At 49.4% G+C, this 60,948-nt stretch overlaps 3 protein-coding genes and 1 pseudogene across 4 annotated transcripts; all 4 read right to left on the bottom strand.

Moving 5' to 3' along the window:
• Positions 1-346: 346 nt before the first annotated feature.
• On the bottom strand, positions 347-5,397 carry LOC120685748 (chromophore lyase CRL, chloroplastic-like). 2 transcript variants are annotated; one of them, XM_039967831.1, is made up of 9 exons: positions 5,081-5,397; positions 4,825-4,874; positions 3,747-3,807; positions 3,632-3,667; positions 3,002-3,052; positions 2,197-2,289; positions 1,217-1,321; positions 978-1,073; positions 347-878 (listed from the first exon to the last, which is right to left on the bottom strand). In XM_039967831.1, the coding sequence occupies exons 1-9, from the start codon at positions 5,249-5,251 to the stop codon at positions 735-737; spliced, it is 807 nt and encodes a 268-aa protein (XP_039823765.1). In that variant the 5' UTR covers positions 5,252-5,397; the 3' UTR covers positions 347-734. The 2 variants fall into 2 exon arrangements, with proteins under 2 accessions (XP_039823765.1, XP_039823766.1); XM_039967832.1 differs by having other exon boundaries at positions 978-1,070; positions 5,081-5,391.
• Positions 5,398-7,562: 2,165 nt separating this feature from the next.
• On the bottom strand, positions 7,563-7,994 carry LOC120685000 (putative anthocyanidin reductase). Its single transcript, XM_039966852.1, has 2 exons — positions 7,973-7,994; positions 7,563-7,874 (listed from the first exon to the last, which is right to left on the bottom strand). Exon 2 carries the CDS (start codon positions 7,848-7,850, stop codon positions 7,563-7,565), a length of 288 nt encoding a protein of 95 aa, XP_039822786.1. The 5' UTR covers positions 7,851-7,874; positions 7,973-7,994.
• A 14,786-nt stretch (positions 7,995-22,780) lies between these two features.
• On the bottom strand, positions 22,781-24,175 carry LOC120686054 (zinc finger MYM-type protein 1-like). Its single transcript, XM_039968214.1, has one exon. The coding sequence runs from the start codon at positions 24,140-24,142 to the stop codon at positions 23,171-23,173; it is 972 nt and encodes a 323-aa protein (XP_039824148.1). The 5' UTR covers positions 24,143-24,175; the 3' UTR covers positions 22,781-23,170.
• A 1,066-nt stretch (positions 24,176-25,241) lies between these two features.
• On the bottom strand, positions 25,242-29,302 carry LOC120684999 (annotated as a pseudogene).
• Positions 29,303-60,948: the final 31,646 nt, after the last annotated feature.

Raw genomic sequence — 60,948 nt, 5'->3', positions numbered from 1 at the left:
CAAAGTGATCTAAAAATAATAATATTTATAATACCAATTAAGTATCATTAGATTCGTTGTTAGCTATATTTTCATAATATACCTATTTAATGTCATAAATTTTTGTGTTTCTCTCTATAATTTTGGTCAAACTTTGAGATAATTTGACTCCAAAATTTTTGGAATGACTTATAATTTGGAACAAAAGGAGTAGTAGGGATACGAACAGCTTTGGTGCCAAGCACATGTGACTGCAAGTCCCGCTGGATGTTAAATACAATGCTAAACTCCAGACAAGAATGCAGTATGACAACAAGACAGACTTCAAAGAACCAAATTGCATGGTCTCCAAGAAAGAATTAACCACTGATAAATTGCCATTGGCTTGTAATAGCTGAGTTACTGTCCATCAAACGCTTTCAAGGCGAGTTTTTGCCAACCACCATGCTAGGGTTCCAAAGAATTCCACCTACTACATCATAACTCATGATAATGCTAGTGTCAGAATAAACCATCTCAGCATCTGACGTAATGCGATTAGGATTAGAACATCCTTTTGGAGCGTTGCAAGATACGCCATCTGATAGAATGCCATTTGGTCATCTTGAACTATGACATCCCTCGCCATACTGACCATGGGCCAGCATACGCACAGGATGGTTGGTCAAAAAAGAATGCATTAGAACTCATTACAATATATACATACATGCTATTCACTTATTGCTTTCCTACAAAACAAATTTAGGGTTCAGGCTCTACTGGTCATCAATTACATATGCTTTATCCAGTTTCTTCTCAAGTGACAAAGGAGCGGAGAAATTTAATGGCGAGAACATGTCATCATATTTGGATTTGGGAGCGGGCTTGAACTCGTAAGGGCCAGCTTTGGTTCCCCAAACCTGAGAGTAAGTGAGTACATTGTGAGAAAAAAGATTCTTCTGCTCAAACTTGGCAAGCCAACTGGAACACTAGTGTGAAGCATATTAAAAAAAAATCACCTGGTTTCCTTCATCATTAAAACCTTTGTCCCAGATATGTACTTCACCATTCTTGTGGATGGACAAATCCGATGTACAATATGATGCACCACTCTGCTAAAATACCAGCGTTGAGATGGGAACAAGCGAAAAATTACAAAAAAGGATTACCAGTGGCAGGTTTTGATTTATTAAATTACAAATTATTCTGTCAGAAACAGAACTGAATATGCTGAGTGAGAGGAGAGCAAGTAGCTTACCCAATTGTTGGGAAAACCTTCAGGTGGGGTGGATCCTTCGTATAAGCAGCGTTTTCCACGTCCACATTGTGACAAGTGTATGGTGGTCAGACGCTCTGCGATATCCTGAATACCAGATGCAAACTTAAATGTTAGGCGGTATGTAAGCTTATATTTAGGCTTAATAGCATTAACAGCACTTTGTGCAAAGAAAGATCAGCATCACAAATTATATACAGTTTAAGATATGAATAAACTATGCGAAGCTATAATGATCCATTCATGATTCCATATGGAGTTACATAGTGGATGTGAGTACAGATATACATGCACAACCTACTATGTAATGGTTTACAGTTAAATACATAGCTTCAAAATATATAATACAATTAAGTGGTTATACCACATCATTTGAAGGGTGTCAATGCTTTTTCCGTGCGGTACTAGGTCCTGATCCTAGTGGTACACTTCCATATCCAAAATACCCAAGGCTGAGAATGAATTGTAAAAATAAGAAATTGTGAAATCCTGACTTGTAAATATCACTCATAGTGAAAACCCATTGAACTACCCTATATCATCTTTAGTCCGGTAACAGATGGGACCCCGAACCCCACCCCTTGATAATACAAGTGCTGAAGTGCATATCTATTTTCTGTGGGTTTATTTGTTCACTCATTGGCAGTTCCATCTGGTCCTTAACTCCCTGTACCCACATTAATATGCACAGGGGGACGGGCAAATATATTGGACTTGTCTAATTTTTTGTATAATATTTCCTTTCTTTCAATTGAAGCTGTCCATTAAAAGTTTCAAGACAACAACAGTCCATACATTCTGAAAACAAGATTGTGTTAGAATGATCAGTAAGTACATTGTACTTGTCTAATTGTTGTATAATATCTCCTTCCTTTAAATTGCAGCTGTTCATCAAGAGTTTAAGACAGCAGCAGTCCATACATTCTGAAAAGTAAGATTGTGTTCAGACAGACATGACTTACCGCAATTACTTCTTCTGGCTGTGGTCTCTGATCCTTTGGACGGTCACAGAAATTCTTGTATTCTTCAGCATCCCTAATTGCGTAGGAACTCAACTGTCCATTGAATACAATTTAAGATGTTATTTAGTCAGCTTTGCCTGCAGAATTGATTTAAACTATTATCCTTCAATCAGCATTTTTAGAAGCAGAGACATGTATGAATCAAAGTGGCATTGCTACAACCAAAATTTTAGATCCTTTGTTAACGCCATATAATAAAAGTAATGGTGCTATCCTCGCAAAAAAAAAATTAATGGTGCTATTCTCGCAAAAAAAAAAGTAATGGTGCTAAACATTATTAGATTCACTTAATCACTTAACGGTTATTAAACAACAACAAGAAAGAAATTTATTCTTAGATGAAAAAAACACTGTAGAAAATGTGTGACTTTAATTAGACCCTTTTATGCTTCCTGCTATGGGCAGGTTACATGAAAGTATGAAACCAAGCTTTTTGGGCTATCAAGTTTACCTTACCACTTGTGTTTTGAACGTGTAACTGTGGAAATGAACTCAAGTGACATCATGTGCGATGGCTCTCTTTGTAGCTGAATATAGGAGATCCCATTTACTCAGATTGTCTCATTTTTTACCAAGTCAAGGAAGAGGAGGGAAAACTGAATACTGCTAGTAAACTATGGGAATTATTATTATGGATGAATTGTTCAGTACATCAATTTCACGACATTGCAGGATCTCAGAGGAAGTATGTTATATATTCTATACACCCAATAATTTAAAACAGGTATGTCAATTCTGTGCTCACCTCAACATCACATTTCATCTCCTTTGGACAGGGCTTTACCATGTAGAATCTCTGGAGGGAGCAGCAATTATCATTATTTTGTACATATGGTAAGCACATAAGACATTGTAAATCTAGAAAGGACACAGAGTAGCACAGATTCAAATTTAATCTGAATACTATCCTATCTACAGGCATTTGAAGCACACCTTCTTGCAGAGTAGTGGAACCATATTCTCAATACTCCAAACTAATGGCATCATCAGATCATCCACAGTTACCAGACAAAAGCAATACATAATTGCAAGAATATAGCATGCAAAATGGCTAAGCAAGTTTAAATCTAGTTAGGTTTATCTGGAAGAAAGGATTTAAAAGAAACAATAAACAGTTATATAGGTGTACTGAATGTTCATCAAAATAGTGTATGGGTAAAACAAAACTCTTGATCAGGTGATCACATAATACTCTTATGCGTGTGCAATGTCAGATAATATAATATCATCTTGTTTAAACTATATTGGTTAGCATAAGATTATATAAGTTTGTGCAAGAACAATTAAGGAATTATAGAAAATAATACCTTACATATGAATTGGTAAGGGCAAGGAGAAATATATAAGCGATTAGTACAGTTTTGGAGTTACTTACTTGTCTAAAAGGCTTTTCTGGAGTTCTCCAAAATGCCTGGAAAGCAAAGCATGGAATTCAAATAACCTAAATGGGCACTGTAATGAGGAAGAATGTATAGAGATAAGGATCATACTTGCTCAAAATAAAGTACTCTAGAACCATCCACCATCTCAGTTGCAGGGCATGTGAGCATTCTGAAAATAAAAGAAGACTGATCGTTTACACAGGATGCTTAAAAACAAACTTATCCCATACCCGAAAAAGGAGAGTTGAAAGCATTTCAAACAACTGAAAATCCACATGATAATGCATGATAATGGTTGTGTAATAAAAAAATTGCATCATAAGTGCAGATAAACCACAGTTTTTCTGTGTCATAAGTGCAGAGTCACTTATACCATTTACTCACATCCAAGCAAAATATTCACTAATCCCATAATGATTATCAGTGATAATAAGCAACAACAGAAGATCAGGAAGAGCAAACATTTACAAGGATGAAGTTAGGAGAAAACAATAACAGGTTAGTGTAACCATTCAGTCACTAATCCATGAATTCAGACCAAAAAAAGTTTATCTTTCATTTCTCTCTTTTTAATAAATACGGATCATTTAAGAACATATAGTTTAATAAACAACTTGCTAAGGTGCTAGTACAAGAGGACATATCTTCACGTGTATATCCTAATAGCCATCCAACAAGAGTACAAAACAACAGGTCCATTAACCATCAAAGGTTCGTCGGGTCCATTACCCATCAATGATACATCACTAAACTGATACCACTAGATTAACAAAACAAATTTATGTACCCAACAAACTAAAAAGATCGAATCAAAACAGTTTGCAGTGTTCAGACCAACTGTGTTAACCAAGTATAGCATTTTCAAATCATCTTAGTGGTATCCAGCAACTTGTCAAAATCAGTCATCCATCATCACCAAAGCTAATATCACAAACCTCCAGAAATCCATGGCCAGCAACAATTAGGCTTATCAACAATGTGAATTACAATGACCAACACGGCCTTTACGTGGAAGAACCGGCCATTGTGCTTGTGCATATACCTCCCTCCCAGAACAAGGCTACGATTAGTTAAAATAGATACCACCATAGTACCAGAACCAAGACAAAAACCCCGATCAAATGGACAGTGGAAACACTAGTGTGCGAAGAAAGAATGCAGTGCCTGTGTAGCACACATGTCCGACCTCAAGTTGAAGTAGTTGTCAGGATCCTTCCTCGCCTGCTCCCTCGAGAACTGCACACCGAACCAACAGACACGCGAACCAGTCAAGTGCCAGCACGAACCAATAAACGCATCAGGACACAAACATTCCAATCTCCTCCATTCGAAATTGGGCGAAAAAAGGACGGAATTTTTTCCGAACGAATTCTCAGTTCGGCCGCATCGGAGTCCCCCGGGAACCGAACGATTCTCCATGGAGGGCCGCGCGGTGGGCTCACCTTCTCGCCGGAGAGCGCGTCGGCGACGGCGCGCGCGTGGTCCCACCTGGTGGTGGAGCGGCGCAGGCGGCGGAGCAGCAGGACGCCGCCGACGACCACGAGCGCCTTCAGCACCGCGCCCCGCACCGCACCGCCGCCGCCGCCGCCAGTGTCCTCCTCGCCGGAGCCCATCGCCGGGGGCCCTTCCACGGCGGACTCGCGAGGCCCAGCCGAGACGGGCGGGGTGGGTCTCCGGGTTTGGGGTGGGGGGCTAGGACCGGAGGAGGAAGAGGAGCCCGAAGTGGGAATTCACGGTTTTTGCAGGGGGTCAAGGGTGATTTGGGGAAATGGGGATGTTTTTTCTGTGGACTGTGGACGGCCTTGGTTCAGAAAAAGGCGGAGAAATTCTCAAATTCCTGTGTGTGCCCTTTTCAGCTTTGTTTCTTTGAGCATTGTCAGCTGCATCAGGGTTTTTCTAGGATGACACTTCGAGAGAGAAGTGGTAATTGGCAACATTGGCTCCTCTATTTTTTGCTAAGATATATTTATAAAAAACTTTCGAATTGGCGGATGAATAGACATTTGTATTTTTTTAACGAACCGCACAAGACAGTGCGAGTTTCTATTAATATAGCAGAAAAATACAAAACTACAGTCCTGGGAGACCATATGCAGAAAAAAAAGAAAAGAAACGAAAAAAGAAAAAACACCCGGTTGGATTGGGACATCAGCACGGGGAACTCCACAGCTCGATCTCCCGAGGAACACCACACCTCAACTCTCACCCGGTCGGATTGGGGCATCAACACGGGTGAACACTCAAAAGTGCAGAGCCACGGCGGCCGAGTAAGCCAAGTTGCCACGACAACCAACCTCCTCCTACCTAGGAAGTCGCCGTCGAAACACGATCCCGCGTCGATAAGAAGTCAAGAAAAACAAACCGCACCACGCCGAGAAGGCCACCGCTATGCAGGACCTGCCGCCGTAGTGCCGCTGCCCCAGCAAACACCATCTGAATCAGTGAAAACCATCGAATCCGGACCTCTCGCAGGCTGTCTCGCCTTCACCACCGCGAAGACACAACGCACGGGGGCCTCGCCACACCCGCCGCTAGACCTCCTCCTCGCTCTCGTCGCCATGCAGAAGACACCGCACGTGGGGGCCTCGCCACGTCCGCCACAGTACTCCATGTCGCGGATCCGTTCCTTAAGTCGCCATCAGGATGATGAATGGTGTTGCCCCGTGTTTCAAGATCCCCATCAAACAGCCAAACCGTGCCCGCCGAACGACCGCATCTCGTTGCGCCACCCACGCAACAGCCTCCGCCGCCATACTAGCAAGCCAAGTTGTCGCTTGCACCATCTTTCGACGATGTACCACACCGGAGTTGCCGAGCAAAGCTGAGCAGCCCGCCGCAGTCCGCTGCAAGCCAAGCTGTCCCACGATGATGGTGCCGCAAGCACCGCCTTCCGACGTCGTCCCACGCCGCACTGACAATTGCCAAGCAATGTCAACTGCCGCAGTCCGCTGCAAACAGCCAGATCCAACCAGTGTTTTCCTTACCGATCGGTAACCGCCGGTTACCGCCGATTTTTACCGATACCGCTACTAGGCGGCAACCCATACCGGCGGTAAATTTCGAAAAATTTCGCCCGAATTTAAAATTTTCAAAAATATTTGAAATAAAAAAAGAAAAAATATGGTAAGAAAGTAGAGATGACATACATCATTCTAATATAGAACATGTTCAAATATTTGACTGTTTGGGCACTCAAAAAAATAAAAAAAACTTTCGGACCAGTAATCCCGAGCGGTATCCTCTAATCCCGAGCGGTATTCGGCGTTTTCCGAGAGGAAATCGGCGCGTTTGGACCGGAAACCACTGCATTGTGAGTATTTCTTGATTTTACATTGATTTTTAGATGTTTGTTGTGTAGCTATATTCAAAAACATGTGTTCATATTAGCTATATGGATCCATTTGTTCATGGTAGTTGGATGTTAATTTGTTCATTTTAGCTATATGTATATATGTGTGTTCATATTTCAAATATGTACATATATTTTCATTTGTTCATTTGGACCGGAAACCACTACTATGTATTATATATATTGACGATGATGGTTTGTGAGGACTATAGTTGTGATGATTTGCATGGACTATTGTTGTGATGATCTATATGAACTATGGATGTGAATTTCTATTTTTATGGATATGAACTTCTATTCTATGTATGTGTAAATGTTATATAATTGTTTGATATATACCATCAGTAATGATATTTACAAAATTACGGTGAAATGCTGCCAAAATTTTTAATTTTCCAAAGTCATACGGTGTTTACCGGTTAAAAACGACGGTTACCGGTCGGTAAACATCGATTACCGGTCGGTAAACAACGGTTACCGGTTTTTTGAATTTGAATTGTCATTTCGAGCGGTTTCTAGCAGTTTTCGGCGATTTACCGCCGGTTTACCGATACCGCTAGTTGGCGAAAATCGCTTTACTGTCGGTAAGGTGAACCCTGCCTCCTGGCGACGGCCTCCGCCTCGGCGGCGAAGATCTCGGCGCGGCAGACGTCGCGCACGTGCACCAGCGGCACCGACCCGGAGGCCCTCTCGATGCCCTTGAGCACCTTGAGCTCCGCCTCATCGCCGGACAGCAGGGACAGGATGGCGGGGACGGTGGTGTACACCTGCCGGTCGGGCGCCTCGCCGACGGTGACGGACGGGCACAGGGTCACCAGGCTCATGCCGTGCTCCGCCGCGAACCTCGACGACGCCTTCTCCATGAGCACCTTGGACACCGGGTACGCCTGTTGTGTTATCACGAGCCATCATCATCAGCAAACTAAATGGATGGAACATTCAGGGCGCTTTTCAGATCGAACTGACGACGATGAACAATACGTACCCAGAGGCCAGTCCGTTTGGCCGAGAGGCAGTGGCGGAGCCAGGAATTTGCGGCTGGGTATGCCAAATTTCTGGCTCTGCCACTGGATGCTGCTGTGCTATAAAAGGGGCGCCGCCCGTCCTGTCGGCCGCTGCGGCGGCGCCGGCTGCACCTGGCTGCAGGCCGCCGGTGGCTGGCTCCTTCATGCTGGGAGCCGTAGGGGGCTGGTGGTCGGTCGGAGTTGGGCTTGGGCAGGTCGCCGCCTCGCCAGACGCCGAACGTCGGGCGGGGGCCGGGGAGGACGCGACGTGACTCGCAGTCGCAGGAGCAGGACGTGAGCCCGGCGGCGAGCCGCGAGCGTCGATTAACAGGGGCGGGCGGCGGGGGTTGAGGGGAAGCAACAGGCAGGCAGCAGCGACGGGATCAGACGGGACGGAGGAAATCTTGAATACTACACTGATAAGTGGATGGATGTGGATCTAGGGTGTTCCTCTTACCTTTACCTTGCTGAGTTGCTGGCTTGCTTGAATTGAAGGGCCGAGGGTGCAGGGAGGGTGGAGCACAGGAGCAGTACTCGTCGGCGCCGTTGGCCGCTGGCCCGCCGGCCGGCTGGTGCCCCCTCCTTCTCGCTGCTGCTGCCTGCTGGGGCGGCGTCGCGGCGAGGGGCCTGCCCGGCTGCCCCTGCCGCCGGACAGGCGGAGGCCGGATCGGTGTGTCGCATTCCGACCAAAACGAGTTATCCTTCACCTGACGGAAGATCGGGCACCCCCATTCATATCAAGTGGTAATCAGAGACTCAGGTATTACCGTCAGGCTTACCCTAGTATAGTTTGTTCCATCGTCCTATAACTCCAGAAAATTGCCATACAAAAAAAAAATTCCGCTGTCCTAGAACCCTTGTTTAGCCTTTGCAATTTCGTTTTCAGACTCGCTTTGTTCAGTTTGTGTCCGTGGTCAAGTCGTGTTGCTGGTTTAGGGTTTGTCTTCGTCGTAGTTCAACCGCACCGTCGCTGTGTTTTTGTTTCCGCCGCTATCCCATCCACCATTACCCAGATCCCAAGTCGATCCACCCCATTAATCGACTTGCCCTCGCTAGCCACCTTGTGTGAACTCTCGCCGCGCCAGCCCTAGATAGGTTGCGAGCCGCCTTGTGCCTTTCGCCTTGCACCGCAGCCCCCTTGGATTCATCTGGCGATTACCCATTGCGCATACCAGGGAGAATTTGTGCCCTAGCCGCTGCTGATCTATCTGCCGAGTTGTGCCTTCAAAAAAACATAACTTGAGATACCTTCCATAAAACAGGCATAACTTTTCGCTCGGTTCTCCGTTTTGGCTGAAATTTTTACAGGAGCTTGGCAATGAAAAGTTGCACATACGATTCACCCAACCCTTTCCTACGTGGGGGGCGGGGGGGGGGGCTTTCCCTTTTATAGTCCAAGGTGGGGCCCCCCATTTACATTTATCTAGCGCTGTGTCTTGGCACCATCGGGTTGCGATTCGTCCTTGTCAGTCGTCGGGGCCCACTCGGTCGGTTGGGAGTGGGCAGGCTTGATCCTAGAGATATTCTGGGCAAGGGATGATCCTGGCGATCGTCTTGGGCGATGTGTTCCCCCGGTGCTGTCCCATCTTAGCTCAGTCGGGACGGCGTGACCGCTTGGTGGGTCACTCGAGGGTCTCCTCCGGTCTTGTCCGCCGGAGCCTATGTTCCTTGTCTGCGGGGCTATCCCACGCCTCCCTTGCGTAGCTCTTGTCAGCCGGACGGCGCTCCTGGTGAGGGGTGTCTTACCGAGGTCTGGCCGGAGGCGTCCGGTCACACTTGCTGGCATAATGAGATGGCGCGCAGAGGCAACCATCATTACGGCGAGGGGAGGAAGCGTCTGTGGACACCCCCTCCCGTTGTGTCACGGGGCCCGTGTAAGTGGCGCTGTCCCCTTGTCAGGGGGTCCTGCTGGCTAACCTCTTGCCAGAAGATAAGGAGAGTCGGCATCCTGGGGCCTGCACGGGGCCTATCTTGGCTGGCACACCTGTCAGGAGGTGCGGCATTCTTGGAGCGCACGTCCTGGGTCATCGGCATGGCTCTGACCTGGGGCGTCAGGTTGGCAGGCTGCCACCGGGCTGCCACGTGTCCCGGGAGGCTGGGCTCCCGGACTCGTTGCCTTAGAAGCGAAGGCAGCTTCCCGCGCCAGTTGGTGGGCCGTCACGTTTCATGGCCCGGCGAGCCTGCTGGGCTCCCGATCGTACGAGTCTGGCCCGCTAGGGATCCCGGGTTTATACCCCCGTCAGAGGCCCCCGAGCGGCTCCGTGATTTTTTAATGATCGTGGAGCCACTAGACTTGGCTTTGATGACTCCTGACCGGGGCATCCCATCCAACTGCCCGCGCCCTCAGCTTTCGGCGTGCACCAGTGACAGCGTGACGGGGTCTGGGACGCTGGCGCTGTAGAATCTCGAGGCCGGTCGTCGCGTCTTATCGCTGTACTACGGACGCCTCATTTTCCCCCGTTCGGGGCTGCCTCCCATTGGCGGGTCGTGCGGCGATCGTGCCCAAGTGGCGTGGCGGTTGTCTAGCGTGCTGGCGCCGTCCCGTCGGTATTCAAGAGGGGGTTCGGTTATGTGAGGGCCCTTGGTGTTCCCTGTTTTGGCTGACCCGCTGAGCGCTGGGGCCGTTTGCGCGCCGCGTTTGCCTATAAATAGAGGTACTGTGGATACATGGTTCCACACAAGAAAGCGGATCATGGAAATCCCTTTAGTAGTTCTCTTCCTCATACCCCACACCCGTCCTCCAGATGTGAGTGGGCACGGCTTATTTCTCTGGTGCTAGAAGAATGCTTGCGAACGGCGGGGGATCCTCCTCGGACACGCACGTACTATTGCGCTCCTTCCGCGAGTCGCGTGCCGGCACTGAGGAACCGAGGTGCCATGGGGCAAGATTAGGCTAGCCCGACCACTAGTCCCCTTTCCTAGGGGCGTGGTAAGCGACCATATCTTCCTTGTGGCTCCCTTGGTATTCCTCGGCACTGGCGCGGCCGGGGGCATGGTGCTGCAAGCAGAAGGTAGCGCTCTCGCAGCGCCTTACCTTGCGTCCGCTTCGGAGTCTTCCACGCCGTGGCCTCTCATGCTCCCCACCGCTGTAGGTCTTCTGGTGGAACAGGCCCCGGGGGACAGAGGTGGCGAAAACTCCAAAGGATACCCCGCGGGCTCTCTTGAGCATGTCCTCTGCCCCTCGCCCGGGATGATCGTTGCTTTTGTCTTCTGCAGCTGAGGGGCGAGGCCATAGCTGGAGAAGGCGTTCTTGTGCCGCCTTTCCACCTTTTTTCTTTTGGTTTCCTGCCTGAGGGATGTAGTGGATTTGATCCATTGTACTTGCTATTTCCTTGAGTCGAGGACAGCTAGCCTTTGTTCGTTGTAATGGCCCTTGGCCGATTGTTTTGACAAAAATGTTTTCGAAGTAAATTTGCTCCGTGCGATCAGACTTGGCATTGTTGTCCCTATTTTAACAGTCAGCAAACACGCACCGCCTCGGTGGAGGGTTGTTCTTGCCATGGGTGACGGTGTCAAAGGGAATCGTTGCCCTTGCTGTCGTTCTGCTTACTGCCCTCGGGCTCTACCGACCCGGGGGGTCGGTCGGGAATTGTCGGGCTTTGACTGTGCGTAACGAGTGATTGGCTCACAGGGCCCGGCCCGCCCTCCGCCTGGCGGGGGCGTGTTCGATGTCGTGCCGCTCCGGACTCCTTGCTGGTGGGCGGGGCCCACTAGGCCGAACACTCTGGCCTTTTAATACGCGAAGAGGAGGGGTTTTATCTTCTTCCTTGCTTGGCCTCGCCCCCTTTCCTCTGCCGCCTTTAGCATTCACTCCCTTTTCCGATTTTGCTCGCTGTCGCCTTCGCCTCGGCCTCTCTTCCCGTAATTCCGTTGGAGTCCCGTTGCGGCGATGTCATTGTGGAGGCCGTCTTCCTTGACCGAGACCCAACTCGAGAGGTTGGCCGCGGAGGGGGCGATTCCCCCAAGGAATGTGGCTCACTAGAGGGCGTCGCCGCCTGGGGAGGTCAGTCCCCATCCACGCCCCGATGAGGTGGTCACCTTCCGCATCTTTTATGCACGAGTCTCGGTCACCCCGCCCACCCCTTCCTGCTGGGTTTGCTGGAGGAGTGGAGAATCGGGTTGCATCACCTCAACCTCACCGGGATGTTGCACATTATGGGCTTCGTGATGGTGTGCGAGGCGTTCCTCGGGATAGATCCACATGTGGATCTATTCTTGGAGATGTTCGTTGGTCGTCCAGTTACGCTTAGGCGTGATGCTGGGGCTTCGCGTTCGGAGGCGGTGATTGCGCCCGTGGGTGGCTTCGGCTTGCAACGGAAACCTGGGAAGGCCTCATATCCCCGGTACACCCCCGTGGACAACAACCGGGGGTGGCATGATGAGTGGTTCTACATCCGGAACCCCTCCAGCAGAGAGGAGACATTACCGGTGTTCACCAGGAATGCCCCGGAGAAGCGGGAGAGTTGGACTTGGGGGGCTTCCCGGAGGCAGAAGAATCATGTGGAGATGATCGAGGAGGTGCTGAAAGGTTTGGTGGCCCATGGTCTTGATGGCGCCCGCGTCTTTGCCACCATCTTCCTTCGCAAAGTGCGCATTCTTTTTGCGTTGCGAGGGAAGATGTGGGATTATGAGCATGATGAGCCACGAGAGGAGCTGCAGGATCCCGGCAGTTCTGGGCCGTGGAGGTGGCTTGGTGGTATGATCGCGGGGGAGGGCCGCCGACCCATTGGTGGTCCGTCCCCTTTCTGGTAGGGTCGCCCCCAACCTGGTAAGTATCTGTCTTGCCTTCTATTTCCTGTTCCCTCCCGCCGTATCTCTTTTCTTGCCTATTTCATCATAGTTCGTGACTACAAGGCCTTGGCAAGCCCAAGTCTCTTCCCCATCATGGCAAAGGGCCAGAAGGGGCCGCTCGCCAGGCCGAGCAGCAGAGGAGGGCTGCGGAGAGGAAGAGGAAGAGGGTGCTCCATGCCCGGGAGCACGAGAGTCGTGAAAAGGAGGTGGCCAAGCTTATCTGCGAGGGGATGGATGCCGCGGACGCTCAGGACTTGGTGGACGCCTGGCCTCTGAAATATCCGGAGTCCGGATCCGACGGGGAGGAGGAGGAAGAGGAGCTGGAGTCACTTGGGGGTGAGGATTCTGGTCCGGACACGTCCCTATGCGGGATGAGCAGACTAGGGGCCCCCAAGCGCGCCCGCGACGAGGCAGAGCCTGAGTCGGCGAAACGACTGAAGGGCAAGAGTTCGCACGCACCGTGGGCCGTTGGCGATGTCTCTCGGGATGACGACTGCGCCCTTTCTCCAGGTCGCGGAGGGGCTGACGGGCGGCCGCCACCTGTGGTAACGGCTGCCGCGGCAAGTTCGCCCCCTACACCACCGGCCAAGACCGTCCCTGCGAAGATTGCGGCAAAAACGTAAGTGCTGCTCTCGTTCTTGTGTTCCGGCGAGGCAGCCCTTTAGTGATGTGCTTTCTTGTTTGGGCGATGCAGGGTCCCGACCGGTTTCCAGTCGATGGCTGAGCCGGTGGAGTGGACTGAGCATCCTTCGCTGGCGACTCTACTCTCCAGGTGTCGGGGAGGGCGCGTGCCCTTGGGGACGTCTTCGTCGCATATGGTGACGGTAGCGATGCTAGATCCCATCCTTCCGCCGGTCGGCGTGGCGACGGCGTACGTGCCACATCCGGCGGGCGACGCGGGTGTTCCTGCCGAGAGCTCTCCCCTGTCGCCCGATGTGTTGGAGGGATCGACATCGGTGGAGGGCACGCTGGTTCCCTACCGCCTACCGGAAGGGCCACTGGAGTGGCCGTCTTGCGATGAGGGCGGCGACGCGCAGTTCATGCTGAACGACTCTCGGGAGGACAAGGTCTGGCGGCATGTGGGTCGGCAGGGTGTCGAGGCTCAGGAAGTGCATACTTCCGCTAAAAGCCGTATTGCCCTGGTGTTGAAGGAGGTAGAGCGAGCTGAAAAGCTTGTTACTTTTGGCCTACATCCTGCTGTTGGGGTAAGGTCTTTTCGTCGGGTCTATTCTTTTCTGCCCGTAAGTGTCTTCTTGTGACCCCCTTTCGTTTTCCAGGTGTTGGAGAATATCTCAAAGAGGAAGTCTTCTTTCTTGCGGGAGGTATATGGTTGCGAGATGGTAGGCAAGGCGGCGCGCCGGGACCTCGCGGAGCGGCTGCGCTCCGTGGAGGCCGCACATGCCTCGGATACTCAAGAGTATCGCCATAACCTCACGGCCGTGGAGGCTTGGTTGGAGGAGGAGCGGGCCCGTCGCGTCTGTGCAGAGGCCAACTTGGCGAAGCAGGAGACGGGTCATCAGGAGATGGAAAAGTTGCTGGATGGTGATTTCCCTCGTGCCCTTTTCTTCTGATTGTGTTTGTAGTATGGTCTCATGGTGTAGGGATGTTTTCTTTAAGAAATGACTACTCGGCACCAAGGCCTACGCCGTGAGTTCGACCGACTGCGATCGTCGGCCCAAGAGGTTTGCTCCTGCATCCATGGCTCCCCACCTTCGAGTCCTCTGCAAGATGAACTTCGGCGGGTTCCCAAGGAATTGGCTGCGTTGACGGCCATAGCGGCTTACCACGGGGCTTCGACCGTGTTGAGCACCGTGGTGCTGCGGCATCCGGAGTTAGATCTGGTGGGTCTTGAGGATGATCTCTCCGCTGGGAAGCCGTACAAAGACGTCCTTGTGGTGGCCAGGAGGCTGGAGCCCATCGCCGAAAAGGTGGCGCGGGGTCTGACCTTTGCAGCGGTGAGGAGAGTCCGGCATGCGGAGCGGGAACTGGATGTTAGCGGCGGGCGTGCTGGGGCCATGGCGGACGCATCATCGACCGGCGGGTCTGCCGTTCCTTCCTCGAGTGTGGATCCATTGTTGCAAAAATAAACGACGCATTAGTTTTCATCTTATGTAAGATTGCTGCTGAGGAAAAAACATACTGCGCTTTGTGGTTAAAGTATTCTTCTATATTTTTTCTAAAAAGGTTCTGCTGTTTGCTTTTCTGCTTGCTCGTGAACATTTTTGGTCCTCTGCATTCCTTTCATTTGGAACTGCGTGCTGATCGTGGGCTGCGATGTATAGCCGGGAGCTGGCCCCGAGGCAACATTCGTTGGTTGTCGTAGATCGTTACACAGATCCAATCGATTGGATAGTTCGGAAAAGACGTTTGAGTAGAATGAAAAGCACGGGAATCAGTAGGAGTTGTGTGTTGTTGTGATAGGATGAACCGGTGTGCGCGTGCTGCACAATCCATCCCAGTGAGGCCCCCGAGCGCTTTGGCCTGAGAGTGCTCAGGGCAAGGGGCTGTAGAGGAGGGAAACAACAGAAAGTAAGATGGTCGAAGACCATGGTCTGGCCCCCGAGCGCTCCGAGCCAGATTTGTATGGGTCGGGGTGCTAGAAACCAGATAGCTCGTGTGTGCTGTAAACATGTAAGGAATGCAGGTGTCCGGCCCCCGAGTGATTCCGGACCGGGAGTGGCCGGGTCGGGTCGCCGAGTGAGTGCACTGTGTTGTGCGGGGAGACAAAATCGACAAGTGTCGGCCCCCCGAGTTTTCCGAGCTGGAAGTGGCCGGGTCGGGGCACTTGGACTGAGCCACTTGTGCTTCTTATGGGAAGAAACGCCATAACTGTTCTATATTCCAAGAGTTGGTCCGAATGTTACCGTCGGAGTCTTTTACCTTGTAGGTGCCTAGTCGTATCACCTCTGCGATGTTGTAAGGTCATTTCCATGGCGGTGAGAGCTTGTGCATGTCCTTTGTGGTCATGACCCGTCACAGAACTAGATCTCCAACCTGTAGCGTCCTCTCCCGTATGCGCCTCTCGTGGTACCTGCATAATGTTTGCTAGTAGCGGGCCGATCGGTGTAGCGTAGCTAGCCTTCCTTCCTCCAAGACTTCCATGGCGTCTCTCTGGGCTTCCGCGGCCGTTGTCGGGTCGAAGGCTTTGACTCTTGGCGCACCGTAGTCCAGATCGGAAGGCAAGACAGCCTCGGAGCTGTATGTTAGGAAGAAGGGTGTTAGTCCTGTGGACCAGTTAGGTGTGGTTCGCAAGCTCCATAGCACTGCCGGCAGCTCTTCCACCCAACGACCCGCGAACTTTTTGAGCATGTCAAAAATACACGGTTTGAGCCCTTGGAGGATTAGGCCGTTAGCTCTTTCCACTTGCCCGTTTGTGCGCGGGTGTCCAACCGATGCCCAGTCAATCCGGATCCCGTATCCTTCCGCGAATTCTTGGAAGTAGTGACCTGTGAAGTTGGTCCCGTTGTCGGTGATGATGGAGTTGGGCACGCCGAATCTGTACACGATGTCTAGGAAGAACTTGACGGCTTCCTTGGAGTCGATCGTGGTTATCGGTTTTGCCTCTATCCATTTGGTGAACTTGTCAATTGCGACAAGTAGGTGGGTGAACCCTCCTGGTGCCTTCTTGAGTGGCCCGATAATGTCTAGACCTCATACGGCGAATGGCCATGTTATGGGAATGGTCTGAAGCGCTTGGGCCAGTAGGTGGGTTTGTTTGGCGAAGAACTGACAGCCTTTGCATGCACGGACGATGTCTTCCGCGTTGCGCAGGGCTGTTGGCTAGTAGAATCCTTGTCGGATGGCCTTTCCGACCAAGGAGCGTGGTGTCCGCAGATCCCGGCGTGTATCTCGAGAAGGAGCTCCTTGCCTTGGGCAATGGGGATGCATTTCATGAGAATGCCAGACTCTGAGGGGCTGTGTTTGTAGAGCTCGCTGTCGATTACTGCGAAGGTTTTGGCTCGTCGGGCTATCTGGCGGGCTGCGTTGCGGTCCTCAGGGAGGACTTCGTGGAGGAGGTAAGCCAATAGGTCAGCTCTCTAATCTGTGTTGTCTGCCTGGCTTGGGTCGGATTATTCTGTAGCGAGGCAGGTTGGGCCCCCGGGTACCTGGTCGGGAGCTGGGTCGGAGGGAGCGTGCTCTATTTTTTGCGCATGCTCTGCTTCCTCTATTTTTGCTCTGTCTGCGGCCGGCTGCTTCTCTCGCACCGACGACGCGTTCAGGTCGTTGACGAAAACACTGCTAGGCACCGGCTTGCGCTCGGCGGCCATTTTTGCGAGAGCATCCGCGTCAGGGTTTTGCTTTCGTGGAATGTGGTGGAGCTCCAGTCCCCGAAATCTGCCTTCTAGCTTGCGGACTTCTTGGCAGAATGCGTCCATGAGGGGGCCCTCGCAGTTGGAGTTCTTCATGACCTGGTCGACTACGAGCTTGGAGTCGCTGTAGACATACAGGCGGGTTGCTCCGATGTCGATGGCTATGCGGAGGCTGCTGATGAGTGCTTCATATCCTGCTACGTTGTTAGATGCATGAAAGTGGAGGGGAACTGCGTACTGGAACCTGCCTCCTTCTGGGGAGACCAGGACAACCCTGGCCCCCGCGCCGGGTCCCATGACCGACCCATCGAAGTAGAGGGTCCAGTACTCGTGAGAGATTTCTGGGGTCGGAGCTTGGACTTCCGTCCACTCGGCGATGAAATCGGCCAGGGCCTGGGACTTTATCGCCGTCCGTGGCACGAACTTGACGTCGTAGCCCATCAGCTCGACTGCCCATTTGGAAATCCATCCCATGGCGTCGCGGTTGCGAACAACTTCTCCGAGTGGGAACGAGGTGACGACCGACAACTCATGCTCGGTGAAGTAGTGTTGTAGCTTCTTGGCCGCCATGATGACGGCGTAGAGAAGTTTTTATGTCTGCGGGTACCGCGACTTGGTGTCGGTCAGCACTTCGCTGACGAAGTAAACAGGTCATTGGACCTTAAGGGCATGTCCCTGTTCTTCCCTCTCGACCACCAGGGCGGCGCTGACCACATGGTTAGTGGCTGCTAAGTAGAGCAAAAGGGGTTCGCAATGGTCTGGTGCGACAAGCACTGGCGGAGAGGATAGGAGGGTCTTGAGGCGGTCGAGGGCCGCCTGTGCCTCCTTTGTCCAGATAAAGGTGTCGGATTTCTTGAGGAGTTTGTACAGCGGTAAGCCTCGCTCTCCCAGCCGGGCGATGAACCGGCTGAGCGCCGCCAGGCACCCGGTTATCCTCTGGACACCTTTAACGCCGCGGATGGGCCCTATGTTGGTGATGGCCGCGATTTTGTCGTGGTTGGCTTCGATGCCATGCTCGGACACCATGTACCCGAGAAGTTTGCCCTTGGGCACACCGAATGTGCATTTTTCAGGATTCAACTTGATCTTGAATCTCTTGAGATTTGTGAACGTGGCGCTTAGGGTGGCGACCAGGTCGTCCGCGCGTGGTGTTTTGACGATGATGTCGTCAACGTAGACCGCGACCGTCGCCCGAGGCGGGTCCGGCCGGTCGGGATCGATCGGCGGGTTGATCTAGTCGGAGAAGCAGGCTTGCATGCATTGCTGGTATGTTGCCCCTGCATTTTTGAGACCGAAAGTCATTGACACGTAGCAGTATGAGCCAAATGGTGTGATGAAGGATGTCGCGAGCTGGTCGGATTCCTTCATCGCTATCTGGTGATAGCCCGAGTAAGCATCTAGAAAAGACAAGATTTCACACCTGGAGTTGGAGTCGATTATCTGATCTATCCTAAGTAAAGAAAAAGGGTCTTTGGGACAAGCCTTGTTTAGGCTGGTGTAATCAACACACATCCTCCATTGACCGGTTTTCTTTTTTACAAGGACTGGGTTAGATAGCCAGTCGGAGTGGTAGACTTATTTTATGAAGCCGGCAGCTAAAAGCTTAGCTATCTCCTCTCCTATGGCCTTGCGCCTCTCATCGTCGAAGCGGCATAGTCGTTGCTGGACGGGCTTGGATCCCGGCAAAATGCGGAGCTCATGCTCGGAGACCTCCCTTGGGATGCCCGGCATGTCGAACGGCTTCTAGGCAAAAGTGTCCTTGTTGGCGTAGAGGAAGTCGACGAGCGCGTGTTCCTATTTGGCCGGCAGCTGGGAGCCGATCCGCACCGTCTTGGTTTGGTCGACGTCGTCAACCATGACCGACTTGGTCTCGTCGGTTGAGACGAAGGCCGGTGCCTAGCTAGGCTTGCCAGGGTCAGGGCGGCACTCGGCGGTGGTGGCGCGAAGCTGGCCGAGCTCAGCCGAGTTTGCCGTGGTGGTGGCGAGGTCATAGTACTCGCGGCTGCTCACATAGGCCTATTCAAAGGACCCGCTCACGGTGATGACACCGTTCGGGCCCGGCAGCTTGAGCTTGAGGTAGGTGTAGTTGGGGACCACCATGAACTTGGCGTAGGCGGGACGCCCAAGAATGGCATGATATACCCCCTTCCAGTCCACCACCTCAAACGTGAGGGTCTCGGTGCGGAAGTTGGATTTGCTGCCAAACGTGACCAGTAAATCGATGTTGCCGACCGGGTATGCTTTCATGCCCGGCAGGATGCCGTAGAAGGGGAAGAGGGATTCCCGCAAGCAGGCTCATGGGATTCCCATGGCTTCCAAGGTGTCGACGTAGAGGATGTTGAGGCTGCTGCCCCCGTCCATCAGCACCTTGGACAGACGCATGTTGCTGACGACGGGGTCAACGACGAGGGGATAGCTCCCGGGTCGAGGGACATTTGCCGGATGGTCATCCTGATCGAGAATGATGGGCGTGGACGCCAACTTCAACTTTCTAGGAATGGAACTTGCGGCAGCACATACCTCGCTGAGCCGTACCTTCTGCAGTCGCCTGGAGCACAAGTCCTCCAAGCCGCCGATGATCACCAAGCACCGATCCATGTATGGGAACTCTCCTTCCGCCGGCTTCCCTTTGTCCTGGTCGGTGTCGGGACCCTTGTCACGGCCGTCGCCGTCGGTCTTGGCTGTCCGTCGGAGGAGGCACTTCATCATATCACAATCTTTGAACTTGTGGTTCACTGGATAGCCAAGGTTGGTGCACGGCTTCTCTAGGAGTTGGTTGAAGTGGTCGTTTCTCGGCGGACGCTTGTCTTGGCGCTCGGTCGCCGCGACCCCGCCAGCAGCGGGAGGTCGGCGGTTCTTCTTGTTCTTCTTGTCCTCGCGGCTCGAGGAGGGCCTGTCGCGGTCACGCAGCTTTTCTTTCGCCGCGTGCTGGTCGCGTTCGAAAATGGCCTAGACCGCCTCCTCGGCGGAGGCATGGTTGGTGGCGATCTCCAGGAGCTCGTGCGTAGTGCGCGGCTTCTGGCACCCCAGTTTGTGGACCAGGGTCTTGCAGTGCGTCCCGCGGAGGAACGCGCCGATGATGTCGGCGTCGACGACGCCCAACAGCGAGTTGCACTGCTTGGAGAAGTGCTAGATGTAGTCGCGCAAGGACTTGCCATGCTCCTATTTGCAGTTCTTGAGGTCCCAAGTGTTGCCAGGACATACATACGTGCCTTGAAAGTTGCCGATGAACACTTTCCGGAGATCTGCCCAGCTACCGATGGAGTCGGTGGGCAAGAAATCCAGCCAGGCGCGGACATTCTCTCCCAAGCATATAGGGAGGTACTGGATGATGAAGCGGTCGTCGCTTGCTCCTCCGGCCCGGCATGCAAGCCGGTAGTCTTCCAGCCACACGCCAGGATTCGTATCCCCAGTATACTTCACGATGTTCGCCGGCGGTTGGAAGCGTTGGGGGAAAGGCGCCCCCCGGATCTCTCTGGAGAAGGTGTTTAGCCCGGTGGGGTCCGGGCTCGGACTTCGGTCGCGATCCACGTCGGGGTCGCAGGGGCATCCCCTACGCCGGAGCGGTGAGCACTCCGGGTGGGGCGCGTATGCCCGCATATCTTCTGCTCGAACGGCCGCGCGGTCGACGTCGGCGTGGTGCCTCGCCTGCTGCCGGCCTCGGATCACGCTGCGCACGTCGTAGTTGGGACCGACGCGGTTGTGAATCGGTGGCCTTGGCGGGAGAGAAGCGGACGCTGCCGCCGGGGCTGGTGCGCCGCTTACGTCGGGCTGCCGTGTGGGTGGGGTGCGCTGCACTTCGAATGCCAGCGGGACATGAGGCAGCGGCCTGCCGGCGATGCAGCGAGGAGCTCTCCACCTGCTGGATGGCAGCGAGTTCCACCAGGTTCCTCACCTGGCGGTGAAGGTCCCTTTGGGCCGGATCCTCTGGCTCTGGCAGCGTCTGCAGGAGGATCGCAGCCGCTGCGATGTTCTGGCTCGCACGGAACCCTTGTGGGAGTTGCATGCAGGCGTCGTTGATGATGTCGTGGCTGACCCTGAGTGCGCGCCGACGCGCGAAACCTGCGGGGTTTATCCCTTTTGACCCGGAGGGGGCCCACGGGGGCTGTTCCACAGGCGGAGGCGTCTGTTGGCGATGGAGGAGACCTTCGCCGTGGGCCTGCGCGTTGGCGAGCGCGCGCTCGTGGTGGTCCGTTGGGGTGTGTGTCTGCTCGGACGGCACCACCTCCGGCGGCGGGTCGCCGTCGACCATGGCGCACATGCGCGGCGGCGCGGATGTTCCCTCCAGGCGGCTGTCCCCCGTGCTAGAGGAGTCAATCAGGGGATCCTCGAAGCATAGGAGGTCATGGACAGAGTCAGGGTAGCTCTCCGTCATGCCCATGAACTATGACGTGGGCTGGAACCCTTGGGTGGCCTTGCGCACCTCCCGAGCATAGATGCCCGCAGCGTTGCGTAGGCCGAACGGGAGCCGCTCTGAGAACGAGCGGGGCGTCGGGAGTGCAGGCCCGCCTGCGAGCTGTCGAGAGATGTTGGCCAGAGAAAAGAGGACAAAGTTGACATCCTCGACGGCGGGGTTGGAGGCCATCATGAGCGCGATGCGGCGGAGCGCCGCGTGGGTTGGCTGTGATGGCCTGCGCTTCTTGATGCGCCAGCGAACCGATCGCCGACGCCTCAGGTCGCGAGGCTTGGTGGGAGCAGAGGGCTCCTCTGTGTCCGCCAAGGCGGCTTCCTCCTCATGGAGGTGCAGTGCACAGAGCTGGTCGGTGACGAACTCTAGGCTTCCGAACTGGAAGGTCTGGGAAGGCGGGAACGGTGGAGGCGCCCACAATCCGTCGCGGGGGATTGTGGGAAACTCCAAGGAGCCGAAACGGATCGTCTTGCCGCGGCTCGCCGCCGGAGCGGTGAATGGGATGATCGAAACCATCCGATCGCCGAAGCAGTGAACACACAAAGCGCTCCACACGGACGGCACTAAAACTGTCGCTGCGGGAAATGGGCGACTACAAAACTACTCGATTGCTCGTTTGTTGTGCGCTTGATCGGATATGGTCTAGCACGCAAAGACTCGAGGATTTAGACTGGTTCGGGCTTGAAATGCCCTACGTCCAGTGTGGGGGGTGGTGTTCTCGCCCTATCGCTCTCAAGCCCCGGGTGCTCAAAGTTCAGAGGGGAGCTTGCAAGCTGGTCAGGAAGTGTCGAACCCGTGGGGGTCCAACCCTATCCTACGTGGGGGGCTTTCTCTTTTATAGTCCAAGGTGGGGCCCCCATTTACATTTATCTAGCGCTGTGTCTTGGCACCGTCGGGGTGCGATTCGTCCTTGTCAGTCGTCGGGGCCCACTCGATCGGTCGGGAGTGGGCAGGCTTGATCCTGGCGATATTCTGGGCAAGGGATGATCCTGGCGATCCTCTTGGGCGACGCGTTCCCCCGGTGCTGTCCCATCTTGGCTCTGTCGGGACGGCACAGCCGCTCGGCTGGTCACTCGGGGGTCTCCTCCGGTCTTGTCCGCCGGAGCCTATGTTCCTTATCTGCGGGGCTATCCCACGCCTCCCTTGCGTAGCTCTTGTCAGCCGGACGGCGCTCCTGGTGAGGGGTGTCTTACCGAGGTCTGGCCGGAGGCGTCCAGTCACACTCGCTGGCGTAATGAGATGGCGCGCAGAGGCAACCATCATTACAGTGAGGGGAGGCAGCGTCTGTGGACGCCCCCTCCCGTTGTGTCGCGAGGCCCGCGTAAGCAGCGCTGTTCCCTTGTCAGGGGGTCCTGCTGGCTAACCTCTTGCCGCAAGATAAGGAGAGATGGCGTCTTGGGGCCTGCACGGGACTCGTTGCCTTAGAAGCGAAGGCAGCTTCCCGTGCCGGTTAGTGGGCCGTTGCGTTTCGTGGCCCAGCGAGCCTGCTGGGCTCCCGGTCGTACGAGTCCGGCCCGCTAGGGATCCCGGGTTTATACCCCCGTCACATTTAATGGAATTCACAATGTCTTGATCCTTGCGTTGCAATGCTAATGACAAGATATTTGTGATTGACAATGTAATCAACATGAGATGCAAATTGAAGACAAACTCAAAAGATTGGAAATAGACTAGCAGATTTGATGCTTGGTCTCTATTTTTCCAATCTCTATCATCCTTTCCACAACTTTAAGCACTTCAATTATTGTAGAAAACATGTCAACCAAACCTTTGAGGGTTTTATAATGGGAATTCCAACGAGTATCTCCAGGTCTTTGAAGGCATTGTTCTTGATTTAAGCCTCTCCCAGTTTCAGGCTGCCCACAACCTAAGGCCTTTGTCAATTGTTCATGATTGATTTCTCTCATAATATCCTTCCTCTTGGCTGATCCACCCACCACATTTAATAAGATGGAAATCTTGGTTAAAAAATCACTAATGCCCTTATGCTTTCTCACAATGGCCACAATGACTAACTGAAGTTGGTGAGCAAAACAATGAACATAATAAGTTGTATTGTTTTCTCTCATAATCCAAGATTGTAGTCCATTAAATTCACTCCGCGTATTGCTAGCACCATCATATCCTTGTCCTCTAACTTGTTTTAAGCTTAGCTTTAACTTTGCAAATAGAGAATCAATAGCTGACTTGAGGTAGGAAGAAGTTGTCTCAGTCACATGCACAAGTCCAACAAACCTCTCTTTCACAATTCCACTTTTGTCAACATACCTCAAGACCACAGCCATTTGCTCTTTACAAGAAACATCTCTTGACTCATCAACTAGCAAGCAAAACACATCATCCCCAAGTTCTTCAAGGATAGAGTGTATAACTTCATTTGCAAAACATTGAACAATGTCCCTTTGTATTTCAGGAGCCAACATAGAACTATTACCTGCAGTACCCACTGCCTTGCGCAATTCTGGATCATAGTCTGCTAAGCAATCATAAACTTCCAAGAAATTCCATTTGTTGTAGGACTCCTTGGACTCATCATGGCCCGGGAATGCCAATCCTTGGTTCAAAAGTAACCTAGCAGTATCAATTGATCCATTCATCCGAGTAAAATAAGCCTTTTTAGAGCATCTCCAAGAGTTTGACATATTTTACTTGGCATATCTTGTATTTTGCCAACTTCTAAAAAGATATGCCAAGTAAAAAAGAATTTATCTCCAATAGTTTGGCATAATTCACTTGCCAAATCCAGATCTAACTTACATCAGGAACCCTGAGAGAGAAACAAAATTATATTTATGCCCTTCCACCTCTTGAAAACTTAAATCAGGAACACTTCTCTGTTATTTATTTCTTTTTTCACCCTCCCACCTGACTAGAAACCACGATGCCAACCGCGCGCCGCGCGCGTATATTTACGCGCTGGAGGCTGGTTTTTCCCAAGTTGCCAAAAATTGCTAAGTCTTTTGCTAAACTGTTGGAGGAGTATTTTTAACGTTTTTGCCAAAAATCAAAGATGTCAACTCGATTTGCCAAACTGCTGGAGATGCTCTTAGCTGCATCACTTAGCCTACTGAAAGCAACATCTATGTGCTGTTTTCTCTGCAACAAAGCATCACAATTCTTCATTGCATTATAATGTAAGCCACCAACATTGCCAGCATGTGTCTTTAGCCTTTCTTTCCTATGATAGCCATTCCAGCCATCAACAACAAATGCTTTGTAAACTGCATCTTTCTTTTCTCTGAATAAGAAACAGTAAAAACAATATGCCTTCTTTTTTGTTTCACTATATTCAAGCCAATCAAACTCATCGAAACACTCCGGTTGGAAACTTCTTGGGTTTTCTGTCTCTCCAATCTGTGTAGTGGGGAAAATGCATGTGCGAGGTTGGCAAGGACCATTCTCTAAGTATTTCCTTCTCACCTTCTCTCTCTGATTTTGATGATAAGAATCAATTTCTTTTCTGAAGCCTGGATCATATTTAATCTCCTCTTCCCAATTAATCTCAGGTAGACATTAACTTCTTAACTGGTTGACATGATCTTGCTCTGGTGCTTTTCTTTTGAAAAACCTTTCCATATTTTACCTATAATTTGCAAAGATATTCAGATTCTAGTTGTGTCCAGTATTCCTGTCACAACAGCAAGAGCAAGAAACCCCTCAAAATTTCTAGACCATGTGGGAGCATGGTTGATGGACTAGTATTAGTAATATTAGTAATGAAGATAAAAAGGAATATGGTGTTTATCTTACAGTCCAGTAGATGAAAAGTCTAGTATTGTTATCCCCATATATCTTTTGTGAAACCTGCAATTTTATAGAAAAATAGAGCTGTTAGACATAATAAAAGAGAACACACAACTTAGCTGTATCATCAAATTAAGAATGTTTGGGTTCGTACAGTAGTCTGATGTAGCCTTTTATAAGCTTGCATCTGACACCATTTATAAGCTATATATTAGAGATCTCACCTGCCATCCAGCTTCAATGGTATTGAGGTCATTACTGTTATAAGGGGCCCCCAGTGATCCAGAGCTGGGCCAAGCTGAAGTCGGTAGCCCTCATGATCATTGGTTGCCACAGATTGATGGTAGCGTTAGTTCCATAGTACTTATCCTCCTGTGCAGATGCTGCAGCATGCTGCTCGATGGTAAAAAACAAAAGTTTAATGAGAAAATTGAAAGAAAATCAATAATCCAAGAGAAGTTGTAATAAGAAGGTCGTTCTTGGATGAAGCTTTGTATACCTGGTGGCCAATGGTCACATTATATTGCGGGCAATGTCGTTGACCGAAACGAGGTTTTGGATGCTCCTGGTCATCTTCTTGCCAAACCTCCCGACAGCGCTGGCCCTTAGGATATCCTCTTCCTTGGTCCTTCGGATTTGTATGGTATTCTCAGGGCACTTGCCGTTCTGATGCCATGTTTGGGTAATGGGACGCCGTGCAACGTTGGAGTCACCATGCAGGTCTCCTGGGTGGTAATAAGAAGGCCGCATCTGAAAGGTAACCATGGAGAAGCTTGGAGTGACAAAAATGATATATGCATGTGTGTAGTGCTGTAGAGGGGTACCACCGTACCAGGATAGTATGGTTCTTGAGGAAAGGATAATCGAATGCTGGCTGTTTGGAGATGTGCACACAGTCTATGATATCTCCATCTGGGCTCTGATAATTTCTCAGAATCAGCAAACGCATGAAGATAGAAAAATAGTCAAGACTACGCATAAATTGGGATAAGAATGAATCGCGAGGATCATGTCAAAATTTGGAATAGCAAAAGTGTAACTAAACTTATTTCCATTAAAGCATTTTGGCTTTAAAGTTTAAACCCGGGCAATAGAGAAAAGAAAAGAGTAAACATTGCAAGGCTATGAACTGCAACATTGACACGATCCAGTCACATCCATGTATCAAACAACATACGGAGAAGTGGGAGCAAAGCAAAGTAAAATTACTACATTTAGTTTGAAGCCAAAATATGATGGTTCAAGAATATTCCTATCGCATCCAAAGAATGGAAAGGAACAAAAACACAGCATTTGCCCCCCTTCGATTTCAACAAATTTCTCAAAATCTATCGATCCCAAGGCAAGACCTTGCTTGTGTCCTCTCCTACAATGAAGGAAACCCAAAATCGTACAAACACATGGATGGTGTTGAAATATTATACTAGGGCTTGACCCATTATACTTGAGGATTAAATGATTACAATAATAAACCTCAATGTCTACACTGTCGCTTTTGCCCATAAACCGCTAGCATCTATTAACACTCATATCTTTGCTAAATTTTTAAGTGTTGGCTAAAATTTAGCCCACCCTATTAGGGCAACCACAATAATGTAAAAAGGTAACCTTAAGGAATAAATACTAGAGCATTGGGTACACCTTAAGGGGGGGAAAACTCTATTGTGAGCTTTAAGCTTGAGGTGATCATGCATAAAAAGTAAAAGAAATATTTCTCTCCCCTCTCCTCTCCTCTCCCTCTCCACCTCCCTCTCCCTCTCCCTCTCCCTCTTATCAGCATTGTTGGAATTAGCATTGTTGGAATTTTGGGCTAGGCCCCTTGAGAAATTCAGAAATTCTAAATAAATCTCAAAGACCCATATGTGCGTGCATGAGAAAGGTAGCGGTGCAAACCTTTAGTTCCACTTTGCTTGTGGGAAGTGAGAATAGCTAACTTAGATAGCGAGGCTATACTCACCTCTCCAAGCTATGTGTGTGGAAGAAAAAGGGAGCTCCACACGCGCGCTCGCTTGCCTTGCTGGGCGTGGCTGACGTGGCAAAATACGCAGGCGCATGATGTCCGCGTGAATGGTCCGCCAAAATCCGGCTCCTCGCCTTGCAGGAGCACGGCTTTCTTTTGCTGTTTTATCTTTTGGTTACTTAGCCAATAAGTTTACGAGATATGGAGGTCACGGACGCTCCTATATATACAACCTATCGGTCTTCACCAAAATCAATCTAATCTGAGTTAGGGTTTTGCCTATCCTCGCTACTGCGTCGCTACCATAGTCTTCTTCATCCCGAGCGTCGGTGTGCACCGGCGAACGGGAGAGCAGGTCTTCGGAACCTCCGTCCTCGCGATCCTGCACCGGGAGAGGACGAATAAAGTTTTTAGTAAGTGCCGACGCGACTGCTCAAAGATCGTCATCACGGCTCGTCCTTCGTTCAAGTCAGGCGCTGTGGCGAATCGTCATCTGCGACACCGGCTGCTGCACTCCGTCAACAGGATCGCCTTCGTCCGGTCAACTCCGTTCGTCTTCCCGAAAGCTAAGGCTCAGTACATATACTGTTATTTCATCCGGTTCTTAATCATGTTTTCTGAGTTCATGATTCTAATGTTGTTCATGCTAGACCTAGTAATGTTCGCGACTTATTTATTTTAGAATTTAATCATGCAATTGCCTAATATTTCAACAAGCATATGATGTGAATGACTTTTAATTATAAAAGGGGCTATATGTATAATGCAGCAAGCTTTCATCATTGTGGTAGGACCAATAGTTGTAGCTAGGGATGCAGATTTTACTGGGTCAACCCATTGACCCAATGCCCAAAACCTGAAATCTAGTGTAAAAACTCAGTGGGCCGGCCCAAAAAAATCTAGTGTCAAATAGTGTATAGCACTCTGGGTGATTGGGTAACCCGATCCGACCCTCCGCGATGCCGCGCCGCCGCATCCACCCCCGACCTTCCGCGATGCAGCGCCGCCGCATCCGCCCCCGACCTTCCGCGATGCAGCGCCGCCGCTCCAGGAGACCCTGCCGCATCTGCCCCCGACACCGCGCCGCTCCTCCAGGAGACCCTGCCGCATTCGCCCCCGACCCGACGCCGCCCCTCTAGGAAGACCTTGCACCGCCGTCCACAGTGGATGCACTCCGCGCGGCCACGCCCTTCCATAGCTTGTTGTTGGTTTCTGCCCTGCACGCACGCTCGCAGAAGAAATCCAGCAGAGCAGGTTCCTGAGATCCATCCAGACTTGGCCTCGATTCCTTCTATCTCCGGTGGTGAAAGGCCATGATTCCTTCTATCTCCGGTGGTGAGACCCTAGCATGCCTCGTTTCTTTTGTTCGAGAAAAATAGTGCATCTGGTGTATCAGTGTATGTATCTGACCTTGAACGCTTTGATCTGAGCAGCGCTGTCCATCTTGTTTGTTGTTTCTTTTGCTGGCTCAGGTTGTGTGTTCTTCAAATTCATGCAAGTGACAAGCAGCATTGGGAAATTGTGTCAGCTTTTGGATCGCAATGCTTTGCTGCTGGCGTTTTGGGTTGACCCATTGGGTTACTTGGGTAAATGCTATAATGGGTTAGTATAACCCAAAACCCAAAATAAATACTTATGGGTAGGCTGAGTCGGTCACTGGTTGACCCAATGCCAACCCAGTTGCATCGTGAGTTGTAGCCATCTGACACAATATTCTTTCTTAAGGTCATCTTGAAAATATACATTGCTCATGCCCTTAGCATTTTATCTGGATGGACTAGTGCTAAAGTTCAGCAATTTAGACATTAGCATTTGGATCCAAATATCCCTTGGTGCTTTAGTGAGCATGCTGGTATAGCGCCGGTACATATTTTATTATTAGTATCGAGTAACTAAAAGGGCTGAGCAAGAGCCGTGTCGTTTTGAGACGGATGCAGCTGGGTCGGTCAGCCAGTACCTGAATGCTCGCGATAGGAGCTTTGTTGATCCTCCTGAGGAGCCTTCGCACCTGCCGCCGCCGCTGCGCCGACCTCCCGCTGCTCTCTGCCTCCGGCGCCGCCACCGCACCCTCCAATACAGAGAGAAATGCGAGAGCCATGACCAGCGCTACCAGGCACGCCCGCGTCGCTGCCATTGATCGCCGGCGAAATGGAAGAAGCAGGCGATCGAGTTTGCTTCCGGCCTGTTTTACTTTGTTTGCTCCAAATGAGTTTCTTGATACGCACGCTTATATAAATATGATGATGATGACGATTGACGCTTGGAAAGATGTTGGCAGGTTCGTAGAGTCGCAGGTGGATTGTTATTGGTCGCAGCTGCTTCTGCAAGTTGGTCACGAGGCATGGAGCCACCGAGGCCCGGTCCGTCGCTTCGTCAATTCCTGCTTTCATTTGTCGACAAGGATTAGGCCGGATCAGATGCGTCGCCGAGGCTTGCATCGGCGCCGTACGCTGCTTTTAATATTCTGTTACCGATCGAGGTGATGTCGTACTGTGCAAAGAGAAAACCAAGGTGTGTATGAGCGTTGTTTCATCTTAACTAAAGACAATTTTGCTAGGAAAAATTTGAAAGGCAGCCAGAAATGTGTTGGCTGTAATTTGGATGAGTCAATCCAATATTTGTTTCTAGATTATCATTATGCTAAAATAGTTTGGAGGATGGTGTATCTTGCTACGGGTCTAACTCAACCCAAATCCATTAGACATTTATTTGGTTCTTGGCTCTCTAATCAAAATACTAAGATTAGGGATTTGATTTGGGTTGGCGGCTCTGCTCTATGCTGGGCCATCTGGAATACCCGTAATGACATTATTTTTTATAGAATTAAATATAACTATTCTGCAGGTTATTTTCAGGGGAACGTACTGGCTACGTTTTTTGGCGCAGTTGCAGCATGATGAGCACAACAAAAACTTACTATCATCGTTGAGCACTAGAATTGAGACGGTCTCATTGGAGCAGGCTAACGGTGGTTGGAAGCACTTATATAGGCTGTGCTAGTTCGTTGTTCTTATTTGTGAACATTTGCTGCTCTTTTTCATAATCGTTGTAATATTTGGGCTGTGTATGTTTCTGGACGTAGAGGACGGATATTTTATCCATTATCTAAAAAAAATGAGCGTTGCCTGCTGTTGCCTATTGTACAATTATCAAGATTGAAAATTTAGTATCTGATGTTACATTGATAAAGAAAACTTATCTCATGGAACTCTCTCTTCTCTTTCTTCATAAAGAACCTTGCCACAAAACTAGCTCATATTTAGTGCCCATATTTCTTCAAAAAAAATATTTAGTGCCCATAAAACATTTATAGAACTCCCACTAAAATTGGCTCATAGCAGCTGGGTCACTCAGACAATACGACTACACAATCTATAATTTGAGAATGTTGGATGAAGCTACAGCTTGGATGTTCTTAATGTACCCAGCCTTGCCAAACCCTCCCACAGGGAAGTGCCCACTACCCATTTGAGCAGGGGCGGAGCTAGCGGTGGGTCTAGGGGGCTCCAGCCCCTCTAGACCCCCACAAACAATGGAGCCCCCCTTGAGCCCCCTTCTCCCCCTCCATTTTTGAGAAGAAAGAATAAGAAGGAGAGGAAGAAGAAAGGAAGAGAGAGGAAAAAGAAACTCAGCCCCCTTCTATTTCTGGAATCAAGACACTTTATGGCCAGCATCAGGCGAGTACGCCTCGCTGCTCCACTGAACAATCAAGGCACTATGTGATAAGTAGGAGATGGACGATGGCTAATAGCTCAATACATGGCTCCCAACTTGCAACCACCGGTTGTCCCCTTTATCTAGATTGCAAACAACAGGAAGAGCAATCTAAAGAGTTGAATTGCACTCACTCTACAACAACTTGCATAAATATATCACTTTAGTCCAATAAGTTGAAGTATGCAAATCCGAGTATACAAACTTGTTAAATGTGTGCATATATGGTCACATATACATCTTAGAGCGTATTTTGCTATTGTAGCACATTGTCTTGTAGCCTGCGATGTGCGAGTACGTATACACCAGCCCCCGCTGACGCGGCCGGCCGGAGGGAAGTCGAGATGCGACCGGCGCGACACGCATATGCGGTGAACGCATGGCGGGTGAGGGGGCGGCGCCGTCCGCCGTGGTAGTTGGCCGCGCGCGCTCCATCATGGGCAGCTTTCCATTTCCCTCGAGGGCCAACATTGGCCCAACCAGGCCCCAGCGGAAGGGTGTGCAGCCTGTGGGCCGCATCCCCAGAATTTTTCCACAGCCCATCACGATCAAATCCATTAACCCAACAATTATATTTTTTGCCAACCGGCCTGCACAAATGTAACTGGCCGACGCTGGATGCATGCCCCTAGCCAAAAGGCCGACTGCTAGTTTGTCCAGTTGCTCTCATTCTTGCAAGCTGCCGATTCATATTCACACAATCACGACACCACGACTCACGCGTTCGAAGCTAATAAAGTGGTGGTGTCAGCAAGAAACGATGTTCGGCGGCACCAGGGCAGGCAGGCGACGTTCTCAGAGGTATTCTGCACCTGCAAGCAGTTGCCAATTAGGCTAAAGAGATAGTGGCTCAAGGAGTCAAGGTAAATTGGTAATTTTTTATTCTCCAACTATACTAATCTACTTTTGTATTCTTTGAATCTTTAATAGCTTAATTTTTGCTATTTTCATCTTTTGTTCCATAAACATCGAATGAAGTCATGTGTTCTACGAATCAGTCTAGAAAATATAATTCCGTTAAATTGAACTTAATGATTTGGCCATGATACCACTTGAGAGTGATATGTTTGGAGAAGATTGATTATATATCATTGAAGATTTTATTTCAAGGAACACAACAAGAATAAAGTTGTTTAAGTAAAGGTTATACATGAGGATCAATGGTGAACATCCTTGGATGATGAGTGATTGACAACATTGAATGAATTTGATATATCTCATGGCTCGTGATGTGCAGGTGTAGGATGCGACGTGACCTCGACGGCATTGCGGTGAAGGGCGAGCTCAAGCTTGAGTACGATGTACCATGACGTGATGACGGGCAAGCAAAAGGCTTTGGCGCCGATGCATCATGCGGTAGTGAAGGACAAGTGAAAGATTGGCACCAAGGACTAAAGGAGTCCAGGCAGAGTCATGGGCGATTGTAACACCCTAATTTAATTTTCAGTATTTAATAATAAATTTAATTGACTTTAATTAATTTTCTTGGATTTAATTTGCTTAGCCTTGCATTTAATCTAATTTTGTTGCATAAGTAATTAAAATTTATTTTAGGGCTAACATGTGTGTGCATTCATGCTGGTGCATGGTTTTATTTTGGTTGAATGCATAGGATTTGGATTCAAATTTGAATTTGAATTCAAATTAGTTGAGTGTTGTTTGGAAAGGAAAAGGGGAAGAAAAACCAGAAAATAGGAAACCCAACCCAGCCCAAACCCGTGAGCAGCCCAACCCGCAAACCCTCCTCCCAGCCCAAACCGCCAGCCCAGTCAAGCTCCACGCCCAGGCCCAGTCCCTTCCCGCGACCTCTTTTCCCCAGCCCAGCGGCCCAGCTAGCGAAGCGCAGCAGCCCAGCACTTCCGCTAGCCCGCGTCGACGCCTTACCGCTGACAAGGCTGGCCCGCATGTCAGCCTCCTCCCGACCCCCAGGCCGCAGCCGCGTCCCGCGCCCCTTCCCTGCTAGTGGCCCCCACCGGCCCGTCTCATCCCGCGCCCGCGCTCACTGCTAGACCAGGCCCATCTGTCGGCGCCGCTCGTCCCGCAGCCGCGCCCGCTTCCCTCTCTCCGCCAAGCTGGCCCCACCAGTCAGGCCGTCGCCCCCCCACGCAGCGCGTCTCTCTCTGCTCGCCCGGGCCCGTGTGTCGGACCCATCCCTTTCCTTCCTTCTCGCGCGCGTCCGTCCGAGATCACCGCCGGCCTTCCTTCCCGAGCCCAGGCGCCGAGATCCCCGGGCCTGCCCTTCTTAACCGCAGCCGCACCCCTGGACCTCCTCATCTCCACCCCGCACCCGACTCCAACCCTAGCCGCCGCCTCCGCGCTGCTCTACCTCGCCGTGCCTCTGCTCCGCCGCGGCCACGCCGCCTCGCTACACCGGAGCCCCGGCCAAGCCGCGCAGCAGCTCCGCCTCGGGCTCAGGAAGTTTCCCGAGCTTGCTGCCCCGACCCCGGACCTCGCCGGCGCTGGAATTTCACCGGAGCGCCAACACAGGTAACACGGCCAGCCACCGGGATTCCTCGCCGCCGACGTCCCTTTGGTTCTGCTAACCCACATCCCGTATTCGCAGTTCGGCCGTGAAGCTTCTCGTGGGACCCCAGAGACCGGAGAAGCGCTCCATCGACCTGTCCACGTGCACAACTCCGAGCTCCGCCGCCGGACATCGCCGACGAACCCTCCGCAGGACATCTCCGTTCGATCCAGACCCCCGGTGAGCGGCACCCTACCTTGCCCTTCCTGTTGCGCTAGGTCTTGTGGGCTGTAGACCGCACCCGAGGCTGGAGCGCCATTCGGCCCGGATCTATTCGGCCCGGAGTCAACCAGGAAAGAAAACGGTCAGCGCTGGCCTTTTTGCTGAAGAGCCCTTCAGTTTCTTCGTATTCAACCCGCGGTCCATGCACGTTCAAAAGTAATTGCTTCTGGTCCTGTTTTTAACACTTTAGACCCTGAACTTCCTGGAAATAGAACCCGCCGTCCAGCCCAGGTCTTTTTGCATGTCAGCCCTCGGATCTTTCTAGTTTTTATGTATAAGTCCCTGGTTTTTGCAGAAAAACCCCCAGAAACTTTGTTTTTCTTACAGTTAAGCCCCTAGATCTTGTTTTAAGCCTAGTTTTCGCGTTCTAGCTCCGGTTTAGGCGTTCTTTATGTCCACGCGGTCATTGTAACGCGTAGAACAGTTCTAGCTTAGTTTTGTTCGTTGTTTTTATGTATTGTTGTATTGTTTCTTAGTGTTTTCCTTTATTTGCATGTATGTGTATGTGCTAGACTTGTTTTGGCGTTGCGATCGTGAGTAGACGTTGAGCTACCGGAGGAGCCCCAGTACCAGTACCAGGAGCCATCTTCTGAGCAGTTTGAGCAGCTGGAACATTTTGAGGAAGGCAAGTATTACATGAACAACACCTATCACTTTAAATACATTTTCATACTGCATTTTAATATTGTATGCTTATAAGGATTCCCTAGCCACTTTATATCCTTTATATATATCCTTTGGGTTGCATTTTGGTTAGTTGTGCTAGGTGCCGCGCTATAACACACTTGGTCCTTTCTAATTAATTTGATTAATGGTTTATGCAACTTAATTCTGGGAGTGGCCCGTTTGAGTGGCTCACGTCTCGTTAAAAATTGGTTTTTGTTAGAAACATGGTTTAGGGGGCCAGCACGGTGCTTACTGTCTGGTTGGCCACTCTCCATAAGGACCGGTTCATAGAGCAACAACCTAGAACAACAGCGCTACCACAAGACTGGAATGGGACGGTCATAGCTTTCTAATTAGGTCATTTTGGTTCAGGAGTAACTTACCGACGGGGCACGAGGGGGGTCGAGCTTCAATAGTCCCCAGGCTACGAGGCTTGGTCTGTGTACCCCCTCGAGGTGGGCACCATCGTTGCATTGCCTGAATCCTTAGCGGTTACACCTTACCAACGTGTCCTTTGTAACGGCCTCGTAGTGAGTTTACTAGTCATCTCACCTAAGGAAGTGTGATGAACAACTAGCGTAGCTCACGACTTGTGGGTAAAGATGTGCAACCTCTGTAGAGTGTAAAACTGGTATACTAGCCATGCTCACGGTCATGAGTGGACCAGATCCTCCTTTTGATTAGTGAGGTTATCTTCCTTTGACGAGGCAGGTTTCCCCTGGTGGCTTGGTTTGGTATGGTTCTCAGTAGTATCATGATTAATTTTGATTAATTACTATGTAACTGGGTTTATGGTAATTCATCAACTTGTAGTAAATAGCTTTAATAAAATTTTGCCAAGATTAAAAGCTAATGCAGTTGAGTCAGCCAACCTTAGAGCCTCATAGTTTGTGTTATACTTGTTGAGTACAAGTTGTGTAGTCACACTTGCCTTCTCTACTCTTTTTCCTCTTGTCCTTTTGAGGATACTCTACTGCTGCTCAGTTCCTGCCGACGCGAGGGAGTTCACCCGGAGCTACCAGGAGTACGGGGACTTCTAGGCGTTTCGTCTCCTAGTCGATGTCCCTGTGGCGCCCTGCTTCCGAGAGTTATCGTTTATGTATTACGCTTCCGCATACTCTGTACCAGACTTTTGTCATTAATGTAATAAATAATATTCGTACTCGCTTTATTATATCTTTTACGTGATATGTGCTGTGATATACTATTCATTCTGTTGTATATACGTGTGACTTGATCCTGGCATGTATATGATTGCTCGGTTTATGTCCTTTTATAAATCGGGTGTTACAGAGTGGTATCAGAGCTATATCGACTGTAGGACGAAAGCCTAGATAGAACTGGTCGAGTTTTAAGTCTTCTTTTCTCTATCCTTGCCTGCTGAAACTATTTTGCTATTATATTCCTTGAAATTCCAAGATTTTTACTCGTCTTGCCTTGAATCTTCTCTATAGAATTAGTTTTCGTAGATTTTGGCCTGAAGTAAATCAACTGACCATCATAGGTATAAGCTAGATGACCCCTTTATAATAATACAATAGCACATTCTGCGACGCGTTGTGTTAGTCGAGTCGGGTGTTAAACTCGGCTAAGTGGTGAAATTTGTATGCTTGTTATTATGCTACATGTTTGATTTAGATTTTTGGTTGATTGCATAGTTTAGCCATTGAATTTGTTTAATGAAAATTAGTTTTAAGTTAAAGTTAATTAATTAATAAAATGAGTTAGATCGTTGGGGGTAAAACCATCCACTCTATCCTCTCTACCCTATCATGCCTTGGGTTTCTCCAGTCTTGCTTGTTGAGAAGAAGGATAGCACGAAGAGGATGTGATATCTAGGGATTCACCGACAAGGACATCACCGACGAGGACGTCGGTTTCTGTAAGGGGGTAGGGATGTGACACCCCGGCCTACAGATAGTACTGGAGAATTTGAGAATCTCTCAGATAAGGCAGAAGAGTTATTCTATAGTTCTCTTTTTCGGTTTTATGAGACATCTATCTGGAGTTAGGAGCAGTGATGCATGGGTAGTGTTGTCCAAATAAGATAGAACCTTACATAGTGAGGTTTTTCTCTTCTTTGACCTTACCTGTGTTTCCTCTTTACCCAGCTCAGATGTCAGCAGAACAAAAAGGCTTTGGAGACAGTGCAATGGGTGATGGTGTTCATACAACAGTTTCCGTGGAGCAGCCGATGACGTTACAAGATCAGTCTTCGCAAACAACATACCAACCGAAGAATGGTGAGAAAGCTTGCCCGTGTTGCCACTTCTATGGCGTTCCTTGTCATCAAGTTCGTGCGACTGAAGATGAAGCCACAACTAGGAGGAACCAGAGGTTGTTCTCCAGTACAAAGAGAAAGAGGTCTCATCAAGAGCAGCTAGCAGAGGATTCCCTTTTCCTTGACGGTCCATCGGTCGATGAGCTACAGACCATCCAGAAGAGAAATGATCCTGAATGCTCTAGAGATACACAGGTCAAGAACCAAGCACTCTATGATTATGTTGATGGGTTGACTATCACTATGAATGTGATTCAGCCACGCGGCCGCAAGGAGTCCAAAAAGCAAGCAGAAGAAATAGTGCAAGATGTGATGATAAGTTCATAGGGAGGTCAACCAAGTAGCACCATTCACCACCACCGCATGGGCTACAAATGCGGGAAAAAAGGTCATTATGCCAAAAGTTGTCCACAGAAGCACCTGTCACCGGCTCCACGGCAGGCAGGACAGCAGGGGCGCCCAGCCCAACCCAGGGCGCCACGACAGGGGAAGGTGAACCATGTGACGGCCGAGTCAACGGCCGAGTCTCCGAACGTGGTTATTGGTACGTCCATGGTCAACTCATATCCAGCTATGGTGCTTTTCGATACTGGTGCTACGCATTCCTTTATTACATAGTCTTTTGTCGAGCATCATGGTATTCGTACTAGCACATTAAAGAGGTGCATGTTAGTATCTTCACCTGGAGGACAATTGAGGTCTCATATCTTCTGCCCCAGAGTCAGTGTTTCCATAGGGGGGGTAAAGTCCAGTGCTAATCTAATGGTGATAGACACTAAGGGTATTGATGTGATTCTGGGAATGGATACTCTTGCCAAGTGGGGAGTCAGAATTGATTGAGCTCAGCGGTCAGTTCACTTGTCAGCATCTGATGGCCAAGAGGTGACAGTCTGTGCTACAGAGCATTCTGGTTTTCTTCATCAGATGGAGGCTAGACCCACGGATGGTATTCGCGTGGTGTCTGAATTCCCGAATGTCTTTCCGGAGGACTTACCAGAAGGAGGAAGAGGAGTTGATGAAGACATATCCGGATCTCTTTGCTAGGCAGCCCAGAATCTCGGGACGAGATTCCTGTAAGGGGGTAGGATTTGTAACACCCTAATTTAAATTTCAGTATTTAATAATAAATTTAATTGGCTTTAATTAATTTTCTAGGATTTAAATTTGCTTTGCCTTGCATTTAATCTAATTTTGTTGCATAAGTAATTAAAATATATTTTAGGGCTAACATGTGTGTGCATTCATGCTGGTGCATGGTTTTATTTTGGTTGAGTGTATAGGATTTGGATTCAAATTTGAATTTGAATTCAAATTAGTTGAGTGTTGTTTGGAAAGGAAAAGGGGAAGAAAAACCAGAAAATAGGAAACCCAACCCAGCCCAAACCCACGAGCAGCCCAACCCGCAAACCCTCCTCCCAGCCCAAACCGTCAGCCCAGTCAAGCTCCACGCCCAGGCCCAGTCCCTTCCCGCGACCTCTTTTCCCCAGCCCAGCGGCCCAGCTAGCGAAGCGCAGCAGCCCAGGGCTTCCGCTAGCCCGCGTCGACGCCTTACCGCTGACAAGGCTGGCCCGCATGTCAGCCTCCTCCCGACCGCCGGGCCGCAGCCGCGTCCCGCGCCCCTTCCCTGCTAGTGGCCCCCACCGGCCCGTCTCATCCCGCGCCCGCGCTCACTGCCAGACCAGGCCCATCTGTCGGAGCTGCTCCTCCCGCAGCCGCTCCCGCTTCCCTCTCTCTGCCAAGCTGGCCCCACCAGTCAGGCCGTCGCCCCCCCCACGCAGCGCTTCTCTCTCTGCTCACTCGGGCCCGCGTGTCGGACCCATCCCTTTCCTTCCTTCTCGCGCGCGTCCGTCCGAGATCACCCCCGGCCTTCCTTCCCGAGCCCAGGCGCCGAGATCCCCGGGCCTGCCCTTCTTAACCGCAGCCGCACCCCTGGACCTCCTCATCTCCACCCCGCACCCGCCTCCAACCCTAGCCGCCGCCTCCGCGCCGCTCTGCCTCGCCGCGGCCACGCCGCCTCGCTACACCGGAGCCCCGGCAAAGCCGCGCAGCAGCTCCGCCTCGGGCTCAGGAAGTTTCCCGAGCTTGCTGCCCCGACCCCGGACCTCGCCGGCGCCGGAATTTCACCGGAGCGCCAACATAGGTAACACGGCCCGCCACCGGGATTCCTCGCCGCCGACTCCCTTTGGTCCTGCTAACCCACATCCCGCGTTCGCAGTTCGGCGGTGAAGCTTCCCGTGGGACCCCCGGAGACCGGAGAAGCGCTCCATCGACATGTCCACGTGCGCAGCTCCGAGCTCCGCCACCGGACATCACCGACGAACCCTCCGCAGGACATCTCCGTTAAATCCAGACCCTCGGTGAGCGGCACCCTACCCTGCCCTTCCTGTTGCGCTAGGTCTTGTGGGCTGTAGACCGCACCCGAGGATGGAGCGCCATTCGCCGGCATGTCGCCACCGCGTGTGCCGCAGAACCACCATGACGGAATCTCCGTAGCAGTACTCCGTCTCACGTTGCCTCTATTTTGGCTTCCAGTAGTGCTGCGCTCGCATCCGCAACCGGTTGCAGCGTTTCCCGTGCCCAGAACCGCACTTCCGCGAGTTCGCCGTCGAGTTCCGCCGCGCAGAGCCGCCTCCTCCGCTACGCGCCTTTCTCTGCCCGCCGCAACTCTGTACAAACGGTTCCAGTAGTTTACGCGTGCCGAGATCGTCCTCCCCGGCCAAGCCGCTCCTCGAATCGAGCACCGATTTCGGTGAAGTCCGGCGGCGCTCCTCCGCGGGCACCGCACGCCGGTGACCCACGCCGCCGCGGCTCCTCACGCCCCCCTCTCAACCGTCTGATCGGGATCCTATGGCCCAGATCCATTCGGCCCGGAGTCAACCAGGAAAGAAAACGGTCAGCGCTGGCCTTTTTGCTGAAGAGTCCTTCAATTTCTTCGTATTCAACCCGCAGTCCATGCACGTTCAAAAGTAATTGCTTCTAGGTCCTGTTTTTAACACTTTAGACCCTGAACTTCCTGGAAATAGAACCCGCCGTCCAGCCTAGGTCTTTTTGCACATCAGCCCTCGGATCTTTCCAATTTTTACATATAGGTCCCTGGTTTTTGCAGAAAAACCCCCAGAAACTCTGTTTTTCTTACAGTTAAGCCCCTAGATCTTGTTTTAATCCTAGTTTTCGCGTTCTAGCTCCGTTTTAGGCGTTCTTTATGTCCACACGGTCGTTGTAACGAGTAGAACAGTTCTAGCTTAGTTTTGTTCGTTGTTTTATGTATTGTTGTATTGTTTCTTAGTGTTTGCCTTTATTTGCATGTATGTGTATGTGCTGGACTTGTTTTGGCGTTGCGATCGTGAGTAGACGTTGAGCTACCGGAGGAGCCCCAGTACCAGTACCAGGAGCCATCTTCTGAGCAGTTTGAGCAGTAGGAACAGTTTGAGGAAGGCAAGTATAACATGAACAACACCTATCACTTTAAATACATTTTCATACTGCATTTTAATATTGTATGCTTATAAGGATTCCCTAGCCACTTTATATCCTTTATATATATCCTTTGGGTTGCATTTTGGTTAGTTGTGCTAGGTGCCGCGCTATAACACACTTGGTCCTTTCTAATTAATTTGATTAATGGTTTATGCAACTTAATTCTGGGAGTGGCCGGTTTGAGTGGCTCGTGTCTCGTTAAAAATTGGTTTTTGTTAGAAACATGGTTTAGGGGGCCAGCACGGTGCTTACTGCCTGGTTGGCCACTCTCCATAAGGACCGGTTCATAGAGCGACAACCTGGGACAACAACCAGGCCTGACAACAACGCTACCACAAGACTGGAATGGGACGGTCTTAGCTTACTAATTAGGTCATTTTGGTTCGGGAGTAACTTACCGACGGGGCACTTGGGGGTTGAGCTTCAATGGTCCCCAGGCTACGAGGCTTGGTCTGTGTACCCCCTCGAGGTGGGCACCATCGTTGCATTGCCTGAACCCTTAGCGGTTACACCTTACCAACGTGTCCTTTGTAACGGCCTCGTAGTGAGTTTGCTAGTCATCTCACCTAAGGAAGTGTGATGAACAACTAGCGTAGCTCACGACTTGTGGGTAAAGATGTGCAACCTCTGCAGAGTGTAAAACTGGTATACTAGCCGTGCTCACGTTCATGAGCGGCCCAGATCCTCCTTTTGATTAGTGGGGTTATCTTCCTTTGACAAGGCAGGTTTCCCCTGGTGGCTTGGTTTGGTATGGTTCTCAGTAGTATCATGATTAATTTTGATTAATTACTATGTAACTGGATTTATGGTAATTCATCAACTTGTAGTAAATAGCTTTAATAAAATTTTGCCAAGATTAAAAGCTAATGCAGTTGAGTCAGCCAACCTTAGAGCCTCATAGTTTGTGTTATACTTGTTGAGTACAAGTTGTGTACTCACACTTGCCTTCTCTACTCTTTTTCCTCTTGTCCTTTTGCGGATACTCTACTGCTGCTCAGTTCCTGCCGACGCGAGGGAGTTCACCCGGAGCTACCAGGAGTACGAGGACTTCTAGCCATTTCATCTCCCAGTCGACGTCCCTGTGGCGCCCTGCTTCCGAGATTTATCGTGTATGTATTACGCTTCCGCATACTCTGTACCAGACTTTTGTCATTAATGTAGTAAATAACATTCATACTCGCTTTATTATATCTTTTATGTGATATGTGCTGTGATATACTGTTCATTCTGTTGCATATACGTGTGACTTGATCCTGGCACGTATATGATTGCTCGGTTTATGTCCTTTTATAAACCGGGTGTTACAGCAATCCACATGGTGCACGATCAAAGTAAGAGTACATGGTGTCGGTGTTTACCGTCAAGCCTGCTCAGGGATACCCTTTGCAGTAAGGTTTGTAGGTAGGGGTCGGCTGCTCTGGAACTTGATGGTGCAAGGTACACAAAGATTTAGATAGGTTCGGGCTGCGAGTTGTGTAATACTCTACGTCATGTGTGGTTGTTTGTATTGCCTTAGGTGTTGATGATGTTTTGAGGGGGTCCCTGCCCGCCCTTATATATCTGGGGGGATAGAGTTACATGGAAAGTCCGAGTCGAGTACAGTTGGAGTCCTACTACAACACAATCGGGTAGTTTTCTTTGTACTACAGCTAGTTCTACGCCTATTCGGGTAGTTACAAGAGAGGTAAGGTACATCCATGAGCTATCCCTTACTGTAGAACATTCTATGCCTATAAGCAGTCCCGCTGCCCCGGGTCTAACAAGCCCCCGAGCTCTTCGTAGCCGAGTCCTGCAGGCGTCGAGTACTTGGTCAGGCGTCTTCGAGTACTTCAAGTAGTCAGAACGTCCTTCTGATTGCTTCTGGGCCTTTCTTCAGATACGTCGAGTAGTCCTCCAAGTACTTACGGTAGCTCTGAGGCTGTGAGGTGCTCAAGCCCCGAAATCTTGATCATATATGGTGCGCAAAGTACTCGCGCTCCATATGGAGTAGCCCCCGAGCCTTAGGTTGAATCGCAGAATCAGGCTGAGGGTCACTTCAGTCTTTCTCCTTCATTATTTTCTAAAAAATTTGAAAAATAATTCTCTGATACACATATCCCGCAGTCCCCGAGCCTTAAATCAAAATCCCTCATTCTGCGGGTAGCCCCCGAGCAAAAATTGGAATTAAGAATCTAAGACGTGGCATCAGATTTTGTTCTTCAAAATATTTATAGGTTTAATCAGATCCGATATTTGAAAAGACCTCTTTTTCAGGTAGAATCCCAGAAAAATGATACGATTAGATATGCCACACTAATTGCACCCGAAATATCCTCATAAATAAAACCCGGGATATATATCTCTTTACTGTATGCTCACATGGGACTGTACTATATAGAGAATCTGTATTATTGCATCCGTGAGTGCTGCCACTGTAGCATCATGGGTCGTCCTGCAGTAAGATCCCTTGTGGCTATAAAAGGTGGGTGAGAGGCCTTTGCCAGAAGCACCAGCATTTTGAAACTATGTCTTGCATTTGGTGTTCTTGCTCTCGCCCTCCTGAAGTTTGTGTAGTCCTTTCCAGCAAAAGATGCTAGAAGAGAATTTGCGAGTGACAAGAAAAGTCTCTGCTACCAAACCCTGCAACCCTAGTTCTCTTAGCGGATCCATGCTGGACATCATGTCCTTGCATATTCTAATGAGGGAGGTTCTCTGTCAATGGGTTGGGTCTTGTTGTGTCACATCCTTGGGGCTGCCTGTTTCTGGGTACCCAAGAACTGACATCTCTGGTAAGGAGACTTAATCTTGTCACAACATATTTAGGGAGAAGAAGAAATTTCTTTGTAAGATGCTACAAGAGATCTTGCAAGGCGATTACTGTAATCTGCCTCCAAACTCTTGAAATTTTTCTCCCCGAACACGAGTATCATTATTCCCTTGATGGGAATAACAAGTTTGTAATTTGTCATGGCCTCGGGCCGATCTAGCTGCAGCATGCCTCGACTAGAAGCTCCAGGAGATCTAGGAGGTGTGCCTGCAGGCCCGAGTCATTGTAAAGTTTTTAGAAGAAAGTACTCGAATTGTAACATCGAGTAGTTGTACTGTGTCGAGTACTTTTCCTTTATTCTGGAATGTAATCCCAGTAGAAGGAAGTGAAGTCGAGTAGTTGTCAAGAGATGTGTGTGTTTTCTTTTTCCAGAATGTAATCTTAGAAAAAAAAATGTCTCAGAAAATCCCATTTTTTCCGCAATTGGTAACTAACTGTTAGCCTTTTGGATATTTACCATGTTGCCACCGCCACTATAAAATATAACGATAACTAGATTTTACCCCACCGGCCGCCATTCTTCCTGTTACTGTTTAGATATGTTTTTGCTCTTAGCCGCAAGCTCCCAGACGTAAAATTCCTTGCTCTCTCTTGCTCCCAAATCCATTAGGGTTTTGGCCAATGTATGCGCGTGAAGCGCTCTGTGGATTTCTGGATGGCCCCGAAGAAGTCGAGCAAAGGGAAGGGCGTAGCTGCGGAGCCATCCCGCGAAGAAGGATGGGAACCAAGTAAGTGTTCAAAGTCTAACTTTGAATCCCTTGTTAAGCAAGGCTTTTTGCCATTGAAATCCGTAATCCAATGGCGTCCTGCGTTAGGCGACGCCTGTCCGTATGAAAATACGGGCGAGATTATTGGATTTCTTCCCTATTTTGAGCGAGGATTAGGTCTTTCTTGCTCCAATTTCTTTTCTGGGCTCCTGTATTATTACGGGATCCATCTACATCATCTCACCCCCAACTCTTTTGTTCATATATTTGTCTTCGTACATTTGTGCGAAGCTTTTCTGGGCATCGAGCCCCATTTTGAACAATTCCGCCACATTTTTCATCTTAAGCCCCAGCCTAGTTCGACTAGACTGGATGTAGTTGGTGGTGCAGGGATTCAGCTGAGGCAGAAAATGGATAGGGTTTATATCCCTTACAAGTTGTCACAAAAAGTAATCCAGCCTCTCCAAGCTCGAGTAACTTTTGGCTTCGAGTATCAGGGGAAAAATGATCCATCGCGATGCTCGAAAAAAGAGATCTCTAACGGAGAAGTTCTACGTCGAGTGCAGCGACTTTTCGAGAAGATGGAACACGTGCCTCATCTTCTCGACACATTTTCAGTATTGAATCCTCCAAAGGAGGTAAGTGATAAGTAGTCGATTTGCAAATTCGAGTGCTTTTGTTGTAGATGTAGCATATCTGACAACTTTCTTTTTCCTTTTGCAGGATGATGTGAATGTACATAGGCGCAGTCCCCCTCTGCCAGGCATATTTCGGCCATCCTATCTTGTTCCCAGTGCTCATGCCGAGCTTTTGCCTGGTTCTGAAGATTCTTCAAAAATTGAAGGCTTTAGTTCTGATGATGAAACTACTAATGCAGAAGTTGGGGAGTTAGCTGGGGATGATGGTAGGACGCATAGTGCAAGCCCAAGCAAAGATACCCATGCGGGTCATTCGAAGGGTACTTGTTCGATAGTGAGGAAGCGTAGTAGCTCCTCACAAGCTACGAGCAACAGGTAAGTAGCTCATTGGTTGCAATCGAGTACTTTGCTAAGTTTGTCGATTTGCTTGTTTTGATTTGAAACTTTTGCTTTTCAAGTCCAGCGGCTAAGGTGCCACGGACTATAGCATCAAGGGATGATGCTGTGGTGGGACAAACCGTCCTTCCATCACACCAGACCCGTCAAAGGGGACTGTTACTACTCGACCAGCCAGTAGTTCCAGTATAGGTGATGCCGGATGTTCGGGTGGCAAGGCCATGATTGTTAGACCGCCCCTTAAATTCGGCGCAAGGAAGCTTGTCTTGACAAGGGTACCTACGTAAGTTACTCAAAACTTGTAATTGTAGAGTTGTCTTTGTATCGAGTACATCTTAACTGATTTGTCTTTCAGTGATGCACTCTTGGAGGCTAGAGGGGAAACTGAAGATGATTCAGCCCCCAAGTCATTAGTGGAGAAGCCTCCGAGCACTCCAGAGATGGATGCTCATGAGGTGGAGGAGTTGGCGAATTCCATGATGCGGAATTCATCACTTCCAGATCCTGAGAGGAGCGAAGAGAAGCTCCCGGAGGATGATGGAAGTGAGAAGATTCCAAAAGAGGGAGGAAGCGAGAAGCTTCCTGAGGAGGCCACTACAGGTAAACTTATAGTGCCTTGTACTGATAGAGTACTTTCCCTTTGTTTTCTCTTCGTTTGGTTTTGATTGGTTTTTCCTCTAGATTCCCAAAATCCAGGGAATACTGTGGGAAAAGTCGAGGAGGTCCCGCAAAAGGCGGTCACCGTGGTGCAGGTGAATACTTCCCAGGTCTCATCGGGAAGTGTCATGCCACAGGAGAAGGTGAAGCTTGCTTACAAGCTGTTGGGGGTAAGTAGTCGAAATATATCGAGTACTTGTTTTGTTAGATCGAGTAGTGTATACTAATCTTCTTGTTTTTAACTTTTTGGCAGGAGGTGTTAGAGCAGGAGAGTAGCCAGCCCCCGGACAATTCAGAGCTAAATGCTCTGAGAGAGCAGGTGAAGAAGCTCTCGTCCGAGAAGGCTGCCCTTCACGAGAAGATAAAGAAACTCTCCAAGGCCAAAAAAGGTTAGTTTTTAGCATATATGATGCAGTCGACTGGATTGTTCTGCCTGGTATTTATAAGCTTTTCTTTTAACTGAGTACACAGCTTGCTTAAAATCATTAATGATTGAGGAAAGCTTGGTCCGGGATCTAAAGATTCTTATGTACCGAAACATAGATAAAATCGAGAGGCTCAAGAAGATTAAGGCGGATTGTGATCAAGAGATGGCAACGGTTCTTCAACAGCTCAAACCTTGTCAGAATCCTGGGACTTGATGCAGCAGGAGCTTGAAGAGCTGAGAGATGTGAAGGATGCTGCTCAAGACGTGACATGACTTGTGGAGATCCCAGAGGGGAATGAAGATGAACCGCTCACGTTGGTGGGGAGGCTTCATAAAGTACCCGAAAGCTTTGAAAGGTATGTCTCCACAACTACCCGATAGTACATGGGGCATGTACTCGGGTTGGTAAAGTCCTATTGGCCACGTACTCCACTTGATCCACTTGGGCAAGGCGCGAAGGCTAATTGCACTGATGATCAATTCAATCAGTATCTGCAAGAGACCTCCGTCGTTGCAGACAAGATAGTGGAGACCTTGAAGAAATCTGGATCTCCTTGAACTGCTCATAAAATTATTTGACATGTGAGCCACAAGTACTTTGTACAAATGTTTAAATTGTAATGTCGAGTATTTGTTTTATGGAAGGATTGCGCGATCCTTTGATATGTCGAGTAGTGGTACTCGAAAGGCATGAGTTCTGGCGGCATCGCGCCTACTCAATCTTGATAATAGATACAAAGAGTTGTATCCATAGGTGCCTTAAGAGGCAGAGTATTCTCGAGTAGAGTCGAGTGATATGGTTCTAATCAAAACTCTAATTCTGACCGATTACGATTGATTCCCATGGGATTAACCAAGTGGGAAAAGCACTTAGCATGAGGGTGTTTTAAGCCATGGCTTAATTCAGATTTCTTTTTTGAAAAGAAATGCTTAGGTTAGAGTGGTGCTCTTATGAACTTGATTGTCCGATCAAACGGGGAGAACTCTTATCAAGTATTTGGAGAATTAGGAGCTTGGGTGTTGTTCTTTGATACATAGGTGAACAGGAGACTCTCGGCAACTACTCAGGGTACCAAGGGGAAACGGGACACTTTACAAACTTAGTGTCTTGAGCCAGCAGGTAAAACCCGTCAAGTACTCAAGGCAACAAGCTCCGTAGTGTCACTCCCTCGATGGTCCAAGCACTTATTTAGGGTACCAAGAACTTGTTTTATTCCTTGGAATAACTTTCAAAGTTGACCGGTTAGGATAGACCTCATCTGGTCACCCAAGTGGGAAAAACTTGTTATGAAAATATCCCCAAACTATTCGATCCAGCGAGTAGTGTGTCCTACACAAGGACTGGATTGATTTCTAAAATAGACCTGTTAGGATGAACTCTATCGAGTTACCCAAGACGAAAATATTTTAGGAATATCCCAAACTTACTCGAGCAAGGCGAGTAAGGTGTCCTACCCAAGGACTGGAGTAATTTCTAAGATAGATCTATTAGGATGAACCCCGTCGAGTTACCCAAGATGAAACCATCTTAAAAATATCCAAGACCTACTCGAGCCAGCGAGTAGGGTGTCCTACCCAAGGACTGGAGTAATTCTCAGGACAGATCTGTTAGGATGAACCCCATCGGGTTACCCAAGACAAAACCGTCGTAAGAATATCCAAAACCTACTCGAGCCAGCGAGTAGGGTGTCCTAATCAAGGATTGGAGTAATTCTCAGGACAGATCTATTAGGATGAACCCCGTCGGGTTACCCAAGATGAAACCGTCGTAAGAATATCCAAAACCTACTCGAGCGAGCGAGTAGGGTGTCCTACCCAAGGACTGGAGTAGTTCTCAGGACAGATCTATTAGGATGAACCCCGTCGGGTTACCCAAGATGAAACCATTGTAGGAATATCCAAAACCTACTCGAGCGAGCGAGTAGGGTGTCCTACCCAAGGACTGGAGTAGTTCTCAGGACAGATCTGTTAGGATGAACCCCGTCGGGTTACCCAAGATGAAACCGTCATAAGAATATCCAAAACCTACTCGAGCCAGCGAGTAGGGTGTCCTAACCAAGGACTGGAGTAATTCTCAGGACAAATCTGCTAGAATGAACCTCGTCGGGTTACTCAAGATGAAACCGTCATAAGAATACTTGAGGTAAACCATAAAAAAACTACTCGATTGCTGCTCTATGTTAAGCAGAGCTTTCGTAGTAGTATTAGTGATGGGGTATAGGTCAGATGAGCTAGAGCAAAGTAGTCGATTTATGAGGGAATCAACCTTTATTGAAGACTTGTCGAGATTACAACAATTGTAAAATGACGGACTCTGACTCTTAAGACCTACCCCTTGCTCATATACATGTGCAATGGTTTACATGACTGAATGAAATTATTTGGGGGTAATACTAATCGGCATGGGAGTCGACTAGATTTTAGGTAAAGTTTCCTTTACTGGTGGTGCCCCAAGGGCCTTGCGGAGTGAGTTACACTCGAAGATCATGTGGGAGCTCTTTGGATGCATGAAGCACTTGCGTAGGAGCGTTTTGTTGATCTTATCTCCACCGAGAGATGTTTCTCCATGGTGTTGGGTGCGAGGCTTACCCTGGGGGAGGGTATTTGCCGGCTTGCGCTTCTTGAAGGATGAGGAAGCATGTGCTGGGATGCGGTAGTTGGAAGAAGGGCTGTAAGCCTCTATTTCCTCGCGCTCCTTTCTCCTTGAGATGATGACGTTGCATGCATCGTGACCAATGTTGATCACATTGCAAAGGTCGCTGTTGGAGTAGTCGTAGTTGTCGCCTTGCTTTTCTTTATGGCGGTTGGTGAGGCGCTGGCGCATGAAGGCCCTTTTCTGGTTAAGCAGGCGATGACGCTCGTAGAGATCTTCTACTATATGCTGCTCTTCCTATTGGATAGTGACTGTTACTGCTGGAGGAGGTGCAGGCAGGTCTTGCTTGGTAGCAGCTTGGGCTTCTGTGACCGTGGGGGGAGTAATTTCCATGTTGTCAGAAAAATACTCGTCAAAGTCATCAGAATTGTAGTCGTCGAGATTGAGACGCTCTGTGGAGTTGTCCTCTGGTTCATGGACTTCATAGATGCGAACCATGAGGATTTCACGGCAAACATCTTGAATTTCTTGGTCTTGTTTGCTCGCTGACGGGTCTAGCGGGGTGCCCTGTTGAAAGGGAAGATCTAACGGCTAGGAGCTTAAAGCCTTAGGATCTTGTGTCTCCTTCAAGCGTACTGTCCGTCCTTGCGGCGTTGCATATATGACCAAGTTTGGAAGGGAGTCCTAATCGGATTTGGAATTCTTAGTTGAGTTGGATTCGACTTCCTTGTTCTACTGGATTAGGTCATCCAGTTCGTCCTTCGAGTTGTAAGAGTACTCGGAGTCGGAAATGATTAGGCCACCGATTTTGGAATATGTGTGCTTTGGGTGAGCGAGAAGCGGGATGCCCATCTCGACACGGAGGGCATTCTCGTTCATCCAATGTAACCATGATTGCGTGGAAGTCAAACCCTCGGGCTCTTTTATCCAGGGTTTGTCGAAAATCGACTTGCTGGTTTGTTCAGGAGCTTTGGATTTTTTTCTTTTTGAGCTTGGCCAGTTCCCAGAGGGCATCAGCATTCTGGTGTGGATGGGCCATGGCATCCATGAACAAGTCGACGTTGTTTGACCAGTCATCGAGGTCATCGAATGGTTCAAAGTTGTCGAGACTGTTCATGAACTGATCGAAATCCTGATCGAATAAGGGATCAGAGGTGTCAGTTGGTTTGGGAATCCAACTGTGTGCGGATTTCGGTGAAGACTTCTAAAGTTTCCTGGAGGAAGACGGTCCCATCTGAACAAGCCAGGGGTTTGTCTTTCCAGATCTCCCGCAGATTCCTCCTCCGAATTCTGCTTCTTGTTCTGCAGAGTGCTTTCAGCTATCTTAATGTAGTCTATAAGCTTAGAATCTACTCGATCGATCCGTGAGAGTATATCGCCCGACCGTTCTAGTGGTGGGTTTAATGCTTCTGGGTTCTGCTGTGGTTTAGATGAGCCAAGAGTGGATTCTGCAAGCTTGATGCATCCCTCTATTGATCGTGAGACCCGATCTACTCCATCGAGTAGTTCATGGTTGACGATCTTGAGGCGTTTGATAGACTTGAGATAAGTCAGGTATTTTTTGAGTATTTCGGAAAAGTGAAGATTTTTGGAATCAGAGTTTGTGTCGGACTCGACTGACTCGTGAATTCGAGTTGGAGTTGACACGTTTTCTGTAGTATCCGAGCTGAGCTCGAGTACAGCTCGTTTTCTGTCGACATCTACGATCTCGCAGATGTCGACGGGTTGGATGATGGCTTTCGGCTTAGGCGAGTTGGGCATGACAAGGTGGCTGGAAAAGCATCCATATCCGTCAGCCGTGCAAGCCCAGGGACCAAAAACGAGAGTTGTGCCCTTAGGCACGTTGTTAGCGTCGCTTGATCCGACTATCGAATTCACCGATGAACTCTGTTGGTATTTTGTAACGTCACGAATAAAATCCGCAAGCGCACGGATAGCGCTGTAGCTTTCACCCAAGAGTATTCCAGGGAATCGTATCCACTAGGGAACGTGAGTACACTATCTACGGTTCAGACTGTCCAAGGACACACACACTGGTGTAGGAGGATAGGAAAGAGAGGACTTTCTAAGATCTAGAATCTATGTTTACAAGAAGAGATCACGTCGCAGTTATACTTCGAACTAAAGGTATCGACCGGCTTATACAAGCCGATAGTTTCAATATGATGCTCTATCCAATATCCGAACGTGGGGGATTACTAAAAGGCTCGAACAAGGCTGTCACTACCTACCGGATACCTCTACAAACCGTGGGACTATCAGACAACTAAGTGGTATAGTCCAGCCTAGACACCACATCTACGCCTTTCCCTACTAACTCTAGAGGCGTACATGGTTATCCTTTTCTATCCAGAGTCCAACTCTAGAGTCAAATGCTACTCGCTAGCATACACATCAACTAATATAAGGCAGAGATGATAACTTGAGATCTAAACTCTAATTCTAAATAAGCAAAGAAAGTCTCGAACACTTACAACCGAATAAGCATCCGTCGAGGTACAAGCGGAGAAGAGCACCGACAAGCCCAGCACATCCCCCGACTATCTCCCTCACTCTCGTAGAGGTACAATTTGGAGAAGAGCGCCGTTGCCGGCGCCCCTCCTGAGTACCTCTACTCCTAAACTCCCTAAGACTACTCTCACTCAAGTGAGAACTCAAGAGAAGAGATGGTGTTGTGTGTGGTGTGGTGTGTTGTTATTCTGACCCCGTCCCCTTGTATTTATAGGAGGGAGCCACCCCGGGAATGCAGCCAATCCTCCTCAAACCGCCTTCTAGAGCCAATAGGGAAGTGACATGTGGAAGCTGGAGGCGAGAGGGCCCAGTGCCAGGTCGGTCGACCTCTTGGTCAGCCGACCTCTGGCCACCGCCTTTTGCCCCCAATTTTGGACACGTGACTGATGAGTGGGCCCTTAGGTCGGTTCTTGGTGACTTGGCGCGAAACTATGTCGGTTGCATGCCCTGGTGGGTCCATGGATCTTCTTGCTCGCGTCTGATTGGTCGAGGTGGAATTGCTTTGGATCAATGACGTTTCACGCGTGTGGGCTGAGTTTCCCTCTTATGTGCAACTGCCAAGTGGGCCCCTTTGGCCTTTGGGCTTGCTTGTACTTGGCCCAGGAATTTATACCTTAGATAATATGCTCGTTACCTGCAGTTTTGACCCAAATTCACCTACACACATTCTCAGACCAGCATCTGTGGAATTCATGAAATAATCATCCTATGCTAACATTTATTCCTTCTGCTGCTCGACTTTTGCACGATAGTTGACGGTCAAAATAGGTCGTTAGTGACCATCAACAAGATAAACTCCCTACGGTCAAGCGGAACCCCCGTAGGGGCGGCCCTTCGGGCCTTGCTACGCCCTTCTTCTCTTTGTCATCACTTGAACCTAAAAGCCTGAGAATAGTCATCTTAATAATCACATTAGTCCAAGTGTTGTGTGTGTCATCAATCGCCAAAACATTATACTGAAATATGGCATGAGAGGCCATTTTCGCTACAAACATGCTCTTGCTTTTTATTGAAAGGGAAATACAGAAGTAAATAAAAGATAGTAGTCCGGGCTATCTCCCGGCAGTGCTTTGTTTCTGGTCATAAGCTCGACCATGATAACTCTTGTAGCCATCATTGGTGATGGGTCATTATTTCACCACCAATTGTTGAAACTAGCTACAAGGTTAGTGCCACGGTGCACGCACGAAATCTGCAATGTTTACGATATACATATCATCTACAACCAACCTTCTGAGGATTTTGCAAAAGAGGACCTTGAGTTGGTTGTACTCCTCGTGTGTGCACGGTGCACTAAGCATACCGGACTCTGGAGTTGCATTGAATGAGCATGGTTTACGTGGTATGTCAAAAGTAAAACTCCCATGCTCATTTGTGGAATCCTTTTCGTCGGACTCCAGAGTCGGCGCCTCACAAAATTCCATGGCCCATTAATTCTCCATCTCAAGAGATTCATCGTGAAAGCTTGATGTTGATTCTTGATTAAGGTCCAGAACAACATATTCTAGGCCAGCGGGAAGAGGCTCAAACTCGATCAAGGGTGATGATGGACGTTCTTCTTCACAAAAGTGAAGGCTATCTTCCGAGTCATATTCATCAGAGGATTCTAGAACTCCCAAGAGAACAGGCTTGGATGATATGAACGGAGATGTATGCATCATCTCCTCGAGCAAGTTCTGCTTAGGGAAATGCTTCGCCATGGGATTTTCTAAACAAGGGGCAGCAGTGGCAGAAGCATTTTCCCTTAGCATTTCATCTAGGCTCCCATGAGATGCTAGAAGTTTTTCTAGCGGGAGGCCTAGGAGAAGATCAAAATCGAGGATATCATAGATGTAAAAAATCTAAATGCATCTCGATTTTGTCTATTGTGATAGGCACGTCCCTTGCAATCCCCCGACATTCAAAGTATAGTCCGGATGGACTTTTAAAGTACTTGTCGGTTGGGGTTAGAGGCTTGTTACCCACGAGAATGTCCAAAAGGCACTCGGGTAAGATGCAAACCTCAGCAGCAAGGTCATGAAGAGCTTCTATGATTTTTCCCTTGATAGAACAAGTGATTGTTGCAGAGGTTGGGCTAATCCGAATTGCTTCGGAAGCACGCTTTGCCTCCTTTGACCAATCAATTGTGGGTGTATGGTGGGAAATTATATCGAAGGTCTCATAAAGACACATCGATTTCATAGGCTCCTCGTGCCTAAGATAATTCGAGGTGTTTCGAATGTTTTCTGAAGGATCATCCTCGAATCGGGAAGAGAACTCCGAAGGTTGAATTTCTTCTTCCTTCGGTGTTCGTGGTTCGGGAGAGGGCTCAACAAATGAATATTGGAATGTGGAAGATGAAGGCTCAGATTTGGGTGTTGAGAGACTCTCATGGCTCGACGCGGATTCCTCCCGGCGGGGGTCACTATGGTTGGTAGAGAAGAAAGAGTCTTCTAAGAAACTATCTAGGATGTCTCTTCCTTCTTCCGGAGTTGTGTGTAAGAACCATCCTCTGCTGGCGTCGTCAAGCTCTAGGGCAGTTTCAATGTCTAAACCAGAGTAGAAAACTTCCAATGATACTTCATCGGGTATAGACATGTCTGGGATAGATGCCAAAAGGCGTGAGAATCAAGCCCATGCTGCACCTATGGACTCCTTCTCTAACTGCTCAAAATCGAGGATGTCGATCGGTAGGGAGTCTATGCATTCGGTGAGGGAGAACGAGTAACAAAAGTCATCTCGAAGCTCCTCCCAATCACCGCTCATATTTTCTATCGTGCGGGTGTACCATTGCTCCGCCCTTTCTATAAGAGAGAAGGGGAACAATTTCCACCGCAAGGCTTCTTGTGTCATGCCTAGGATTTCTAGACCCGAACACAGTTCCTCGAATTCTAGCAAATGCTCATAGGGATCTTCATGAATTTCTCCAGAGAAGGGTCGCTCCCGAACCATGGCTATAAAGCCAGGGTTGAGTTCATGGTTAGATGAGGAAGATGGTGATGGCTCAAAGAACTCGCCCATTGGGGTAGAGAGCTAGGGAAAGGATAGCTGCTCCAAGGGTAGCGGGGGTAAAGGTAGAAGGAAAGAAAAGGAAAAAAATACGGGGACGACTGAGTCCGCAGATAATGTAGTTGTCGTTCCCCGGCAACGGCGCCAGAAAGCTTGTTGGTATTTTGTAACGTCACGAATAAAATCCGCAAGCGCACGGATACCGCTGTAGCTTTCACCCAAGAGTATTCTAGGGTATCGTATCCACTAGGGAATGTGAGTACACTACCTACGGTTCAGACTGTCCAAGGACACACACACTGGTGTAGGAGGATAGGAAAGAGAGGACTTTCTAAGATCTAGAATCTATATTTACAAGAAGAGGTCACATCGCAGTTATACTTTGAGCTAAAGGTATCCACCGGCTTATACAAGCCGATAGTTCCAATATGATGCTCTATCCAATATCCGAACGTGGAGGATTACTAAAAGACTCGAATAGGGCTGTCACCACCTGCCGGCTACCTCTACAAACCGTGGGACTATCAGACAACGGAGTGGTATAGTCCAGCCTAGACACCACGTCTACGCCTTTCCCTACTAACTCTAGAGGCGTACAGGGTTATCCTTTTCTATCCAGAGCCCAACTCTAGAGTCAAATGCTACTCGCTAGCATACACATCAACTAATATAAGGCAGAGATGATAACTTGCGATCTAAACTCTAATTCTAAATAAGCAAAGAAAGTCTCGAATACTTACAACCGAATAAGCATCCGTCGAGGTACAAGCGGAGAAGAGCGCCGACAAGCCCAGCACATCCCCCGACTATCTCCCTCACTCTCGTAGAGGTACAATTTGGAGAAGAGCGCCGTTGCCGGCGCCCCTCCTGAGTACCTCTACTCCTAAACTCCCTAAGACTACTCTAACTCAAGTGAGAACTCAAGAGAAGAGAGTGTGTGGTGTGTGGTCTGTTGTTATTCTCACCCCCTCCCCTTGTATTTATAGGAGGGAGGCACCCCGGGAATGCAGCCAATCCTCCTCAAACCGCCTTCTAGAGCCAATAGGAAAGTGACATGTGGAAGCTGGAGGCGAGAGGGCCCAGTGCCAGGTCGGTCGACCTCTTGGTCGGCCGACCTCTGGCCACCGCCTTTCGCCCCCAATTTTGGACACGTGACTGATGAGTGGGCCATTAGGTCAGTTCTTGGTGACTTGGTGTGAAACTATGTCGGTTGCATGCCCTGGTGGGTCCATGGATCTTCTTGCTCACGTCTGATTGGTCGAGGTGGAATTGCTTTGGATCGATGATGTGTCACGCGTGTGGGCTGAGTTTCCCTCTCATGTGCAGCTGCCAAGTGGGCCCCTTTGGCCTTTGGGCTTGCTTGTGCTTGGCCCAGGAATTTATGCCTTCAATAATATGCTCGTTACCTGCAGTTTTGGCCCAAATTTACCTGCACACATTCTCAGACCAGCATCTATGGAATTCGTCAAATAATCATCCTATGCTAACATTTATTCCTTCTGCTGCTCGACTTTTGCACGATAGTTGACGATCAAAATAGGTCATTAGTGACCGTTAACAAACTCGCCGAATCTCCTACCTGGCGCGCCAGCTATCGGTGTTTACCGCCAAGCCTGCTCAGGGATACCCTTTGCAATAAGGTTTGTAGGTAGGGATAGGCTGCTCTGGAACTCGATGGTGCAAGGAACACAAAGATTTGGACAGGTTCGGGCCGCGAGTTGCGTAATACCCTACGTCCTGTGTGGTTGTTTATATTGTCTTAGGTGTTGATGATGTTTTGAGGGGGTCCCTGCCCGCCCTTATATGTCCGGGGGGACAGGGTTACATGGAAAGTCCTAGCAGAGTATAGTTTGAGTCCTAATACAACACAATCGGGTAGTTTCCTTTGTACTACATCTAGTTATACGCCTATTCGGGTAGTTACAAGAGAGGTAAGGTACATCCATGAGCTATCCGTTACTCTAGAATATTCTATGCCTATAAGCAGTCCCGCTGCCCCGGGTCTAACACATGGAGGGCGAGAAGATGATAAAGATGGCGTCGGCCAAGTCAAGGAGGAAGGCAATGGCGAGTTCGAGTAGGCTAGCTGTGCGACGGGAGCGCGAAAGGTCTTGAAAGCGTCGTAGCACTTAGCAGAAGGTAGGACACATGTCGACATTGGTGACAGATTTTACCAGTTTGGGCCTCAAAACCGGACGGAGGCAGGTTTATCGATTTGGGCCTCAAATCTGGAAGTGTATCCGGTGCATCCGGATGGCGGTGGAGGAGGACACGTGGGGTCATCGTGAAGCTTTCCATCGAAGTAAAGCAGAGTCGTGAAGGCTGCATGTCCGTGCGATGCTCGAGTAAAAAGTTGGATGGTTTTACCCCTAGGGATATTTGAGTTGTGTGGTATTTTGGTTATTCGGCAAGTGCCTATATATATATATATATATATATATATATATATATATGTGTGTGTGTGTGTGTGTGTGTGTGTGTGTGTGTGTGTGTGTGTGTAGAGGGACTGTGTGAACAGATCACCTTTTTGTTCTTTGGTGAGGTCTTCTCATTTGTTCTTGTGAGAGTTTGGAGAGAGGGGAGAGGAGAGTAACTCTTTGATTTGAGTTTTTTGCTATCTAAGCTTTGATTAGACTATAAGTGGCTTGTAATCGGACATGGTGAAGTAATCTAAAGATGAATCTCGTGTTCATCTTGTCATCCCGAGCGATTTTCTTTTTCTACCATTTTAAGGATGTTTTTCGGCTGATTTTTTGTTCTTGATGATTACTTGATCTGTTCGCGATCTCTTTGTTGGATGTTAGGTATAGTAGTCAAGGACGCGAAATCTTGTTCGAATCCGTTGCGTTTTGAGGAAATAATTTCGAATATTTTTCACTTTCTTCTGCTATTCTTTGCATGTTCGATCCCTTTCTGCACCAGGAGCTAGCGCCGCTGGAGTGGGGAGCTCGCATGGCGCAGGTGCACGTGGCCCGGCGCGGGCAGCGGTCTCGCAAGCACCTGGCCATCGCCTACGGCGGCGTAAGGCCGAACTCACCAGCCTACCCATCCCATCTCTCATCCCACCTCCCATTTCAAACTCCACACCGCAAACAGTACATACTACAGTACAACACAGTGAAAAGAACGCCCATGTCAGCGTCCACGTCAGCCTCCCACCTCCCTCCCACTCCCACTGGTGAGTTCAGCCTAAGCAAACTCGCGTCGCCCACGGCCACGGTGGATAAGAATGCAACCGGCTTTTATTCCTACCCACAAAACACTATTGAATCAGTCAAAACCAGTCGCTTCTTAAACCAACCGAAAAGACTAATATTTTTTTGGATCAGCTAATTAATTACGATAGTATATCACTCTAATTCATTTTCATTTCAAATTATTTACGTATAGTATTATTCTAATTTATTTAATTAATTTTTTTGGATCGATCAAACGATCTAAGAATTATCAGATTTGCATCCTAACAGCAGGCGTGGATCCCCGTGTCCAGGCACACACGGGCCGACGCAAGCATGTGGGCCAGGCCGGCGCACGCGGGCCAGTTCGGGGCGTGCGCAGCCCAGGTGGCCTGGCGGGGCAGGCCGCTCGGCTCAGGCTCAGCACAGCGGCTCCAAGTGGCCTGAGGGCTGAGGCTGCCTGCACCGGCATACGGCAAACGTCCCTGCAGGATGGGGATGCAGAAAAAATTGCTACAGCGGCATACTACAACCCGTGCGCTATCCTCCCGGACGGCCGCTCGTCCGCCAAATCAAGCGTGGGTAGCAGCCTTCCGCTAGCTGCTCACGTGGCGGAGAGAGAGAGGTAGGGGAGCTTCACGCGTGTGCTGCAGAGGGGAGTCCCTGCAGAGGAGCCCCGCCCCGGCGTAGAGTTGGTGGCCACGGCGGCGGCTACCGCCGGCTCGTCCTTCTCAGCGATGGAAGTGGCCGCTGCGTCGTGCTCCGGCGCGGGCAGCTTCGCCGCCGACAGCGACAACCGCGCCTTCGCACTCCGACCGCGCCGGTGGCGAAGTCCACCAAGCTCGACCGGGAGGTCACCTGTCTCGCGTGCGCCGCGGTCGGCCTCCGCGCCGTCCCGCCTCGCCCGTGCCTCCACGCGGAGGCGCCGCGGTCGGCCTCCACGCCGTCCCGCCGTGGCCGACCTTCGCCCCACTCGCAACCGCCATGCGCTCACACGTCCACCGCGCCGCCGCCGTGCGACCCCGCTGCGCCACGCACCGCCGCTCCGCCTTACCACTCTGCGCACCGCCGCCGACCCGAGGGCGCCACCACGCGCGCCCCATCGAGGCTGCCCCGCCGGGGCCACCGCGCGCGCCCGTCGAGGCCGCCCCACCGCGATCCGGCCAAATTCGCCCGGACCACCACGCCCGCTTCCAATTACTCGCGTGTGGAGCTTCCCCGTGGCCTCTCCGACCTCCTCCCTGACTCATCCCCTGCAGCTACTGAGACTAACGAGTTTTTACTAATCATTTTGTAACATGATAGTGACAGCTTATTACATCTCGATACAAGTACTAACGAGTTATTACATTCGGTTGAAAAATAGAATTGCATAGTTTGGTCCAGCTAGCTTCTTACATCTCGATACAAGTGCAGCTTTTGTTTATTGGTTGCTTCGGCTAGCTGTTGTTTTGCTCGTAAGCTGAGTTTGATCGTGCATGCTATCAGACTTGCTCTCGGCACGTGTTCGATTGGAACTAGTGTTGCAAATCTGCTAACAGCTTTTCTTTGCTTGCTCAAGTGAATTATTTCATTTTTGCTTTCATTTTGTGTCGTGCTTTCAACATTTTGCGGTTGATCATCGCTTCCGCTTTGCGTCGAGTTTTTACTAATCATTTTGTAACAAACATGGCCCCGTTTAGACCATTTCGAATGATTTTGGTGATCGTGTGACTACACAATCAATAATCAATGAGACTAACGAGTTTGCAAAGTCATATTTGTAGGATTCTTTAGGTCCCTTTGATAGCGTCCAGTGCACCGTCGAGACGTCCAATGCACCGTAGAGATGAGACGTCCAATGCACCGTCGAGACGAGAAGTCCAATGCACCGTCGAGACGAGGTGTCCAACCCACCGTAGAGATATCAAGTCGCAGTGAAAAAGCTGCGACGAGTTGGACAAGTGCAACAAAGAAACAGGAAAAACAGAGTGAGCTTGGATAATTCGACAGCACCATAGTCGGTCTATCCGACCAATGCAGCCGAATTATACGACGCAAGGAAAGCACCGTCAGACTAATGGTCGGGTCATACTTCAGAGCGCTTGTTTGACAAGGTTCAGAATTTCCTTAAGGATCGGATTATCCGACGCATGCAAAGGAACTCGTCGGAGCAAGCCTTGGATTATTCTTCAGAGAGGATGCTTTTCAGGCTGGAATTTTGTCTTCAGGATCGGATGATCCGACGCATGGTTTTTGGAGCGTCTGACTAATGAGTGGTAACAATGATCAAACCGTTGCTTTGGAATTCAAATTCAAACAGCAGCACCGGATGATCCGACACTTCATTTACAGAGCGTTGGACTAATGGGTCGAATGAATGACATCATTAGATCGTTTGAATTGTAACGGCTTCAGGGAAATCACAGTGGGGTCGGATGATCCGACGCCTTGGACAGTGAACATGTCGGATTATCCGACGCCTCCGCAGAAAAAGGCATAACGGCTACCCAACGGCTAAACTGAGTTGGTGGCCTATATATATGGCTTCCCCGGGTCATTTTAGAGTTGCTGGAGTTCAGAGAGACCCTAGACACATTGAAGAACATCTCCAAGCCAACCAAAGAGCAAATCGATCAAATCCTTAGATTTAGTATTAGTTTAGCTCTTAAGTGAGTGAGTGAGCAAGGGTTATGCCTTGTGCCTTGGTTCTAGGAGAGAACCATATCTTGTACTCGGTGTGCCGGTTTCTTGGAGTCTTGGTGGCTCGCCGGCAACGTCATCGACCCTCCGGCTTGGTGTGGAGCGGCGACGACATCTTTGTGCTAGGGACGTGGAGATCCCCACTCTTCTTGGTGAAGCTTCTTAGTGGAACCCGGGGCCAAGGTGACCGTGATTGTGTTCACGGAAGAGACTTGATGGCCGAGAAGCAATACTCTTTGTGAGTGCTTCAACAACGTGGATGTAGATGTGCCTTTATGGCTAACCGAACCACGGGATAAATCCTCGTGTCATAGAGTTTGCTTTCTCTCATCCCTCCTTTAAGCTTCCGCATTTACTTATTGCAATCTTGTGTGCTTTTACTTTCATATAGTAGAATCTTGATATGATTGGCTATAGGTTGCATAACTCTTTTGGGATGAATGTTTTCACACTAGATGAACTTTAGTTGCACATCTAGATAGTATGTCTTAGCTTAATTTATGTGCAAATAGTTGGAGCTTGAGGTTAAGGTTTTTAGTTTGCCCAATTCACCCTCTCCTCCTCTTAGGCTACGAGGACCCGATTCCTTTCACATTTCTAGGGTGAGCTCATTATAAGTTGACTTGTAGTACATTGGCAGTTAGAAGAGAGATGTATCAAGTTGAATTTTGGATATGGACATTATTCTCAGGAAGAATTTTTGTTCGCTCCCATCCACCTCTCTCTGGTCGTCTGTTCTAATCCCAGAATGCAACTAAGATTAAATAGATACTATTTTTAGCATATTTTGTTCTTATATAATATATTATACTTAATATTTACTATTGTATTTGCTAATCTATTAGACCTCATTTTTATTTTAAAGTTTTGTTTAGGGGCTAGTTTATGCCGGCACGGCCTTGGGCCCACTCAACTCAGCGCTGAAGTTAGGCATGAGACTCCTACAAAACGTCCAACTAAGACGGGTTCTTTGTTCCTATCAAGAACCCCAAGAACCGGGGCTATTATACATAGCCCGTGTTATTGCGATCGTTCTTGTCGCAGTTTTTTTTTTTTTGAGAGGAGAGTAGCTCTTACTTAATAATATTTTGAGGTACATGTATCGTTTCTGGACACTAGCCAAACATATCTTCCGGGTGTCATATTACAAACACTTTTAGTAAGACCATGAGCCTCACTATTGGAGCTTCTATCTTCGTGCTTGAAAATTACTTCTTGAAACAGCTCACTCCTAGCTTTAATCTCCTTTAGGATCGCAGAGTATGCACACAAATTCTGC

This window comes from Panicum virgatum, chromosome 8N (genome assembly GCF_016808335.1).
Source record: "Panicum virgatum strain AP13 chromosome 8N, P.virgatum_v5, whole genome shotgun sequence".
NCBI classification, from domain to species: domain Eukaryota; kingdom Viridiplantae; phylum Streptophyta; class Magnoliopsida; order Poales; family Poaceae; genus Panicum; species Panicum virgatum.
The sequence above is the reverse complement of the archived record's forward strand: the minus strand, read 5'-3'. Positions and strand labels throughout refer to the sequence as shown.

Bases quoted from the DNA above. Each gene is read 5' to 3' on its own strand.
- LOC120685000 (XM_039966852.1), bottom strand. From the start codon at position 7,850: ATGGAGAAGGCGTCGTCGAGGTTCGCGGCGGAGCACGGCATGAGCCTG.
- LOC120685748 (XM_039967831.1), bottom strand. From the start codon at position 5,251: ATGGGCTCCGGCGAGGAGGACACTGGCGGCGGCGGCGGCGGTGCGGTG. The intron at 3,808-4,824 runs GTCGGACATGTG...TTTTATTTTCAG, and splicing joins GACAACTACTTCAACTTGAG to AATGCTCACATGCCCTGCAA. The intron at 879-977 runs GTGATTTTTTTT...ACTTACTCTCAG, and splicing joins TTAATGATGAAGGAAACCAG to GTTTGGGGAACCAAAGCTGG.
- LOC120686054 (XM_039968214.1), bottom strand. From the start codon at position 24,142: ATGTCAAACTCTTGGAGATGCTCTAAAAAGGCTTATTTTACTCGGATG.